The 72,089-nt window shown below is 34.3% G+C and overlaps 1 protein-coding gene and 3 long non-coding RNA genes across 7 annotated transcripts; all 4 read left to right on the top strand.

The window, feature by feature from the left end:
- Positions 1-8,243: 8,243 nt before the first annotated feature.
- On the top strand, positions 8,244-9,690 carry LOC142634082 (uncharacterized). Its single transcript, XR_012844034.1, has 3 exons — positions 8,244-8,479; positions 8,856-9,116; positions 9,578-9,690. It is a non-coding gene; the product is annotated as an uncharacterized LOC142634082 (long non-coding RNA).
- A 24,202-nt stretch (positions 9,691-33,892) lies between these two features.
- LOC142634238 (uncharacterized) lies at positions 33,893-60,359 on the top strand. Of its 4 annotated transcripts, none has more exons than XR_012844089.1 (5): positions 33,893-34,296; positions 35,185-35,464; positions 45,594-45,696; positions 47,574-47,651; positions 60,316-60,359. It is a non-coding gene; the product is annotated as an uncharacterized LOC142634238 (long non-coding RNA). The 4 variants fall into 4 exon arrangements; XR_012844088.1 differs by lacking the exon at positions 60,316-60,359 and adding an exon at positions 48,077-48,306; XR_012844086.1 differs by lacking the exon at positions 60,316-60,359 and adding an exon at positions 47,730-47,984.
- LOC142637177 (receptor-like protein EIX2) lies at positions 56,690-59,305 on the top strand. The gene has a single exon (XM_075811458.1). It carries the CDS (start codon positions 56,690-56,692, stop codon positions 59,303-59,305), a length of 2,616 nt encoding a protein of 871 aa, XP_075667573.1.
- A 3,760-nt stretch (positions 60,360-64,119) lies between the features above and the next one.
- LOC142634239 (uncharacterized) lies at positions 64,120-65,029 on the top strand. Its single transcript, XR_012844090.1, has 3 exons — positions 64,120-64,368; positions 64,657-64,732; positions 64,831-65,029. It is a non-coding gene; the product is annotated as an uncharacterized LOC142634239 (long non-coding RNA).
- The last annotated feature ends 7,060 nt before the right edge of the window (positions 65,030-72,089 follow it).

Genomic DNA, 72,089 nt, shown 5'->3' with positions numbered 1-72,089 from the left:
ATGTTTTGTAGTCTGCAAAAACAAGCCATGATTCTTTCCCAATCTTTTGGTACATGCATATTGATAATTGCCTTAGCTTTTGCAAGTTGACTTGAGTAGCTTAGTCAACGAAGCCTTGAACCTCCTTCCAGCTTTATATACTTTTGCACAAGATGGACACAAGATATCAAGCTAGGGTGCCTGAGTATAAGAAAAAAAAAACTTAAAATAAGTATCTATATAGTATTAACAAACTAAGATAAATACACAAAATTATTATTTTTTAATACATTTAGATGCAATCATCTATTAACAAAGAAAAAAAAAAATACAAAATACCATTGTTTTTTGATGTAAGACAGAATCTATAATTTAGTTTTTGTATTTATTTAATTTTAAAAGTAAAAGCATTATATATTTTAGATTTAGGTGATTTATTTCTTTATTTTTAGATCAAATTTGGTTCCTGTTATGGTTAGGTATTAATTAGGAGTTATTTTAAAAAATATTTTTTTGTCTGTCAAGTTTTATGGAGCCCATAAATAGGCCCCTATGCCTGTAAATGTTTTTCATAGTTTATTATCAATAAAAATTCAAACTTTTGTCTATTGTTTTCTCTGGTGGATTCCAGACCTATCACCTTGTGGATTCAAGGAACTCCTCGTGAATTCAAGGTTTACTACCATAAACTAACAATTTAGTTTTTGTTTCATTAAAGGGACTATCGTGCATGCTTTCTTCAAGCTTCCATGACATCATTTTTAAATAAATTATAGTGCAATCATCTATGCAATCACAATTTATAAATTTACTAGTTTTCAATTTATAAATTTATCTAATTTAGTGAGCTAATAACCTCGGAGGATAGGAGGCCCAACTATTAAAAAAAAAAAGGTCTGGTTAATGTAATCTATTAGTAATCTATTGTAGGAAATTTTTTATGAGAAATTTTTTTGGAAAGAGTTTTCTTATAAAATTTTTTCTAAAATGGTTTGCTAACATATGCCCTAAGAGCATACGATAGTAAAATCCATAAAAAAATATGCTTAGAAAAAAAAAGTCTTCTTTTGGTTGAGGGAGACTCGGGCCCCTATGCCTCCCCCCCCCCTCAGGACGGTCCATATTTTGTGGAAGAAGATGAAGATTGTATTTCCACAATTTGTCTCACACTTTTTTCAAGTTCACGCAGCCGTCAATGTTCAACCTTTCTTTTATTTTATTTATTCGAGAAACAAACTAACTACTAAACACACACACACACACACACACACACACACACACACTTAATTACACCCTCTCGTTATGCCCTACAATGGAAAATATTGTATAATGGATTAATGGTCAACAAGTCACCCAACCAAAAAACAAAAGTTGTCAACAAGTCAATTTTTTTTTTTTTATGATTTTTATATTGATGAAAAATCTCTACGTGGTTATGTAAAAGATGGTCGTCAAATGAATCCAACACTACACCTTATCACTTGTGTGTGGTGAGCATTGATCTTTGCTCTTTGGGGGATTGGATTAAAGTCTATGTTATCATTAAGTCAATCATGTCATTAAGGGCACAAACACATGATATTTTGCTCAATCATGACTTCCACACAATTGTCCACAACATGAGTCTTTGGCCTTACATGAAAATTATGTTGCACAGTGAAAAATATTGCATAATAGATTAATGGACAACAAGTCACCCATAAAATAAAAAAAAAGATGTTAGTAAGTCAAATTTTTGATAATTTTGATATTGATGAAAAATCTCTATGCGGTTACATGAAGGATGGTCGCTAAATGAACACAACACTACATCTCTTCACTTGTGTGTGGTAAGCATTAATCTTTGGGGGTTTGGCTTAAAGCCTATGTTATCACTAAGTCAATCACGTAATTAAGAGTGCAAACTCGTGATATTTTACTCAATCATGACTTCCACGCATGCAAATGTCCACGACATGAATCTTTGGCCTTACATGAAAATTATGCGACACTGTGGAAAATATTGCATAATGAATTAATAATTTAATGGTCAACAAGTCACCCAACAAAGAAACCAAATATGTCAGTAAATCAATTCTTGATTATTCTAATATTGATGAAAAATATCTATGCAGTTTCGTGAAAGATGGTCATCAAATGAACCTATCACTACATCCCAACTCTTGTGTGTGGTGATATCTTAGTCAATTGTAAGACTTAATTTCCACAAATATGCACAACGTGAATTTTAGACGTGTATTTCCTGTATGATCTCTTTTCTGACCTTTTAACAAGGCTCATTGCCTAATTATTGTATGAACAGCACTGTAAGGAAAATAGTTCCCCAAAAACCCAACCTTTATGTTAACTCCACCATCAGATCACAGGTTTTTTTTGAAAAACTGATTTTTCAATAAACTAACAAGAAATACATGGTCAATATGGATAAGGATCAACCTTTCTTTGATGGTCATGCAAACATCCAAAGACCATTGCTTATGTTCTAAACTATTGTAACAACAGCTTGCTTCTTTTCATGCCTGCCGAAAAATATAGTTCCTTCATATTCTTGCGTTTGTCGTATCAGGTCTAAGAATGTTCAAATTATCACAACCTGATAGATTGAGGCAGCCATTCCTCTTCAGTGGTGCCATGTACAAGCTGTCTTGAGCTGTTGGAGCCGAAATGTATAAACATTTTTAAAATTAAAGAACTCCATTCTCATAACGTACATAATCTCCACTTGCCTCTAGTTTTGCAAGATCTTGAGGATCCAAATTACACGTTGTAAAGACATAAAGGAAAATGGAGGGATTGGAAGACAAGGGGGATTCCTTCTGGGGGATGGAATCCCCAAAGCAATGGTGTTGGTGCTGTTGAAATGCCGATACAAGTGTGGCAACAATAGCAGTAATTGGCTGGTCTAGAATATTATGGTTATCAGGAGAACTTTCTCACTGCTGGAAGTATTGGCCGTCTTTGATCCATTTAAACTTAGGGAGCAATAATCTAGTAGGTAGAATTCCCTACTCCATAGGGGCTTTAGTTAACTTCCAATTATTGCGTTTACAAAACAATAGCATCTATGGAGATATTCCTTCATCGTTGAAAAAATGCTCAAATCTGAGGCTTATTGATATGGGTGATAATCATTTGTCCATCGTACCACTATGGATTGGAAAAATGACAAATCTTTTAGTTCTCCGTCTAAGATCAAGTGAATTCAAGGGTTATATACCTCACCAAATATGCCAACTTTCTTCTCTTAGAGTATTGGATCTTGCCAATAATAGCCTATCAGGATCCATACCAAACTGCTTGAAAAATATTAGCGCCATGGCATTCCCAGATTTCTATGATATTTCATTTTTTTCTATGTCTTTCTCATATTTATATATTTCTTTATTCTATGTTGAGAATGTTCAGTTGGTTCCCAAAGGGAAAGAAATGGAATACAAAGAGAACCTTAAATTACTTAGGCTCATAGACCTTTCAAGTAACAACTTGTCTGGATCAATCCCTATTGAGATTTCAGATCTTTTCAAATTACGTTTTTTGAATTTGTCTCAAAATCATTTGATGGGAAAGATACCAGGAAAAATTAGGAGTATGAAAGAGTTAGAGTCAGTTGATCTCTCATGAAATCATTTATCAGGTGAAATTCCTCCAAGCATGTCTAATTTGACATTTCTTAGTCTCTTGGACTTGTCATACAACAACCTCTCGAGTAGAATTCATTCAAGCACCCAGCTTCAATCATTTGATGCCCTTAGGTACATTGGAAATCCTCAGTTATGTGGTGATTCTCTTCCAAAAAGCTGCACAATTGAGGAACAATCTTTGAATAAATCACCAATTGGCATTGTTGAAGATGATTCTGAAAACTCCAGCTTTTACATTGGTATGGGAGTTGGATTTGCAACTGGCTTTTGGGAAATTTGTGGAGCTCTCTTCTTTAATAGGACTTGGAGGCATGCTTATTTTAGATTTGCAGATGAAATAAAAGATTGGATTTATGTGACTACAATGATAAAGATGAATTTACTGGAAAAGCTAAGAGTTTGCCTTAGTAAGTGAGGCATTGTTATCTAGCCAAAAAGTATTGCTTCAAGTTATATGTCCTTAATATTGTTTCTTTCATGCTAATGTTGTAGTCAGCTACTTTGAATATACAATTTATTTCATAGCTAAATGTGATAGTCTTTTGGATTTTTTTCACAAATATGACATAACTTTGGCCTTGGTTTATGACATAACAGTTTTACTAATAATACTTTTCCCTATTTCAAAAATGGGTTTCTCATTTTGGAACCAACAAACTCTACTCAATTGAGCCAAAACTATGACTTTTATTGAATTGAGTTGGGTTTCTTATAACAATATTAGTCATAAAGATTAAAACTTTCTTTCATTTGTGCTATGCTTTTTTTTTTGTGCATTTGTATGACCCTTTGCTCTTTTGCAAAAAATATTCAAGGGCTGTGAAAACTCTTGCAATCCAAGACAATTACAATTTGAAGCAAAAACAAATAAATTGTTTCTATATACCAGGTCAATGTAACTATGACTTTGTTGTCTAAATTATCTTGTTTGTTAGCTCTGCATATGAACTGTATGCGGCAATTGGTACTGGCTAGTTTCACTAAGGATGTTTGTAGTGCTAGTCATTTAAAGAATAATTATTTCTCCATCAGCATAAATTCAGAGTTCAGGTCACTGAACAAAAAATAGTGCTTCTTGGACTCATTGATTTATTTCACAATAACTTTTCTATTCCACAAATTCCAAGAGGCCCCCCCCCCCTCTCTCTCTCTCTCTCTCGTTTTTGTTTTACAGTTTTACTAAAAATACTATTCCCTATTTAAAAAATGGGTTTCCCATTTTGGAACCAACAAACTCTACTCAATTGAGCTAAATCTATGACTGTTAATGAATTGAGTTGGGTTTTTGATAACAATATTAGTCATAAGGATTAAAACTATCTTTCATTTATGCTATGTTTGCAATTTTGCTTTTTATTTTTTTATTTTTTTATTCCTCGTGCTTTTGTATGACCCTTTTGCTCTTTTGCAAATGATATTCACAGGCTGTGAAAACTCTTGCATTCTAAGACAATTACAAATTGAAGCAAACATAAATAAATTGTTTCTATATACCAGGTCAGTGTAACTATGACTTTGTCATCTGAATTATCTATTTTGATACCTCTGCATATGAACTATATGTGGCTATTGCCCATTGGTACCGGCCAATTTCACTAAGGATGTTGTTTGTGTTAATGTTCTAAGATAGGGACCATATCAGTAGTGTAGACCATTAGATTGGTTTTTATTGACCTCTTGAATTAATTTTTTACCCAATTATGTTGATATACATGCTTATGTTTGATTCAAAACTTACTGAAGCATAATATGAAAATAATAATAATAATGAAAAAAAAAGACTAGATGCTATGGTTCAACCCTATCAATTTCCATATAGTGTGTCAGATCTATTTGTAATAAGTGAATGCATTAGCTAAGGATTTTTATTTTATTTATTTATTTTAAATTTACTTAAAAAGAAGTGGTAAATTATCATTGAGATTGTGTTTGGATGACCTTCTTTTGATTGTCTTACTTTGTTTAAAAATACGATTGTGATTAAAAAAAAATTGAGGCTTTAAAAGATTTACGTGAGTTGTTGGTGAAATTAAATTGACATTTTAATCTAAAACAAACAGAACCTTAGCATATAAAGTTCATGTTACACATCGACTATTTTCTATTTTCGGTCTCTATAGTATTTAAAGATAGAAGTGAATGTAGTATTATAATAATTAAGAAATTTAGGTTGAATCACCACTATTAAGTATACATTTTGTGCCTATTTTAGTTTCAAGACTTCTTAAATCATAATTACTGAAAAAGTTGTATTACTTGCATAGTGATTAAGCCAAAATTGAACTTATAAATCATGGTATTGCATTTTGAGTAGATGTTATTTTGTTTGTTCTCTCTACTTTACCACTTGGCTTCATGTGAATTTATGCTACCTTTGTCATCTAGTGTACTACTTCATTGGTTGTCCTTTAATCTCAATTTTTTTTCTCATGAACCGTTTGGGAAGGGATGCTGATGAGGCAAAAGCAAAGGAGTTCAATGAAATGGCTTGTAAAGCCTCTTTTGCTGATCAACAGAAGCAGCTCCAAGAAAACATTCATGCTCAGATTAAAAGTTTCTCCATGTGTATAAATGAAATTCTCTTGCCTTATACTAAAAGGATAGTTGAGGCACAAGAACTGCCTCCACAACCAATAGCTACTCCTTGCTTGAGTGGCCTTGGTTTTGATATTGGCAGGAATGGCCAACTTACAGACCGTCCTGGTAAGATTCTGTTTGTAAAAAAAAAAACCTTTTCCAATGTTGCATTATGAGCTTGAAGTTGTGTGAGTGCAGCTTGAGATGTTTGGGATCTTTGAATTTTCTTGTGACTCATCCTTGAAGTAGGGGGATTATCTTGATTCAAAGGAATGATCTTTTGATTTGTCCATTGATTACCCTAACTTCTTTAATTGTTTCCTTAAACAGATTTAGTTGTTTAAAATATTTAAAAGTTATTCAAGTAGAGTTGAAGTCAACATCCAATCATTTTTGAACTGAAGTGTCAACAAAAGAAGTCTACATTTGGGCAGCGAAGTGGAGGGGAAGATGCCTTGGGGATACTTAACTTGATTTTATGGAAGGCATCTTCAATGAGTATTTAATTACTGTTTCCAGAATACTCGTTTGGAGTTTGTTGGTGTATCTAATGCTCTATCTGTTATATCTAGCTTCTATAAGGTCTCTCTAGAAATCATATTTTTGTGTTTGTGATGTGATTCATAGGTAGTTCTATACTTATTAACCTTTGTACTTCTAAATTAATATTCTTAGATGAACGGTTGATTATATATTTATTGGAATGATAATATGCTCTAGTTGTTAGATTTCTTGCAAACATCAATGTTGCGAATGAGTATTTTCCCCTGTTTTAAGAACAATGTGGCAGGTGAGATTGAGGGTTCAAGACCCACCCATATGTGCAACTTACCAATAAAACAAAAAGATTACTTTCAAGCTTTGATAATATTAATGCATTATAGAATATCTCTTGGCTTCTTTTTATTGAAGTTAAAGCTCTAAAATAGTATTCATTCTTTTTTGAATGCCATTCTTATTACAGCTAAACAAGAAATTCAACCAGTTTGTAACCTAAAACATGACATTATTTGGGTTGAAACCTTGGAAATCAAATTGATTATAAAGAATATGTGAAGTTCTCAGTTTTGATTGACATTCGTCAGGGGCTTGATTGGAAGTGTATTGGAGGTAACACATATAGAGGTCCAGATTATTTTACAGCAAGAAAGTGCTAGATTGTGATCAATTCTCACTTTAGTAGTTGGATGGCATGTTGCTGGCTAACAATTACATGCATATGTGGGGAAAAAAAGGGGATCAATATCTCTTGAAGTACAAGGATGTCCTCCAAGCTGGACTAATGTCCTCCAAGCTGGACTAATGTCCTCCAAGCTGGACTAATGCCCTCCAGTTTAATCTCCTTAAGTGGTTAGAACTAATTGTTTTTCTTTTAATTATATGGTTAATGTTTCAAACTTTTTCCTGAATATATTTCCCAATAACATCAAATCAACCCTTGCCGCATCATAGGTTGGATGAGAGGGTTCAACTGGGTGCTTGTTCCGTAATACATAGTTGTCAACTATGTTTGAATGTTACAAAATTCATTACAAGTGCGCATACAAGCAGTACCCCATATCATAGTCTCTGTACTGGAATCAAATTAGAATGTTTAAGCACCCAGATTTGATTACAAGACTATCAGTTTTTGCTTAATGTACTAGACTATATGTATTTGTTGAGCTTGGACATGATCATCTATCGCCACACTCTTCTGCATCTTGTGGTGCAGAGGCTCTCAACATTTCCATCATCTAACACTTTCATTTGATTTTTCTTGTTGAACTTGCTGTCTTCAATAATTATTGAACTGCTCCTCATATTTAATATGTTTTTTTTTTTTCTTATCAAATTGTCAACAATGAACTGTTTTTACTAATGCCACTATTAACATAGCTAAACAATGCCCTTTTTGGCCTACATGTAGAAAACACATGAAGTTAGAATGCAATTTATGTCATTTTAATTTTTACAATAAAACTTATGAATTTGTGAAGAGAATGGTTTATATGTACAACGCATATTTTTTTGACCATAATTGCACTATTTGGGATTTAAGTACCTATCTTCTGTTTAGGTACAGAAGAAGTCTCAATTAATTATTACAAAATTTCCACATTTGGTTCTGATTACTTAAGAGCTTGTGGGTGTGTCATGTGTGTTCTAGTTCTCTCATTAAAGTACCAATTACTAATGATTTGTCTGCATATCGTTGAATTGTGTTGAACTCCCTGACAGACTAAAGGACCTCATTGTTTACAAGCTTGATGGTGAAATACTTCACAAGGAAGCCAGCCAAGGTATATGTTTGGATGGTGTCATAGCCTTCTAGCCTGGTGTAACTTTGAGAATAACCCATTTTTAATAATCAAAATCATAAGCTCTTTTTGTCATAAGTGAATAAATTAGTTTTAAGGCCTTTGTTTTAATATAAATTATGTTTACAAAGTTAAAATTAAATAAATTTTCACGATTGTGTTGGGATGAGCTTATTTTGACTGCCTTGCTTTGATAAAAAATAAGCTGTAGAACAGTACAACTATTCTTAAGAAATTAATACAACTTTTGTTTGTTCCCTACTTTGCCACTTGGCTTCATGTGAATTTATGCTACCTTTGTTGCTCAGGGTATGACTTCATAGGGTGTGCTTTAATCACAATTTTTTTCTCATGACAGACTTGAACATCCAGCTACAACCATTTGGGAAGGAATGCTGAAGAGGCATATGCAGAGGAGATCATAGAATGGCTAGTAAAGCCTCTCTTGTTGATCAACAGAGCCAAGTCCAAGAAAATATCCATGCTCAGGTTAAAATTTTCGCCATGTCTATGGATGAAATTCTTATTCCTGATAATAAAAGGACAGGTGATGCACATGAATTGCCTCCACAAGCAGCAGCTGCTCCTCGTTGGAATGGGGAACCTACTGACCGTCCTGGTAAGGTTCTATTTGCAATTTGGAAAGTTTTTCCAATGCTGCATTATGAGCTTGAAGTTGTGTGAGTGCAGCATGAGATGTTCAGGATCTTAGAATTTTCTTGTGACCCATCCTTTCTATGTTTGAAGTAGTGGGACTATCTTGATTCAAGGGAAATATCTTTTTTATATTTTTTGTTGATTACCTTAACTTCTTGACTAGTTTTCTTGAACAAATTTAATTATTTAAAAAGTTTAAAGTTATTCAAGTAGAGTTAATGTTAACATCCAATCACTTTTGAATTGAAGTGTTGGCAACAGTAATCTACAATTGGGCAGCAAAGTGTGGGAACTATTTCTTGGGGATGCTTAAATTGATTTTATGGAAGGCATATCAAGGAAAACTATATCTTGGGGATACTTAAATTGATTTTATGCTAGGTAGTGCTAAAGATGACTGTAAAAATTCCAGCTTCTATATAGGTATGGGAGTTGGATTCACAACTGGCTTTTGGGCAATTTGTGGAGCTCTCTTCTTCAATAGGACTTGGAGGCATGCTTTTTTCAAATTTGCTGATGACATAAAAGATCGAATGCATGTGACTACAGTGATAAAGATGAATTGGTTATCTAAAAAGGCAAGAGTTTGCCTGAGTATGTGAAAGGCATCATTATCTACCTATAGGTATTATTTCAAGTATTATGTCCTTAATATTGGTTGGTTCATGTTAATGTAGCTTTGAATATATGATTTAATTCGTAGCTAATGTTATAGTAATTTGGATTTTATTTCACAAATATAGATTATCTATAACTTTAGTCTATATTTGTTGTTAGCCCATTGCGTTTGAAATAAAGTTCATTTATGAATTTATACTTTGATAGGTAGATAGTGGAGGAGGGGAAGATGAGTTTCAACTATAGATGAATCATGCACCATAAAGGATACCATTACCACTATGCTACTATTGGACTTTGTCTAGAGATATTTGAAGTGGACAAAGAGGGAACTCATTGGAATACCCTCAATAGAACGAAAGTTGTACTATGACAGTAGAAATTGTTTCTCATATACATAATGCATCAAATAGGTGGTGTAGACCATTAGTAGTATCATCAGCAACACTTTAAGCCTTCAAGATATTTTTCTTAGTTGTTTTTTCTGTTGGGTTAGAAGAGACTGTAATGCAGTAACCCATAATGCTGCCAGGCTCTCCCTTTTATAAGTCCTTCATTGTTTATTCTTCAGGAGGTGACACTGGTTAAGGCTCTTTTTACAAAAGAAACCTTCTTGATCTTATTTCATTCTGATTTTATCATAAAATACTCATGAACAAAACGAAACCGACTACGACTCCTGTATAGGATGTATAAGAACTATTTATCTATATAGTGCTAGTCACTTGAAGAAAAAATATATTGTTTATCTTTTTCCTTATTTTGACTAAGTTAAGTAGATTGACTAAGTGTTTCTTATGTACTTGTTTATCGTAATTGTTTTGCTTTTAATGTAAGTTGTTTTGGTATTTAATTAAAAAAAATACACTATAGTCGCATATATATGAATAATAATGTTGTCAACCTAGTAAACTCAAAAGTTTATGACATGGTCACTTTTGCATATTTAAGGGATAGATAATTTCCTAAAAAAAAAAATTATTAGCATGAAAGATATATTAACTCCACCTTTTTATTTTCTAGTCCCTTAAAACTTAAAAGTCAAATGAACATTCAAAATGTGACATGGTTAGTCTTGCATATTTGAGTGTTTAATAACCTATTAGGCTGAAATATAGAGACAGACTTACGCAAGCCATTGATGAAATATTTAGAACAGAGAGAGAGAGAGAGAGAGAGAGAGAGAGATAAATGTTGCAGATTATAGAAGCCACTTTTTGAGTTTTTGGTAACGAGCTATATGAGAGTGTTTTATTTATTTATTTTGCGGTGGTGATGGTGTTTTTATTTATTTATTTATTTTTTGGGGTAAAGTAATTAATCTGTATTAAATTTTCAAATATGAAATTTGAAGTGTATTAATTTTTTACTAAAATATTTGAAGTTTACCAAAAGATGTAATTGTATAAAATTTTTAATTGAAGTGTATTTTAAAATATTAAGTATGAATTTTGTTTATTATATTTTTCTTTTTTCAACAGCTTATGGAGATATTTGTTGTACTAATTGCTTTGTTACTTGATAAATTTTGCAATTTTATTCTAAATTTATCAATTTTTTTATTAACCATGGTTAAACTTTTGTAATGAGATTTTTATACTAGAAAGTTAGAATATTCATTACTAATATAAATAAAAGGGGAGGGGAGGGGGAGGGGGGAGTTGTTAATTTTTTTCAAATCTTAAGGGAATGATGTTTTTTTCATTTAAGTTTGGGGTTGAGTGTCGTTCTCTCAAACCTTAAGGGAGGGGAGTGTAACCACTCCATAGTTTTTTTTAATAAACTTTTATGTTAAATATATTACAAAATAAGCTAAAAATTAATTTATTTAAAAAATCTAAAATTTGTATTATTAATAATAAAAAAACACTAAGAAAAATTAAATTTTGTTTTTAACAATTCCTAAGGACACAAGTCTTTTTTTTTTTTTGGTGGATAACCGCTTACAAGTCTTAAACAATATGTTTAGAAAGGTTTTTTCTATTTTTATTTTTTTCTTCAAGTTTTAGTTTAAATTAGAAACTGGACTTTCTATATTTTACCCAAAAATTAATTCAGTTTTTTAGCCTTAGATTAAGTAAGTCCTATGCCATTCGATTTATTTATTTTAATGTAGTCATTTTGTTTAGAGAAATGGTATGTTCACAACATTTTCATAACAAATCTTAAATAGTAGGTTGTTAATAGTTGTAATGAGCGGACAAAAAAGTAATTTCAATTTTGAACTCAAATTAGAACAAATAACAATGTACCATCTATAATTTGTTATGAAATTATTATGAAAAAATATTGTGGATATAACACTTATCTTTTGTTTACTTCCTTTAAAGTGGTTGTCATTAAGTATCCCAAAACAACATAATTTAGGTATTTTGAATTTCTAAAACAACGTCATTTTAGAATACTTAATGGCACAATGCCATGGAATTTGATGGAAGGAAAGTTATAAACATGAAATAAATAAATCAAAAATTACAAGATTGAATTGAACTATAAATAAAGTTAAATGGTGAAATTTATAATCTAGTTTTTTTTTTCAATAAAAAAATCAATAATTTCAATATATTCTTTCATATTCTTGTTTTAGATCTTCAAGTTTTCAACTCATAAAATGCTGAAACTAATATAAATTGTATTATAAAATATTTACAAATTGACAAAAAAAAAAATGATTAGTGGATTTAAAAAACATAATTAATGAATGACTGATTTATTTTTTATAATTAGTGATACATTAGTTTGTAAAAATTATATAGTAAAATTTGTAGTATCTTTAAAGTTACTCTTTCAACTTTTCAAAAAAATCATTTTCTTGAATGTAAATTTTTTTTAATATCGAATCTCAAGGATAAAAAAAAAAAAAAAGTTTAGTTACTAAAGAATAATTATTATAAAGAATCTTGCTTATATAATAAAGGATAAAAGAAAATTATTGATGTCTTGAATAATTGCTAAAGAATAGTACTATTATAGAAAGGATGCCATAAGTTCCAATTCTATGGATATATAAATAACATTGTGTCATGTTTGAAATAAGTTGGTTTAATTACAAATCTAGCTCATCTTCTAACTACATTTATGCATGTTTCACTACCTTGATTGTTTCCTTTATTCCCTTCTTCCCTATGTGCATGGTTTACACCAAGGAAGTCAATACCGTACCGGAGGCTGTACCGGTTTGGCCACCGGTACGATATATTTCGAATACCGGTCAATACCGGTGTACCGTTTCGGGTTTACCGCTATTTTATATATATATATATATATATATATATATATATATATATATATATATTATACACACACTAAAATCTCTAGAACCATGGTTATAAGCATATAATATTTCACTTATATTATAGTAAATATAAAAGTTTATCATAAAATATTACCTCAATTCAGAAAAAATTATTCATAGTTTTAAACTTTAGTATTAATTAAAAGGAAAAAAAAACACAATATAAAAAATAGAAAGCTTAGTTGTTCATTGCATACTAAAAAAACAAATAATACTAATAAGTTAGTGTAAATAAGTTATTATTATGTCCTTACAAAAATTCAAAAATTACAAAACTAAAAATTAAAAAAAAAAGTTTTTTTCTATACCGGCCGGTACGCCCGGTATTGGCCGGTATTGCCCGAAATTGGCCGGTATGGCCGGTACACAACCGGTACGGCCGGTATTTTTTTCGGTACAAAATAGAAGTGTACCGGTACCGGTGCACTGACCGGTACGGTACGTATCGGCCGGTACGGTATCGACCACCCTGGTTTACACGCCATTTCCTAAACTTCCTCAAATCATCTTTCTTTCTTTTTTATTCTATTTTATTTATTTTAATTTTTAAAATCAATAATGTGGCTCACACTTAACTAATTTTTGTATTCTTTAAATTAATTAAGATTAAACAGACACAATGCTCCACTAATTTCTTTTTTAAGGAAAATTATTGCCAAGATGTTGACAAGAACCTCTTAGTAAATATGCTCTTCTTATTTCTTATTTCATCTCAATAATTAAGATGAAAAAATGAAACTTTTTCCCACAGCTTAGGATCAGAAAGAAGATTATTTAAGTTAATACGAATTTTCTTAAAAAATAAATTTTGCATTACAAGTGATTTTATTATAAGAAATTTGTTTGTAGTGCTAGCAAAAGAATAAAGAGTAAACTATAAGTTCATTCAGTATATTCAACTTAGTTATTCAACTGTTAGATTAATCATGTTTTACAAAGTATTCCGGTATTAATTTGTGCATATGCGTGTGTAAAAAATGTATCAAATAAATTCAACTAATTCAGCTAAAGACTATAGTAAACACTAAATAGACTTCTATTTTGAAAATGTGTGTTTTTAGAAAAAAAAATAATGATTTTAAAATATGCCTTTTGAAAAGAAAATTTGAAAAATCACAATTATACATTTGACTTGGGCTTTTGGGATAATTTGCATTTGTTTGGGCAATTTTTGAGAAATGCTATGTCCACAAAATTTTCATAATACTTTTATAACAAATCCTAAATGGTAAGTTGTTATTCATTCTAACTGGAACCTACCAATGAAATTATCTTTTTTGTTCACTATAAATAGCCGCCAATAACAACCTGTCACTTAGGATTTATTTGTGAAATTGCTACAAACATAACATTTCTCACAATTTTTTGGTTCAATCTTCAATGAACCAAACTCTTGGAGTGATCAATTTTTTTTTTAATGGGCTCAAATTTTTATTTAGGGTATTCAAGTCTTTTTTAGAGTGGTTTGGAATTTTTTCTAAGGTAGTCAACAACAACACATATTAATTTAAAATTTAATTTTTTTAAGGTATATATAAAAATAATTTCAAGTCAAAGTGGTCATGTGACCACCCTAGTTAACAAGTATAGTCGCCTTTGACAGTGGAAAATATTGCATAATGGATTAATGGTCAACAAGTCCCCAAAAAAACAAAAGATTCAAATTCTAGATGATTCTAAAATTGATGAACAATCTCTACACGGTTACTTGAAAGATGGTTGACAAATGAACTTAACGCAACATCTCATCACTTGTGTGTGGTGAGCATTGATCTTTGGAGGTTTTGCTTAAAGCCTTGTTATCACTAATTTAATCATGTTATTAAGAGCACGCACACATGATATTTTACTCCATCATGAACATTAGAATCCAAACAAATGTACTCAGCATGAACTTATGGTCTTAGATAAAAATTAATGGTCAACAAGTCACCCAACCAAAAAACAAAAGATGTCAATAAGTCAAATTCTTGATAATTTTGATATTGATAAAAAATCTCTACGCAGTTATGTGAGAGACGGTCGTCAAATTAACCTAACACTACATCTTATCACTTGTGTGTGGTGAGTATTGATCTTTGGGAGTTGGGCTTAAAGCCAATATTATCACTAATTTAATCATGTCATTAAGAGCACATTCACATGATATTCTACTCAATCATAAGGCTTAAAGTTCATGAATTTTCGGCCTTACATTACATGAAATTATGTCACATGGTGGAAAATATTGCATAATGGATTAATTGTCAACAAGTCATCTACACGATTACATGAAAGATGATTGTTGAATGAACCTAACACTAAATCTTATCACTTGTGTGTGGTGAGCATTGATCTCTAGGGGTTTGGCTTAAAGCATATATTATCACTAATTTAATCATGTCATTAAGAACATGTTCGTGGTATTCTACTCAATCATGAGCCTTTAGTTCTTGACAAATTTCCTCAACACGAATTTATGGCCTTAGATCAAAATTATGCCACTTTGTAATTATTTAGCTTTAGTATTTTTATGTAATTTTTGTTATTTTAGGTTTAGGTGATTTATTTCCTTATTTTAGGTGATTTAATGTTTTTTTTAGTCAAATTAGGGTTTTATATACTTTCGTAGCCGCCTTAGGGTTTGCTAGCCGTCTTAGGGTTTCTAGCCACCCTAGGTTTTCTTTTTACTATTTAAATTCATTGTAGCCTCCAAAGACAATTAATTTTTGACACTATTTTTCAATAAACACAGACTTTTGTTAAATTCTTTCTCTGGTAGATTCCAGTTTATCTCCTTGTGGATTTAGGGAAAACCCTCGTGGATTTGAGGTTTACTACTAGAAGCTAATAGTTTAGTTTCTTTTTCATCAAGAAAGTATCGTGTGTGCTTTCTTCAAGCTTCTGCGACATCACAGTGGATTATATTGCTTAATGGATTAATGGTCAATAAGTCACTCAACCAAAAAACAAAAGATATCAATAAGTCAAATAATTAATGATTCTAATATTGATGAAAAATCTCTACGAGGTTACGTGAAAGACCAACACTACATTTCATCAGTTGTGTATGGTGAGCATTAACCGATGGGGTTTTGGCTTAAAGCCTACATTATCACTAATTTAATTGTGTCATTCAGAGCACATACACATGATATTCTACTTAATAATGAGACTTAAGTTTCAAAAAAAATTCCTCAACATGAATTTTTGACCATGCATCAAAATCATGTCACATGGTGGAAAAATATTGCATAATGGCTTAATGGTCAACAAGTCACCCAACCAAATTTTTTTTTTTAATAATTCAAATTCTTGATGATTATGATATTGATGGAAAATCTCTATTTTGTTATGTGAAAGACAGACATCAAATGAACCGAACACCAAATCTCATCACTTGTGTGGTTAGCATTGATCCTTGTGGGCATTGCCACAGTTTGAAGTGCCCAAATTTGGCTCATGAGTAGATCTAAAATAAAAATTAGCACAGAACTCTCTCCAATTAATATCCAACAGCTAAATTTAAATACATCTTACTATTTATATTTACTACTAGTAAACTGAGCAGAAGAATCTATCTTGAAACAGTAATGAGCCTGCAATGCAATCATGTCATTAACGCCCCTAAACATATATGCATATGCATAACAGAGGAATATAAGAACACATGCACGAGATTTAACTTGATCATGGGCATTACTTTTGTGCAAAATAGTATGTGAAAACGAAAGAAGAGACCAAAGTGCGGATGGTTAGAAGTTAGAACAAAGCCATATCAGATCAAGGGAAAAAAGCCTATCTTGGTACAATTATCAAACAATTTACAGGCAAACATAGGTATAATTGGCAAACAAGTCTCCGAACGAACAAAAGTATTCAACAATTTGAAGTTTGGATATAACTATCACTCCGTGGTTACGCGAGAGATAGGCATTGGTCTTTGTCGTTTGGCTTTAAGTCAGCAAGTCAAAGTCTTCATAAAAAAAAAAAAAAAGTGACTTTATCACAAGCTCTATAAATCTCCAATTGAATCACCACCACTACTCACACTCAGCTTCTTTTCCTTCAAAGTTCTCTCTCAACCCTTTCTCTTATCTAAATTCAGGAAAAAAAAAAAAAAAAACCATTCTCTTCTCTTCCACTGTTCTTGCTCTATCATGGTTGCCTCTTTTGCAATTCATGTGCTTTTCTTACCATTGTTCTTTGTCATAACCTTCAGTTTATGTTTCTTCAAAGCAGATTCAAACGTTTCTTGTTGTGAAAAAGAGAAAAACACACTTCTAGGCTTCCAACGAGGTTTAACTGATCCTTATAAACTGAGCTTAGTCTCATCCTGGTCTGACCAAGAAGATTGCTGCAGGTGGGAAGGAGTTCACTGTGACAACAAAACTGCTCAAAGTCACACAGCTATCAGTAAAATATGTAGGCGGTAAGATTAATCCTTCATTGGTTGAGTTAGAATTTTTGAATTACTTGGACTTGAGCGAGAATTTCTTTAATTGTACTTCTATTTCAAGTTTCCTTGGATCAATGGTCAGTTTGACACATCTTGACCTCAATGATGCCCAATTTTGTGGACACATTCCTCATCAGCTTGGGAACCTTTCAAGCCTTCTCTATCTAAATCTTAAAGAAAATAATGGCCTTTATGTTGATAACCTTCATTGGATGTTTCATCTCTCTTCCATGCAACACCTTGATCTAAGCCACACCGACCCTCATTGAGAGGTTGATTGGCTTCAAATTGTAAGTTCACTCTCATCTCTTTTGGAGCTAATCTTAAACAATTGTCAACTTGATAGTTTGACTCCATCGGTTGGATTTGTCAATTCCACGTCTCTTCGGGTCCTTGATCTTTCTGAAAATCTTTTCAATCAAGAGATACCTAATTGGTTCTCTAATCGTAGTACAAGTCTCTTAGAATATCTCGATCTTAGGGATAATTCTTTGAGCGGAAAAATTCTAGATTTGCTAGGGCAGCTTAAGCATCTAACGGGTCTCGATCTTAGCGATAATTCTTCAAGTGGTCCTATTAATCCTTCATCCCTTGGGAATTACTCTCAAATGCAAGCCTTACTCCTTGGTGTAAATAAATTAAATGGCACCGTTCCAAAGAGTCTTGGACTTCTCTCAAATCTATTTGCGATATCTATTTCACATAATTTCTTCACAGGCAGTCTTGATGAAGCACATTTCTCCAAATTAGAGAAATTAAAAGAACTGGAAATCTCTTATACACCTTTGTTCTTTAACGTGAATTCCAATTGGGCTCCTCCTTTTCAACTTGAATATGTTTCCCTGATCTCCTGCAAGATAGGTCCCAACAAATTATATATATTTACTTTATGCATGCTACAAAGTATTATTATATTTGAAATGTAATCAAACATTAAAGGAAAATTAAACATTTGTATACAATTATTGCAAAATATGTAGATGAACAAAAAATATATAATAAATGAATGCTTCCTCTGTACAAATCCTGATAGACAAATATATCATTTTTTTTATTGAATAAATATATTCCTTATACTCTATAATCTAGAATATTAAATGATACTCATATTCTACATGAGCACAAAGTAGTTAAAATTTAAGAGTTAAAGGAGGAAAAATATCAAGAGAATACAATTTTTCTAAAAAATATAAAGGAAAAAACTCATAAAAACATTAGGGATAATAATTTAATGATTAGCTATTTTTAGAGATAATTTTATGACTAAATTCATCCATAAGTTATAAATACCCTTTCTCTCGCAAACTTTAAAAAATTGCTATGCAAAAGCAGCAATAAATAGAGAACTACTAAAATGTTTTCACATCAATATCTAGAAATTCCTAAGAAAACAATATTCTCATGATAATGCCATTGCATTCTTTGTTGACCCTTTGAAAAGATATTGTGCTATTTCACTTAACAGTTGTCATAAACAATGGTGTGGTTTGTCTTTACACACAATAGCAAAACGAGATCTTTTGTGCACAACTGCTAATCTCCACTTGAAAATATTATCTGCAAAATAATAGAGTTAATGGAGACTTGCAATTCGTATGCACTATCCACTTCCCTCCCTTTACCACCCATCCAAAACGATGGTTCCTAAAATGGGGATGTTTTTATTATTGTTTGTATTCAAATCATGATTGTCATAACCCAACCAATTGAGAAACTTGGGAAAAGCAGCTTTCTTAGGTCAATCAATACATTTATGTAACTAAAATTCATTGTGATATGCAATAGAAGTAGTAGCTACAAACACAAATCTAAATCTTTATCCTTATCCATCATAATTTATCCTCAAAACTAACCACATACCACTTCGACTCCGGAAAAATTATGAAAAGACTAGGGTAAAAGTTCTAAAATTATAAACCTCCCACTCATATCAAACGGATGGTCAGATCAATGACCACTACAATTTTGAATTTTACCCATTATAAATAACCTAAAATTTACACATGCAAAAATGTCGCTTTATTATTGGGGGGGAAAAATTAGAGTCAAAGATTATCTGCCTAGATAGGACTGTGTCTCAAACCCGAAATCAAACTTCAACCTTAATTTTTTCAACAGCATACCAAGTATGTTTTAAATGTAAGTTTGCATTTGACAGAATTTAAGTAGCTAAAAATATTCATAAAACTAACATCTTGTTATATTATAAGTGTTTCCAATCACATTTCTTTAATAATATATAATCATAATTAAGTTTATGACAATTACATGTTGTGTTTAACTATTAGGTCTAGCAAGATGAGTGGGATTTTTTGGTCTAACAATTCATTATGAAACAAACTCTATAGAACTGAAGCCAAAATTTACGTAAAAAAAGTCATCCCGATTTCCCATAAACCTAAAGTAGAGGAAATGGATTTGAAATTCAAATATTGTTCTACTTGTAGAATCCTCACTCTACTTTAATGGTAATATGAAACTCACAAATTTTTCCCTAAGTGCAAGCATAAAATCATACCTAGATATGCAAAATTTTTCCATCTCGATCAATGGATCATTTTTTTTTTTTTGAGAACATGCAGTGGATCATTTAAAACTGATATGCTTCACCTAATACTGCAAACATAAAAAATAATGAATGATATTGCATAAATATAAAGAATAAAAGGCATGGTTTATCATTGTCAACCAAGTTCTAAGGGAAAAAGTATTGAGAATGGGGCAAATTTTTTTTTTCTTCTAATTCATTTAAAATGAGGTATGTGCGTAGGAAAATCAAGGAAGAAAGATTATCTTTTGCCCACTATAATAGTTTCACACAGCAATAGATGATAGATGTCAAAGTAAAACACCTTGCATCAAACAACTGAACTTATATGTCTACTTTAAATGTACTCTAAATTTTTAAGCAAATTTAGTATAATTTACGTCAAGGGCCATTCATCTCTCAAAGAATATACAAAATTAAAACCCATAAGAAGAATAGAAAAATACAAAACTTTATATCCAATTAAACTAAAAATCCTCAAAGAATATGAAATCAAAACGCAGAAGAAAAATATCAAAATTCTAGGGAATGCCTCCATAGGTTTTTCTTTGCCTTTTGATATCTTAAACTGCTTTAACATTAATGTTGGCAATGGAAAAGAATACTGAATACACTAGATTATGCAATTCCACAAAAACCAATTCTAAACAAAATAGAAGAAGATTAAGAAAGAAAATCTCAAGCACATAGGTAAAGAGAAACTGCCTAAACTTTAATAACTATATATATATATATATATATATATATATATATATATATATATATATATATATATATATATTTAAAAGAGAGGAAAGAAACAATGGTAATTTATGAATAGCATACTTACTTGGTTATGAACTCTTATCGCAAAAAAGAATCAGTAAAACCGAAAGAACAAACAAAAAATGTCAATTTTACAATATAGAAGAATATAGTAAGGAGATATATCTGGGTTTGATTGAATTGTAGGGTCTTACCTGTAGTGGTTCCACTGTTTAACGGTGGCTGTAGGCTGGTGGAGACATCCCTCTATTCTGTCTCTCCACGCTTTACAAAACCCATACCCTAATAACAACTCAGGTGGTAGTATTTGAACTTCTAGGGTGCTTCCTTGACTTCAACCAAAAAAAAGAATAGAGAGGAAAAAGGGTTAGGAATCAAAATCCCAAAATTAACAACAAACCTAATTATAGACAATAGGAAAAGAAATTAGTCATAGATTAATTAAAAATTACCAATAGAGAATGGTCTGATACTGAGGTCAAGTTGGAGATGGCAGACATGGTCATGCCCTTGCATGGTATTACTTTGTTGGGTCTACGTATGAGAGATTGACAATGGGAAGAACAACGGATGAGAGAGGGGACAAGTTATGCGTAGCATATGAATAAATGCAAATCATGAAAGGTTGGTTTTAAAATTAAAATGTAAAAAAACACTATATAATAAAAATGGAAAATACTACTGTACGATTGTGCATGTGAGATGAACTTATAACCATTGCTCTAATCAAAATACAACCAAAACTACAAATAAATAACTGAACATTCACACTGGAGTTTTGAAAATATTTGGCTACATATTTGTTTGAATCTTTGAGAGAGATTAAGAAAGTTATCTTTAAAGAAGTTTTTTATTTTTTGATAAGTGGTACCTGAAGTTTGCCCTATGTACGCAATTGGTCTTTTAAGTTTGAAGCAAGCATAATTGTTCCCTCAAGTTTTAAAACTTAGTTGTATTAGTCCTTTTACCAACTGCCGTTAGTGCTGTTACATCTTTAAAGAAGTTTTTTATAAGCCAAACATTAAAAAGGATCACCTAAGCCACAAATATCAAATAAAAGGGAACAATGAGAGACATAGATGTCAAAAAGTCAGTGATCAGTAAACTGTGAATTTCTCAAAACCACTTCTTTTAAAATAAAGACGAAAAAGTTACTTTCCCACCAACAATGAAAACCCAACAGGAACTCAATATGCCACCAAAAAAAAGAAAAAAAAAAAGAAAGAAAGAATCTTTATAGCTATCAATGATGAAACAGAATAATAATAGAGCAAAACCACAACAGCATTAAAACATTTTGTATTGTTTGCCTAATACATTAGGCATTCAGGATAGTCAGCTTCATTTGCATCCTTCCTCGTATGTAGAAATTCCCATTCTCACAAGTGGGCAAATATGGCCTTAGCTTCTTCAACAACTGGTGGTGTTGTTGATGAACTTTCTAAACCAATCTGCAGAGCATTAATAACCACACTTGAATCACCCTAAAAATATTCCTCCAAATTCCCGCTTCCAAGGAAAATTGGGTAAAATTTTAACTAAACCATTACCCCACCATAATTCACAAAAACAAAAACTCAATTAAAATTAGAAGGGAAAGTTTCTTGTACCTAGCATATATCTTCTTGGCTGCCTCTTGCTTTGCACATTCTTCTCAAAACACACTCTAATTTAAAAAACCTAAGCAATCCCAATCAAAACCAAAATATTACCCATTGAAAACTTGTAAAAGACAAACTTCGCATACAGATATACAAAGAGAGAGAGAGAGAGAGAGAGAGAGAGAGACTTTGTAGTCAGAACTGAAAGGAGTGGTGCATAGGTATGAAATAGGTGGACAACTTAGGTGCAAAATACCGCTAATTTTGTTGGGATTTTGTTTGCAGGAAGAGAAGTTACAGAGGAGGCAGACTACAATAGGTTTGAGGAAAAGAAGAAAGAGAACAAAGACTCTTTTTTTTTTATAGGTAAACAGAAAAAATATATTAATGATAAAACAAAAAGAGAAAAGTACAAGATGTTCATGATGATAAACAACAGGGGAAAAAAATGCACACAGCACAACACTAAGAGGGAAATCAAGAAACAAAGCTAAGGGAAGACATAAACTCAAAGATAGAAAAACAATCAGTAAAACCCTAACAACGCAACCACTCCAAAAGATTGCGATGACTTAACACCTTTAACTCATCCAACGTTTTCTCCTTGTCCTCAAAAGATCGGCGATTTCATTCCAACCACATTGTCCATAACAAGCACCCTGAACCAAATTTCAAATGTCTGACTTATGCTTTCTAAGCCACTGATGCCAATAAGATAACAAACCTGCCATTGAACCTGGCATGACCCAATGAAAACCAAAAGCCTGAAGCATAAAAGACCATAGGGAATGAGTAACAGGACAATGAAGAAGAAGGTGGTCTACCAACTCCCCATCACAGCGATACATACAACACCAATTAGCCAAGGGGCGATCCTTAAGCATTAGATTATCCAAAGTGAGGATCTGACCATGAGTAGCTGTCCACAAAAAGACCACCACGAGCTTAGGAATCTTTGGTTTCCAAATCCCCTTCCAAGGAAATAAAGAATTTGAATCACCCCGAATCGCATTATAGTAAGACCGAGTGTCAAACTTACCATCACCTTCTAGCCGCCAGCAAAGAGTATCTCTCCTCTCATCCCGAGGAATACGAGTTTGGATAACTTGAAGCAAAGAATAAGAAGCAGCCAACTCCCAATCTTCAAAAGCTCTATAAAACCTTAAATTCCACACTCTAACAATACCCCCTTCTGGAATCCACAAGACCTCAGAGATGTAAGCATCCTTGATCACTGAACACACATAGAGCTCAGGATAGAGATCTTTTAGAGTATTATTACCAATCCACCTATCCTGCCAAAAACGGATACGAGTGCCTTCGCCCACTACAAAAGACAGATGCTTAGAAAAGCTCTCCCACCCTTCATTAATGCTTCTCCAAAGGCCACACCCATGAGCCCTCCTGCAGACTTTAGTACTCCACCCCCTCGCCATATTTAGTAGAGATAACTCTCCGCCAGAGATCGGTAACTTCATGACCATATCTCCACAACTATTTTCCTAATAAAGCTTGATTGAAAGACACCACACTTCTTATCCCCAATCCACCCATCTCAACACGTAAACACACCTTTTCTCAAGCCACCAAAGGATACTTGAAACTCCCCTCCGAAGACCCCCATAGAAAATTCCTTTGAAGACTTTCCAATTTAGCAGCCACAGCTTTAGGAATAGTAAAAAGAGATAAAAAGTACATAGGGAGGAAGAAAATTACAAAACCTGAACCTAAAATTAATTACATTATTAATGTAGAGACCTAAATTAATTGAGAATAGCCTAGAGAGATGTCGAGGCCAGGTAAGAGATCGAGAACAACGGCAACCATGTTTGTCTCTTTTCCTCTATATATTTCTTAATTGATTCCCTGAAAATTTTGCAGACTACCAGCAAAATTGTTCCCTCAATATGAGCTGTTATCTGAGTAAGAATCAACTGAAAAATTATCTTAAACATAATAAACAATTAGTGAGCATCAAACACACCAAATTTTAATCAACCCATCATAATTTTTCTTTTCTTTCTCAACTAAGGGTCATATCAACAACTAAGTTTGCTTTCATAGCATCCAATGCATTCTTAATTAATTTTATTTGTAGGTATTGATCAGAATATATTGGGTAGACTTCAGAAATAAGAATGACAGAGCAAACCTACTAAATGGCTGATTTGCAATAGTGTAAAAAAATCAAGTTTTTAAGAATTAACCCACATAATAACAATTTTAACTAACCAAAAATCATAGCTTTAATTAACAAAACAAAAAGGGCACATGAAGCCAAATAAAAAATCACAAAATTTAGACCAAAAAATAAGAAAAAACCTAAAAACTTAAACCATTGTCTCATAATGTTAACTCTAACTATTAGAACTTTTTTATTTATTTATGACTATTACTATAATGTATGTAGTTCGTAAAACCTAACAAAATCCACATGACTATTGTTTCTTCTTACAAAAACCATAATCTCATCGTATTTTGTGACGTTTTCCTTTTACTAAGGCATATTCAGAAACAATAAAACTTAAAGGGAGAAGGCAATGAAGATTCAAGTTCAAATAGATTTGACTATGGTTGCAAGGTATATCTAAGGCATAGGAAGTTTGCTATTTCATGCAATTCATGCAAATTTGACCATTAGAGAAAACTTACCATTATAACAGTGCATTCTTCTGCATCCTTCTGCTTTTCTAGTTACATCAATAGAGTCAATCTCTATTTCATGCAACTTAGCCTCAACATTGCAAGTAAAGGTGTTGCCCACCCTTAGAAGATATTTCTGCAGGAGCAAGGGAATCGATTAAGATAGACGGTTCAATTGCACACATCCACACACACTACTGTCTCTGCATATTTGTAAATGTGATTTGCAGACATATAAATGTTCAACTTGTAGTATATTTATAACTATTCTGCATTTTAATCTTTCTGAACAAAATATAAAAGCAAGTGATGGTTCAATATTAATGGTTTGAAAGTATATTTACGTTTTTGGTGGGCTAATAATAAAAAAGTAGATAAAGGCTAGGTTGCACCGACATGCCATTTTTGGCGTTGTGTCAGACACCGGAACCGATACGACTCGTCGGACTCCGATATCCAAGCAGTGTCTCTTTTTTTTTTTTTTTGCATCTCTGACATGGCTCCGATGCGGCTCTGACACGTCTGACACGCCAGCAATGAAAAAGAAGAAGAAGAAGAAAATCATAGATTTTGAAACCCACATCTCAAATTCTCAACCCACCCTCCCTCTAACCTATGCCCGTTGCCGCTGGCCTCTGTCCCTCGCCGGAGCTAGATCGGGCCAATTGGCGAGCTCCATAGACGTTGACGCCACCCTTGTCCCTTCCGATCTCTCTCTCTCTCTCTGTCTCTCTCGGTGTGGACAACAGGTTTGACCACTTCTCTTCTCTCTCTCTGTTTTTTTTTTCTTTCTTTCAAATATTTGGGTGAATCTGAATGGGTCACTATTTACTAACGCGTTTTGTGTTATAACTTATAACGCGTTTTGTGTGTGTGTGTGTGTGTTTTTTTTTTAATCCCATGTATAAGTCACTATGTTATACTTATTATTATGATTTTTTAAAATTTTTTTTTTGTTTCTTCACTTAGCCTTTTATTTTTCCTTATAAATTATAATGTTTATAATGAATTTAGTGATTTATTTTTGTGTAGTCCTTACATAATTTAAATTCTAGACATAAACATATTTTTTGTCTAAAAATATTTAAAAATATGCATAAATATAAAATTGAATTAATTATTTAATTGTCGTGTCCACGCCGTGTCGTATCCTTATTTTTCAAAAATTTCTGAATTCCCGTGTCCATGTCCGTGTCCGTGTCTATGCATCATAGGATAAGGGTAATCACATGTCACATACCGATCTCTAGCATGCCAATATAGGCTCCAGTAGCAAAGCTTCTTGAATGGCAAATTGTCCACTTTGAAAATTGTAATGGATCAAATGCTGGCTTTGCAAACTAACCCACAATTCAACCAACCTGTAAACACAACTATAATACAAAACTCACAACCCAAATCCAATACCCAAAACTTTGAATTTTTAGGACCGTGAGAAGTGCTTTCGTAGTGAAGAGAGACAAATCTAAATTAGACAAAAGAAAGAGCGGGGAGGAAGTGTTTTATCGACTATGAATTATATTAACAAACAAACACAATCTAATTTACAAATTTTTTGGGTGCATATCACACTCTTTAAATCCAAATTGACTTTAGAAATCAATAATACTCAAACTAAAAGTCAATTGACAACAGTTAATAAATTAAAATTGAAACTAAAACTAAATTGAATAAAAGTTAAAACGATTTACAAATATCTAATGTGTTGAACCTGTTGTGTTGTTCTGGCCTTGCAATTGCCATTATTTTTTTTCCAAACAGAAGGCAATGCGCCGAATAATTGAATTATCAAAAGCCACTCTACCTCATTAATCTCTGCTAATTATTCAAAATAAAAGCACCCCCAAACGTGACCCTAAATCAAAATCAAGCCAATTGAAATGCCAAAAGCCTAAATCATATTTAATTGGAAGTAAAAACAAAAAAACAAAAAAAAAAAATTGGAAACGTTACTGGTAAAGCTTTTGGAGAAAGACCAGTCTGATCATGGTAAACATGTTCGTGATGTCAAACTGTAAGGCAGTGACTTTGAAAAGATGGTAGCAGGATGCTATACAATGGGAGGAAGCAGGCCTAATGGTGAACTACAGTCCGATAAGCAAAGAGGAAAGCTTTTGTGAGAAGTCAGCCTGATTTTAAGGGACCTAAGAGAACATGGATGCACCGGTTCAAAAAAAATGAGCTAGATATTGCTATGATTAGCAGACTTGATCACTTTCATACTATGATGCACGAACACAAACACGGACACGGGGATTCGGCAATTTTTGAAAAATAAGGATATGACACGGCGTGGACACTACAATTAAATAATTAATTAAATTTTATATTTATGCCTATTTTTTAATATTTTTAGACAAAAAAAATATGTTTATGTCTAGAATTTAAATTATGTAAGGACTACACACAAAAAAAATCACTAAATTCATAATAAACATTATAATTTATAAGGAAAAATAAAAGGCTGAGTGAAGAAACAAAAAAAATTAAAAAAAATTCATAATAATAAGTATAACACAGTGACTTATACGTGGGATTAAAAAAAAACACACACACACACACACTCACACAAAACATGTTATAAGTTATAACACAAAACGCGTTAGTAAATAGTAACCCATTCAAATTCACCCAAACATCTGAAAGAAAGAAAGAAAAAAAAACAAAGAGAGAGAGAAGAGAAGTGGTCGGACCTGTTGTCCATGCCGAGGGAGAGAGAGAGAGAGATCGGAAGGGATAAGGGTGGCGTCGGCGTCTATGGAGCTCGCCGATCGGCCCGATCTAGCTCCAACGAGGGATAGAGGCCAGCGGCAGTGAGTAGAGGTTAGAGGGAGGGTGGGTTGAGAACTTGAGATGTGGGTTTCAAAATCTGTGATTTTCTTCTTTTCCTTTTTTTTCATTGCTGGCGTATCAGATGTGTCAGAGCCGTGTCGGAGATGCAAAAAAAGAAAAAAAGAAAAAGAAAAAGACACTGCTCCAACACTGGAGTTCGGCGAGTCATATCGGTTCCAGTGATCGACACGTGTCGGACACCGACACGATGCCAAAAATGGCGTGTCGGTGCAACCTAGCTTTCATAAGCCATTATGAACAAAATATTGGGCGAGTCAACATGATTACAAAACTTGTGTAAAAAACCATACTGACCAATCAAAAATTTCATTAGACTTCTAATACTTGGTTGAGCAAGAAAATAAACACATAAGGAGGAAAACCAAGGTTTAAACCCTCCTATCATTGGCCTTGTCAACCAAAATTCCCAAAAAAGAAACAGTACTCAAGGCAGTTTCATACCCTTAAACACTTCTACCTTCTGCATAACATTAAATTTTTTTTTTCTTTTTTGCTACTAAGCATGGTGCTCAAAAACTTTCAAAAACTACAACATGGCCATCCAACTGAACTGCAAGCAGTAGGAAAGGGCAATCACAAATTTAAAAATAGTTGATTTCTAAGGACCATGCTATCAACAACTTATCAAGGAAAACTCATAACAAAATGAATTGCATGGTTAACATTGGGAATAAGGGCCAAATCTAACACTAACCCTGGTCCCATAGGCCATAAATTCAATCATGCAGGCCATACTCTGTAATTATTGAATCAGCACATATAGCTGATTACATACATACTTTTAGATCAATCCTTACGTGCCATAATTATACAATAATAAATAACCATATATCTTAGGCTACAAACTTAAGTGGACCTCGAGGCAACTTGTACAAAACTTGAACTTAAGGCCATTCTTAGGACCTAGCAGTTGCCATGCAAAAATGCCTATGTTGGATTATGTTGGATAAGTTTGATTGGATCAATTTCAAACTTAGCTTTTGTTCCAATTAAACACTAACAATCTATTATTAACCCAATAAGTAAGCAATTCATGCACATGCTAATTTGATTTCAAAAAAAGCTCTAGAGAATTACTACAATAAGTAAACCATTTAGCAAAATATTTTCATATAATATGATCTTCTCGAGGCATTTTATCAAACACACATCAAGCATTATTGTTGCAACCACTGCTGCATATAATCTTATCAAAGAACTACCCACAAATACATTCAAATCAAAAGCCAGCAACTAAATCCTTTGATAGACTAAGTTCTCCAAACTCTTTGACAATACCCAACTCCAAAATTTTTCTAGAAACAACATTAGCTTAGCTCTTCCCATATTCTAATCAAAAGTGAATTAGCCAAGTAAAAACTATAAGGTAGCTTATCAAAATCATAACTCAGCCCACTTCATGATTATTAAAAAATTTAAGAAAAAAAAAAACCCAATCTTGGAGCGCCTGACCTGACCTTGTTACTAGAGCATAGTCGGGAATGGAGGAGTATACTCGTTGCCGTAGAGGACAAAGTCGCAATATTAGGAGAGGAAGGAAGTGAGAATTGGCGAGAGACATTTGTGGGTCTGATAGTAATATATCAAAAAGCACTCAAATGGTTTGGTTTGGCTTATGAGGGATAGAGAGGTTATCGGGTTTTGTTTGTAAATTAGAGAAAAGAAAGAAAGGGGAGAAGTAGATTCGGTGAGGGTAGCAAATTGATGACTGAAGGCAGTAACAGGGGAGGGTTGGTGGAAACGATGGAGATTGGATAAATATTGGGGGTTGAAGGTTGAGTACAGGAGTAAAATTTGTTATTGGAAGAGAGTCAAATAAAAGTGGCTTTTTATCACAAATATATATAAATGAATGTTGCGACGCCAATAGAGAGAGTGAGAGCAAGCTTGCCTCAAAGAATAGTAATAAAACCACCCTTTGGTAAACAAAAAGACCGGCAAAGGTAGAAGTTTTGGAGATAGCGACTGGATGGAGAGAGAAGAGAGCAATTGAGCAATAGGGTTTTTCAGTCGAGAGAACCTTTGGTTAGGAGCTGGCATAAAGAGCCTTCTTTATGCCACCAATAAATAAATACCACATCATATTTCTATTGAAAACTCAATACACTCTAGCACACATAATTATAACTCAATTAAACTCAAAATCCTCAAACACAATCAGGCCTGAAGAACTAAATAGCTCCAACGTCTAAACCCATTTCATCTCCTCCTCTCCTCTCCTTGTTAGGAACTAGAGGATCCTAATGGGGATGAGTATGAATTGTAGGGGGATTGATGGGAATTGTAGGGAAATTGACTTAATTCGAGGTAGTTACCTTCCATAGAGAAATAGAGATTAAAAGAAAGAGAGAGATGCAATAATGCACTAAGAAGTTGGTTTGTTCTTCAATTGATATCTCATATTGGATTACAATCATGTATTTATAGGAGATTGTCTCTAATCTCATTGGCCCACATGACCTCATTCTATTGGTTCTATTAACCCTCATGTGCATTAATAATTCCAACATGTGCTAAATGTGATTAACATTGGTTCTATTATTCCCCATGTGTATTAATAATTCGAACATGTGCTACATGTGATTAACATGTTTGTAATTGTAACTAACTAACTAAATCTCCATACACTCCTCACAATCTTATATTTGCTTTGTGGGCTATATACCAAGCAACATAAAGCAAATAAAACACCCACACAGAAAACTGAAAAGCCACAAAATAGGAAAGAAAGACTCAAATTTTTCCCCTTCTATTCTAGATAACACACTCATATAATACATTCATGTCAAAACAAGAACAAGTAGTCAATATATGACCAAGAATCGCCCAAAATCAAGAATCATATTGCCAAACCAGCATCGTTTAGAAATCACAAAAAGAGCAATCAAAAATTGATAACAAATATACACCTACATTAGAAATCAACGTTTAGAAGAGAAAAATCAATAACTAATCAACACCCAGATGAGAAAAAGGCAAACCCATAATGTTAACAACAAGTATAGAGCCAAAAGAATCAAAATAACGAAGACCCATTAAGTAAGAAACCTTGAACGACGAGGTGGAGCTCCGGTGCGGCGACGCCAGCTCCTAACCGACATGTGTGGCAGCTTCAACGGTGGGGTGGAGGTCTGATGGTATAAGGAGAGGAGGTGGAATGGGTTTAGGCATTGGAGCTGTTTAGTTCTTCAAGTCTGATACGTGTTTGAGGTTGGGTTATAATTGTGTGTGTTCGAGTGCATTGGGTTTTCAATAGAAATATGATGTGGCGTTTATTCATTGGTGGCGTAAAGAAGGCTCTTTACGCCAGCTCCTTACTGAAGGTTTTCACTTTTCAATTTGGGGGTTTTATGCGTATTGGCGTTGTAGTCAGGTTTTTTCCAGAGTGTTTGAGGATTTTAGTTTTTTTTTTGTTTTAAGCTACAGTAAAATTTTTGGGTCAGACATAATAAGTTTTTTTAAATAATACTGATTTGTAAAAATGTGGAAGTTAAAATTAAAAAAGAAGAAGTCAAAACTAGGTCAAAGCCTTAAGTTATATAATAATAATAATAATAATAATAATAATAATAATAATAATAATAATAATCTATATATATATATATATATATATAAAATCGAAACCTCTGAAACTCTCACAATTTTTCACGTCAGCATAATATTTAAATAAAATTATTTTTTTTAGTTCAAACTTAACTAGGAGTGAAACTCTATTTTTCTAATAAGCCTAACTTAAACTCAAACTCAACATTATCATTTTTTTAAATAAAATTATTTTTGTTTAATAAAAACTTAAAAATGAGTGAAACTCTATCTTGAATGTTGATAATCTATATAAAAACAAAAATCATGATAGGACTCAACAAAAAAGAAAAAAGAAAAAAGACTAACTTTGAAAAAAAAAAGACTCACGTTGATAATCGACGGTTGGGTTTTTGGGTTAAAATTTCTACTAATTATTTATTTTTTTTATACATGGCAGATAAAATATCTCTATTTTTTTGGAGAAAAATCAAAGATGCAACCTATGTCTTCCAGCCCAAGGAACAATAAATTTTTATTGGGTATGTTAGACTCACGTTGATAATCGTGGGTTTGGTTTTTGGGTTGAAATTTCTACTAATTATTTTTTTTAATTATACATGACAGATGAAGCATCTCTATTTTTTGGAGAAAAATTAAGGGATAATTACACTTTACTCACCTGTGGTTTGCCTTTAATTTGATGTGCCTACCTGTGGTTTAAATTTTGACACTTTACCCACCTGTGATTCCCACCGTTACTGTGCCATAACCTACCTCTCCCTTAGCCGTTACTCTAACACAGAATATGTAAAAACTACCCATTTATAAGCCTTAACCCTTGCTCCAAATTACCTCCAGGAATAAGATAATGAAATCTACTTGTACTAACTGCCCCCACATCAGAACAAATATCTTGTATTTCAAAATAACTAAGTTTATCTGAGTCAACATTATCAATAAAAGAAATACTACCTCCTAAATATACCAAATCTGGGTTCCACACAAACTGGCCACCATGATGAATCTCAAAATTGAATGTCAAGTCAACCATTTGCATATAAAATACAATAGAATAAAGTATGAGATGGGCTTGCATGTGGAAAAGTATCATGTGGTCCTGTGGTCCACACAAAGCACAACACAAAAACAGACAACATTATTAAAAGTTTTTGTTTTGTTTTTGGGAGACAAACCCATGGAAAGGGAAAGCAAAAAAACAATAATCAATACTATGGTCCAGCAGCTCCACATTGAAGAATAGAAGCAAAAACCCAATTTCATGAGAAAACATAGCTTAGAATTGAACCTATCTGCATTGCCCCTTTTTATTTTCTCTTTTTATTTATTTATTTTTTTTATGACAAGCATATTCCTTTGCTGGTGACCCAAAATGGATGTTATTGGCATAGAACATATTTTTATGACAAGCATATTCCTTTTTTTTCACATTTGGTTTGAAAATCAGAGTATATATGTTGGCATAGAACATATTCATAGTATGTAAAACATAGTAATCCTCAGGTTTAATAGAACAAAAAGCTTGTACTTTAGGAAGCAAAAACCAGTTGTTTAACAAGTTCCATGGTAGATCACAACTTGTACTTTAGGAAGCAAAAACCAGTTTGATGAAATTGAAACATAGTTGTTCAACAAGCACTACTAGTTCGATCACAGCACTACCAGTTAGATCGCAAGCAGTACTAGTTCCATGGTTAAGCAAAAACCCAATTTGGAAGAAAGAATTTTAAAACCCAATTTAAAAGCCTAGGTTTCAAAAATTAAAAAGTAATAATCCTGATCTACCTACAACAACTGAATAGAGGAGCAACTGTGTCTCCTTCTTCCTCGTCTCGGTTTGCATGCACGATCAAAACTTAGTTATCTCAAGCGAAGCGAAGTGCATTGCATTGTCTTAGGTGATTCTAATCTACCTGCCACAGTTGAACAGAGGAGCAACTGTATCTTCTTCTTCCTCGGCTCGGTTTGCATACACGATCAAAACCCAGTTATCTCAAGCGAAGCCCATTGTAGGATCTTAGTTTGGTGAGCAAGCCGGATGGGAGTGAGTGAGTTTTGATCTGTTTGGGTTTTTGTTTTTTACATATTTGTGTTAGAGTAATGGCAGAGGGAGAGGTGAGTTACAGTACAGTAACCGTGAGAATCACGAGTGGGTAAAGTATCAAAATTTAAATCACGGGTAGGCACATCAAATTAGAGGCAAATCACATATGGATAAAGTGTAATTATCCAAAAAATTAAAGATGCAATATATATCTTCCAGCATAAGGAAATATAAATTTTTACTGGGAATGGCCATAGGTACCATATTAGTAGCTGCGTTTATAAAACATGGCCATAGGCCTTATCTGGAAAAAGGGGAAAAAAAGAATTTGCCTATAGCTGCTATAGGATTGGCATAAATATAAAATAAAAAACTGATCATTTTTTTTTTGTTCACCATCAATCTCTTGCTATAGTCACGCTCGTGCTTCTCTAAACAGTCACCAAAACACGCGACAACACTCATCCGATCTCCGATCTCTTCACGCCTTGAGCATCCGATCTCCGATCCATCCCGTCGAGTACTGCAAGAAGCACGTCGAGGCCGCCGACCTATTGTATACAGCCTGGGTAAGAAAATGTCATTTAAAAAATCTCCCCCAAAATCAAAGCCCAGCCCAGCCCATTAAAAACTTAAAAATGTCATTTAAAATCTCCCCCAAAATCAAAGCCCCTAGTCTGAAATTTTCTCGACACAGAAACAGAGAGACTCGCCGTGTCGTGCCGTGCGACGCCGAGTAAGGAAGACAGCCGTGTCCTCCGCGACGCTGATTGAGGAATTCGACTCCTTTCTCGGTGATTATTTTTCTGGTTCCCGTGTCAATCTATGAATGTTTTCCTCGTTTTCTTGTTACTTCATGTTTAGCTGCGGTTTTCGAGAAACTTTGATCGAATATGAAAATGGGTTTTATAGTTTTTGTTGGGTTTGTTCATGAGTTGCTGTTGTTTCTTAGAAAAAATTTGATAGAAAATGAAAATGGGTTTTTTTTTTTTTTTTTGGTTCCCTATTGTATACAGCCTGTGTACTTGGGCAGTGCTTTTTTCTTTTTGATTTTTAATGAATTTATTTACTTATCCAAAAAGAAAAAGAGATGATACAAATATTTTAATTCTGCTTGGATGAAGAAATGTGTAATAGGAGATAAAACGAGGTAAACTGCATGACTCTGTTGGTGATGATAGAAAATTCCAGCTATGATGCAGTGAGAGGTTGTCTGGAAGTGGACCTTAAACATTATAAGTGCATCTGAGACTAGTTATTTCCCATATGAATGCTACTGTGTCAGAGGGCTCTTCGCATGGGAAACAATTACCCACAGGACTGAGTGGATGCCATAAGTTGATGCCTGGCTCCACAATTTATGAGGAGATAAAAAATAGTAGACTATAAGAAGAAACCATTGAGCTAAATAACAGAAAGGAGTTTAAAACTTGAGAAAAATAGCCTTTTAAATTTTTGCATATTTTTCCTGTAAACTTATGAGACTTCTGATGTGTGCTAAACTTGACAAATTTCAACTATTAGGTTTTGGCTTTCTCCTATTGTGGTTGTTGAACCTTTTTGTCTTCTTACTAATCATGATATATGCGATCAAGCATGTATTGCTAGTTTGCTTATGTGTTTCGTTTTTAAATTAAAATTATAATTGAGTATTGTTTTAATTACCAGAACAATGATTGCAGCTTTTGAAGCCTGCTTTCGCATTTATATGAGATAAAGACTCAAAATGTTTCCTTCTATTGATTCGTGGTACTCATAGCATTAAAGATACACTAACAGCAGCAACTGGAGCGGTGGTCCCTTTTCACCACTCAGTTTTACATGATCGTGGAATAAGCAATTTAGTTTTAGGATATGCTCATTGTGGAATGGTAATGGTTGCTGCTGCTCGTTGGATTGCAAAGCTTAGCGCTCCTTTTTCTGCTCAAAGCTCTTGATAAATATCCTGACTACAAAGTTAAGGTATGGGCTGTTAGTTATAATTTGAAATTATAAATCACTATTTAATTGTGCTAATTCTGCTGATAACTTTTCTTTCTGTCAAACAAATTAAAATGGCATACTTTTTGACTTCTTTGTCCTCCTTTGCATAAAGAAGCTTTATTTATACTGTTTTTTCTTACTTATCAAAAAATAAAATAGAATAAAATGGCATCTTGTTGTAGATCTTAATCTTTTCTTTTTGGATGGATAATAAAAGGATAAAAAGCATAAATTAATTTTCTTCATGTTTTCCTATTAAAAATTTCATTTTTATTTTTTTATGTTTCTGCTTGTATTTCCGTGAATATTACATTCAATATTATCTTTTCTAGTTCAACCTATGAAGGAATCTCGTGTTACCAAGCATCTTATGTTATTGACAGTACCCCACTACCCCTTCCCTGAAGCTTACCTTGTGCGGTTAATCCCTCTCTAATAGCCTGCCACAGTGTACTTAGAATGACGAATAAAATCATTCTTCACTATTATTTAAAGCACCTACCATGAGGTTCAAAATATCACTATTATTTACAAAGTTCTGTAAATAAGGCTTATCAAATATCAAAGAAGACTACGTTGAAAAATCTGACCTCAACCTATCTGGCATGCTCTTATCCGCCCTTGCCCACATTCACCTCCTCTACAATCTCTGTTGCCACCAATAGTCTCTGGCCCTATCCCCCTAACCTCTCCCCTCTACCAATGCTAAAATGTCCAATGCATCAGCAAAAAATTCCTCATAGATCAGATTTCACCCCAATACATCTAAACAACAAGATCAGCTTTGACCCTATCATGGGTCAGCTTGAGTACATCTCAAGTTCTTTCTCAGGTTGTTGTTCACTCGTTTGTCCAATTGCATCTATTTCCACCACAGATAGAACAAATGCAGTGAGCTTGTTGACCCATCTCTTCAATTTAGAAATTGATTACATGGGTGAAAAGGAGGTTGAAAGATAAGAGTTTTAGAGAGAGGGAGAGAGTGAGTCGTTCTAAATAAGACTGAATACCCCACCAGCAAAGTAGTTTCTAGATTCAAGAACTTAAGGCAGGACAAACCCACCATAGCTCCTACTCCGTCAAGTTTAACCAGGCAATTTGGAGACCTTGAATTGTATTGTCACATTACTTCTTTTATATACTTAATGGTACTGTATCCTCCTTTTATAGACAATGGTCCTATCGGTGTGGATATATTGCTTTAGTATATATTTGTGTGGAATGCTTTAAGATTTAATCATTCTAAAGATTAAGCTTGATTTGAAAATTTTAAAAATGATTTTTAAAGTCTAATTAGCTTGATGGTAGATGGGATGAGTTTCTAATCAACTATGGATGTTTCTCAATTTTTGTGTGGATTTAGATAAATGGAATTTCCAACTTAAATCCAAACAATGGAAATTATTATGTTTTTTAATAAGGCAAAACAGTGGAATTAATAATTGATGGGATTTTAAATGATGAGATTATAAATCCATTCATTTTAAATTTTCCTTGTAAATATCAATTACTTCATCCAAACACAAGGTAAGTGATCTGACTTAGTTAAAGAAATATTTCTAAGGGGACAATAGCAGAAATTAGAGAAGATCCAGAGATTAAGAAAGGAGGATTGGGAGGGGGGTGGGGGGAGAAAAGAACAGTCTAGTATAGAAGACATGTTTCCCAATATGCTTTAAATAATGTCACAACAATAGTGAACTCATAGAAGTCACAGAAAAGCAATCCATCCAAATGCATCAATATAATGAGCTCAATCAAAGGAAGGTATGATAACCACACTCATCTCCCAGACCAAATACATAAGAAATTATTGATTAGATGTAAATTTTATATCTTAATAAGCTGGATAAATTGAAATTAAAATCAACAACTTCAGGTGTTGATTCAAGAACTAGTACTACTAGACATTGGTGCCAGTAGGTTTTCTTCTTCTCTTGTCTTGGTGGTTAGGTTATGAATTTTTTTTTCCTTTTGTATTTCTATCCTACTTTATGGTGTTGTTCAATAAGTAATTAATAAATGACTCACCCCCTCCCCCCTCCCTCCGCCCTCCCTCCGCCAACTATCCCCCTCCACCTTACCCCTTCCCTCCACCACAACCACTACCATCTCTCTCCTTCCCTGTCAACCCAGCCTCCACCAGTGACATATCCAATTCTACCCCTTGCCTCTCCTTCCCTACCAACCCAGCCTCCATCGGTGACATATCCAATTCTACCCCTTGCCTCCCAAATTTTTTTCCCTACTCCACAACAAGTCCTTCTTCCATATCCTTGCCCTCTCACACAACCCTTCTATTGGCCAATTCAGTTCAGTACATTCCTCATTATACCCAAACCTAGACCTCCTTACCCTTAAATCCCAAGCCTACACAGCACTCGCCAAAACCCACTCCCAAGCCTTTTTTAGCCAAAGCAGGGGTACCAGAGGTGAAACACTCTTTTTCTTTTTGTATTGATTCAAAGTCATTTCTCTTGGCTTTTGATGGGGGACGTATGGATGCTTATGCCATTATTGAAAAAAGGAGTAGGCATCATGGCTCTATCCGAGTTGGTAGATCGGGGTTGGATTGGACCATTGCTTGTTTGGTAGAGCTGTGCTGGTGGGACTTTAGCAAGAAACACTTTTTCAAACGGTTTCATGAGCAATATAAAATCTTGGAGTTTTCTAGTAGGTCGAACAAGAGTGGTCTTTTTGTTGAAATCTCTGAGTATCACAATGGGGCAAGACGTGGTTGTTTGTGTGTCCCGGAAGGGAGGAATAAGGGCGGTTGGGCTTTCCTTGAAATGAAGCTATGTGAACTCTTTTGGGAAAATCAGCTTCTAGGCTGGGGAAGGAGGTGGTTGCTGGCGGTGGTGGGCTAGAAAAATCCACCGGAAATTCAAGGAATCAAGTTTGGAAAAATCTTAATGGAGACATGAAATCAGGATGGGAGTTATGTCTGGAGAATCAGTTTCCAAATATTCATGGGAATGTAAATCAAAAGGAGAGTTTTGGGGGGATTTGACTTTCTTCAAAATTCAAATAAGCATCCCATAAATAGTTGCCCCTTATGTGGCCCTTTTGCCAAATGGACCCAGGCCCACTTCTCCTTAAAAATTACTGCTGCTTTTGATGGGAATACACAACGTAAGGTCCTCTGGAGTACTTTTGTCAAATCAATAGGAGCTAAGTTGGGCCCAATAATATTTGATCAAGCTCAGCGGGCTAAACCAACTAAAGCCCAAAATGAGTTTATTAAAAATTTGGAAAGGTTGATTGAAAGAAGTTCATGGGAGGTGGGCGAGGGGTTAAGGTCACATGCCTCAACTGAGAAGGTTCTGAAGCTGTCACCGAGCACCAACGAGTTGGGTGAGGACCTCCCAAGGGTCGATGGGTGTGTGGATGAGATTTTGACTCGCGATTCTTCGGCGGGATCCTAGTGTAGTGAAGGACCGGACCCCCATGGCTCAGCCGAGAAGCTTCTGATGGTGTTTCCAGGTTCTGACGAGATGGGTGGAGTCCTTCCAAGGTCTGATGGGTATGGTGATGAGGTTGGGGCTGTTGGTGGTCTTTCGGTGGGCCCTAAATCAAGCAGGGCTGAGGTGGGTTGTTTGGGTGACACTGTGATTGTCGCCAATAGTCTAGCGGAGGACTTCCCAAACTCCGGGGCTGTTCTAAACTCTGATGGGCAGTCTATCAACGCTGAGCCCGTTGCTTCGGATCTCTTTCGGTTTTTGAATTCTCCGATATGATCCACCACCACAAGCTGCTGGGTAAAAATTGTTTCTCTCCTCTTTCTGAGCTGGGTTTTAATTCTTAGGAAGATGAACTTTTGTTGTTGGATTGGGTAAACCCCACGAGGTCTGGTAAGGATGAGGAGGGTAGGAATGCTTTGGATTGTGTACCTCTGGCTAAGTGGGATCCTCATGGGGGTTTGGAAATAGTATCAGAGGCTACACAGGATGATTTTCTTGTGGGGGAGGATCTGGAACCTTCAGTGTGGGTGAAGAGAAAGATTAAAGGCTTTAGTAAATTTGTGGGATTTCCTATTGATTCATGTGAGCAGCAGTGCATTGCCTTCTTTCAAAAGCTTGAGAAAGTGGGAAAATCAAGCTACAGCAGGTAGTCTTCACCGTAATACCTCTTCAACTAAAAAAGGTATGATGGAATTGAGGAATTTAGTTTCTTTAGTCAACTATGAGGGGCAATCTAGTTGACAAACCAGAGGGATTGAGAATTTCTGTGGGGTGGGTTCAGTTCGTTGTCCTTGAATTTGAAAATCTTATCTTGGAATGTGAGAGGATTAAACAATCCTCAAAAGAGGGATACGGTGAAGAATTTACTCAAGGAGTGGAAGTGTGATGTAGTGTGTTTCCAAGAAACTAAATTGGATTCTGTCAATTCTGCTGTTGTGAAAAGTCTTTGGAGTAGCCCTTTTGTTGATTGGGTAGCTTTGGATGCCATTCATACACCAGGGGGGTTATTTTGGCATGGGACACGAGGGTATAAAAAAATGGATTGTCTGGTTGGGTGCTTTTCTGTTTCTATTTTGTAAGAGGGTGTGGCAGACGGTTTTGCTTGGATATGTACAGGGGTGTATGGTCCGAATGCTGATGGTCTTAGGGATGCTTTGTGGACTAAACTTGATAGTGTGAGAAGGAGGTGGAGTGCAGTTTGGTGTGTTTTTGGTGATTTTAATATCATCAGATATCTAGTAGAGCCTAGGTTTCCCAATACGGCATTTTTGCCAACGTACCAGTGTTCGACACGTGTTGGACACCGGTACCGGTAAGACTCGCCAGACACCGGTACCGGTGTCTCTCTCTCTCTCTCTCTTTTTTTTTTTTTTTTTTCGCTTCTCCGACACGGCACCGACGTGGTGCCGACACGGCGCCAACGCGGTGGACACGCCAGCAATGGAAAAAAAACAAAACAAAAACCCACACAGCCCATAAGTGAAGTGAAATATCAGAAACCCACACAGCCCAACCTTTGATTCCCCTCTGCCTGCTGCCTTTTGTCCCTCGCCGGAGCTACATCGAGCTGATCGGCGAGTCGGCGAGCTCCCTCTCTCGGCGTGGACAGGTCCGAGCTTCTTCTCTTCTCTCTTTCTGTTTCGCGATTTCTTTTTTTCTTTTTTCTTTTTTCTTTTTTCTTTCTTTTATCTGCTGACTGCTTAGGACCTTTGGTTTGGTGTATTGTGGCGTGTTATATTTATAACACCCAAAGCTTTTTTTTTTATTTTAATCCCACTCACTGTGTTATACTTTATTGTGTATATATATATATATATATATATATATATATATATATATATATTTGTTCTTTACTCAACCTTGCCTTATAAATTATAATGTTAATTATGAATCTTGTGATTTTTGTTTTTGTGTCCTGTTATAGTTTTATTTATTTATTAAAGTTAAATATTGTAGGTGATTTTACTAAAGCTTGTTTTTGCGATTTTTGTTTTTGTGTGTCCTGCTTATTTCCTTTTATGTTTTTTGTTTGATATTGAATGTAGCCTATTTAAACTTTTGGTTTGTACTCGAAACATTTTATGTGTATTATTGTACTACTTTGGGTGTTAGTTTATTTATTTGTAGTTCGTACATAATTTAAATTCTAGATATAAACGTATTTTATGTTTAAAAATATTTAAAAATATGCCTAAATGTAAAATTTAATTAATAATTTAATTGCCGTGTCCATGCCATGTCGTGTCCTAATTTTTCAAAAATTGCCATATCTCCGTATCCGTGTCCGTGCATCATAGAGTAGGGCGTCTTAGTTGCACTTCTTTTAGTCCAGCCATGTTCAATTCTCAGACTTTATTGAGAGGAATTTTTTGGTTGATATACCTTTGGTGGGGGGCGAGTATACATGGTTCCATGACTCAGAGAACCCTTCTATGTCTAGAATTGATAGAGTGTTGGTATCCGCTGATTGGGAGGATCACTTTTTGGATGTGACTCAAAGGCCTCTTCCTCAAGTGATTTTGGACCACTGTCCTCTTCTAGTGGAGGCAGGAGGAATGTGGAGGGGAAAGACTTCTTTCAAATTTGAGAACATGTGGCTTAAGGTGGAGGGATTTGTGGATCTAGTGTGAGGTTGGTGGAACGGATACCATTTTGTGGGTCTCCTAGTTATGTTCTAGCTTGCAAATTGAAGGCTCTTAAGGGAGATTTGAAACATTAAAATAAACATGTATTTGAAGATGTGTCTTTTAGGAAAAAAATGCTTGTTGTCTGAGCTTTTGGACTTAGATTTGAGAGAAGGGATGCAATCTTTGTCACCGGCAAATTGTGCAAGAAGAGCTGAGATAAAGGCTGATATTGAGTATTTAGCTTCTTTGGAAGAGATTTCTTGGAGGCAGAAATCGAAGGCTTTGTACTTAAAAGAAAGGGATAATAATATTGGGTTTTTTCATAGGCTTGCTAATTCTCATAGACGTACAAATACTATGAGAGCTGTGGAGGTTGAGGGCATTTTGTATGAGGATGAGTTTGCAATTCAGGATCAAGTGGTGGGTTTTTATAAGTCTTTGTACCAGGAGACCGAATCTTGGAGGCCCCCTATTGATGGTTTAGTGTTTGCAAATCTGGATGAAATCGAGAGGCTTACTTTAGAAAGGGAGTTTGAGAAGGAGATCATTGCAGCCCTATGGGAGGCTAAGGGTGATAAGGCTCCCGGTCCAGATGACTTTAATACGGCTTTATTTCAAAATTGCTGGTGTGTTCTTGTGAAGGAGATCTTGGCTTTTTTTGCAGACTTCCACAAATAATGTATGTTTGAAAAATCTCTGAATGCCACCTTTTTGTGTTTGATATCCAAGAAGCTTAGTGTAGTCAATATTAGAGATTTTCGCCTTATTAGCCTTGTGGGTAGTTTGTACAAGCTACTTTCTAAGGTCTTGGCACATAGACTACGTTGTGTTTTGGATAAACTTATTTCCAACTCCCAGAATTCTTTTGTTGGGGGGTATCAAGTTAATGTTGTCTAGGTTTGTTGCATACAATGTTGTAAAGGAGAAGACTACAGTAGATCTGATGAAGGCTTTGTCTGGTATGTATGAAAAGCCGTTAGCAAACAACAAGGTGCATTTGATGAAGAAACTGTTCAATCTGAAGATGGCAAAGAACGCATCAGTAGCACAACATCTGAATGAATTCTACACTATCACAAATCAATTGTCGTCTGTAGAAATTGATTTTGATGATGAGATCCGTGCATTGATCGTTTTAGCTTCTTTGCCAAACAGTTGGGAGGCAAATTACTGAACCACGTAAATATTGTCTTGTGTGTGTGTGATTACTTTTTCTTTGGCGTGTGTTTTTCTCTATATTCTTTGTTCTCACAGGTTTAGGAATTCGTGGAAACTCCCTACAGGAAGAAGACAAATTCTTGACTCTGTTCTTATCGCAAATGAATGCTTGGACATTAGATTGAAGAGTGGTATTTCGGGTGTGAATATTAAATTGGATATTGAGAAGGCTTATGATCATGTGAGTTGGAGTGACTTATTTTACCTTATGGAGAGGATGGGTTTTGGGGAGAAGTGGGGGAGATGGATGAAGATGTGTATTTCTATTGCCCGTTTTTCAGTGCTTATTAATGGGTCTCCAGTTGGCTTCTTTGGCAACTCTCGTGGTCTTCGCCAAAGGGATCCTTTATCTCCACTCCTATTCTTATTGGTAATGGAGGTGTTGAGTAGGTTGTGAAAAGGACAAAAGATGGAGGCTTTCTCAGTGGATTCCAAGCAAGTCCCAATACAAGTGGAGGTTTGCATATCTCTCACCTTTTGTTTGCTGATGATACTATTCTCTTTTGTCATGCATTCGAGGAACAATTATTACATATTTGTATGGTTCTAATTTTCTTTGAAGCTATCACAAGATTGAAAGTAAATGTTAGTAAGAGTGAGATTGTGTTGGTTGGTGAGGTTGGGACTTTGGATTCCTTATCTTGTATTTTATGTTGTTAAGGTAGGATGTTTACCTATGTCTTATTTGGGTATGCCTTTGGGGGCACATTATAAGGATTCCTCAATATGGAACCCTATCATTGAACGGATGGAAAAAAAGCTCGCAGGTTGGAAGCAGTTATATTTGTCAAAAGGGGGTAGACTTACTTTATTGAAGAGTACCTTATCAAGTCTCTCTACTTATTTTTTATCTTTGTTCACTATTCCACAACATGTGGTGGATAGATTAGAGAGGATTAAGAGGAATTTCCTTTGGGGGAGATCTAATGATGTTTTTAAATTCTCATTTGTTGCTTAGGAGAAAGTTGTGTGGCCAGTGGAGGCTTGGGGATCCGGAAGATTGGGCTGTTTAACCAAGCTTTGCTTGGGAAGTGGCTATGACGATTTGGGAATGAGGTCACAAGTTTATGAAGGCAAGTTATAGCTTCCAAATATGGGGAGGCCAGTGGGGGATGGTGTACTAGAGTTGTTAGAGGGACGCATGGATGTGGCATGTGGAAGAACATTAGGAAGTGGGCTGAGAGCTTCTTTGGTCATGTGTTGTATGCAGCGGGTAAGGGTTTTCGTATCAGATTCTGGTATGACCCTTGGAGTAGCCCTACTGCCTTGAAAGATTTATATCTGGCAATGTTTGCTATTGCTGTGGATAAGGTAGCTACAATTTTTGATATGGTTGAGTTTGCTATGGATGGGGGTGGTAGAAGCTAGAACTTACGCTTCCATCATGCTTTTCAAGATTGGGAGACAGGGATTTTTTATGATTTTTTTGCGCATATCTCATCCAAGTTACCTAGAGGGGGTGATGATACCATGATATGGAAATTTAATCGTAGTGGTGTTTTTGATGTGCGCTCTTTCTATTTTTCATTGCTAGCAGCCCCGTTGGTGTCTTTTCCTTGGAAGAGTATTTGGTGTGTTAAGGTACCTAAAATGGTGGCTTTCTTCTTATGGACAGCTGCTAAGGGTGAGATTCTTACTATAGACAACCTCGTTAAGAAGAATTTACCTCTTGTTAATTGGTGCTGCCTTTGTCGATGTGAAGAGGAAACTGTGGATCACTTACTGATCCATTGTAAGTATGCTCATACCTTGTGGAGTGAAGTCCTTCGTTTGTTTGGGGTTCAGTGGGTGATGCCGAAAAATGTTGTTTCTCTTCTCTCTGCATGGTGGAATTGGTTGGGACATCATACTTCAAAAGTGTGGAATATGGTTCCAGCATGTCTTATGTGGTTAATTTGGAAGGAGCGCAATGCCCAAACTTTAGAGAAAATTAAGAGACTTGTAGACTGTGTGAAGTCTTTGCTACTTAGGACTTTGTTTGAGTGGTCCCATATTTGGGAATTTACGCATTGTCATTCTTTGTTTGAATTACTTAATTCTGTTAGTCTTTTTTTTTGATTGGTTTGTATTTTTTTCAGTGCTGTGAGTTTACTATCGTAAATTCATTGTACTTTTATTATCAATAAAGTTTGTTATTACATATAAAAAAAAAGACATTGGTGCCAGTGACAACTTTTCCTTGAGCCTGAAGCAAAAGACTAGATCCTCAGAAATTCTGTTCTTTATATAAAATTAATCTCCTTAATATGAGATGAAAGACTGTAGAATTGCAAATCTCAAGTCACAAGGAAATCTCAAGAAAGGGCTCAGTTTAGTTTGTGAGCTACAGATTCAACTAGAAATGCTCTTGTTCAAGTTGATAGCAAATGGGAAATATGGAGTTTAACAATTGGAACAAGTAGCAACAATTAATCGTAATCAACAGGAGGACCATAATTACAAATTACGAACAGGGGCATTGAATTTCAATACATGAGATAAATTTAACACTCTGATACAAACTACATTGCTTTGCTAGGATATGATATTTGCAGGTACTTTGCTTTGCTAGATCTTCTCTGTAACATATAGGGATAAGATCCACTCCATTTATATCCTCCAATTCCTTCCAATTTTTAGCTAGATGGGAGAGGATCCTTTCCCTAAGAAATAAACCTCTAATTCTTTGTTACTCTCTACCATGCTATGTCATCATCCAGTCAGTTTTGAAATTTAAATTACTGTACTGAATTAGTTCATGCAATATATGCTTTCATATATATAATTTTATTTTGCCTTAGTTTTTCATTTTGTCATTTTCAGATTGTTGGGCATTCACTTGGTGGTGGTACTGCTGCGCTGTTGACATATATTTTACGAGAACAAAAAGAATTATCCTCGATGACTTGTGTCACATTTGCCCTAGGTATGTACTGATCAAGCCTGTTGCTTATGTTTGCTTTCTATTTCTACTGATAGCTTTGTTTTTAGTTGTTTTACAAAGTCTTCATAAACTTTTGTAACTAGATTTACCTATAAAGGATTAAGAAGGTTATGGGGACAAAGGATTATCAATGTGTGCACCTGCCTTTTTTCCTGATTTTGTGGCATCTTACTTGATGATTATCTTCAGTGAAGTCAGAATGATGTGGATTTCCAAATTAAAAATGACTTTATCCCCTAGTTTGCAGCTTTTGTTTCCATTGTATGTTCCTTCTATCAGTTAGGTTTCAGATGGCAGTGGAAATTGTGAATGATTTCTATAGAGAAACAGAAAAGGCTCTGATAGATATGATGGCTAATTTATCTAATTATGAAGTGAACACTCAAGGATGAAGAAGATGCTCTATAACATTAGGAATACAAGATATGACATAACTAAGGACACCGGATAAAGTTTATTTGCATGGCATATAAGCCTGAGAAACTTAATCCGGAAACTAGATCACGAATATGACAGTTGCTTTTAAACCATAAGCTGGAAACTTAATCCGAAGGTTCAAGAAAATGAAAACCAAATAATCACATAATGTTATCAACCATGTGCTGATTGCTTGATCAGATATTTCTTCCATATATTTAACAGTCAACCAACGAATGTCTCTCCCTCTTATTGTTCTTTTTTTCCTTTTTTTTTTTTTTTTTTTTTTTTTTTTTTTTTTTTTTTTTTGCTGGGCATCAAATTAATTATATAAGTCTGCACCATTTAGCTACAAAATTTCACGTTTACATTAGCTAGATCACAAAAGATTGTGACTTTTTTTTTTGATAGGTAAAAAAGATATATATTCAAGAACACTACCTTATGCAGATAAACATAAGGCAGAGAGAAAAATACATAGGGAAAAGAAAGAGTAAAAAGGAAAGGAAAAGAAACTAAGTACACAGGAGAGAGCTAAGGAACATAGGGAAAGAATCACAAGAGGTGAGTCCCCAAGCCCTAGACCAATCAAACAGAGTGCCACTAAAAGAGGCCAATAGCTGGTCATCCGAACTTTCCATGTCCTCTAACGTCCTCTTATTGCGCTCTCTTTTGGGCAAGAAGTTACTCATCTCTGGCGGAGAGTTATATCCACTAAATATGGTGTGGGTCAAGAGGGGTGGTGCACCAAAGTGTGCAGGAGGACCCACGGTTGTGGCCTTTGGAGAAGCATTCATGAAGGGTGCGAGAGTTTTTCTAAGCACCTATCGTTTGTAGTGGGTGAAGGCACTCGCATCCGCTTCTGGCATGATAGGTGGATTGGGGATTATATCCTAAAAGATCTCTACCCTGAGCTCTATGTGTGTTCAGTTGCCAAGGATGCTTGCATTTCTGAAGTTTTGTGGCTTCCGGAAGGAGGTTCTACTAGAGTGTGGAATTTAAGGTTTTTTAGAGCCTTTGAAGATTGGGAGCTTGCTGCTTCTTTTTCTCTTCTTCACTTTATCCAACCTCATATCCCTCGGGGGGATAGGAGGGATATTCAGAAGCAGAGCAAGCTGGTTTGTAATTATTTTTAATGACTTTGAATGTGTGTGTGTGTGTGTATATATATTAGTTAGATAATCTCATATTGGAATATAGTCGTGTATAATTTTGGCTTTGTTGTACCCAAGCTCCCTTTATTTATTAATTTTTGGGCCACCATGGTGCCTATTGTATGTAATGATTTGAGTTTCCTATTTTGATGCCACCCTGGTGCCGCATAAGGTTGTGTCCAAATGTTGTGGAGTGTCATAACGAAAAGTGGACACAACTTATTAATTATTTGTGTTTAAGAGACATTTTTTCCTATAGATTTATTAGTTCTCCATACTTATTTCTAGGTGCTGCAAAAGAAGCTCCTATCGTTACACCACTTATGGAATATGTTCGTCAGAAACGAGCCATTGAGTGGAGTCCAGGTAATGTGTTATATATTTTCGTATCTTCTCTTCATTACCTTGCGGTCTATCTTAAAGAAAAATGTTCTTTTATTGCAGTTTAGTTCGACAGAGTTGTTTGTTGCTGACTTTGTGATGTAATTAGATTATTATTGTCGTTCTTTTTGCTTAGCTGCCTTCTTTGGGTTTTTATTCTTTTTCTTCTCTTTTAGATTTCATTGATCATTGTACTCTACACCATGATTGATGGTCTCTAGTATAAGTCCTGTATATGTTGTGTTTTTTTTCTTTTCAATGAATTGCGTTATTTATCAAAAAAAAAAAAAAAAATGATGTAGAACACTGGATTGTTAGGAAACCCCCTTGTATCTCATCATTCATACTGTGCTTATACTTATTGTGTATGGGTTAGTGCTTATTCTATTTTGTTTTCTAAATAAATTTAGAGCTAGTGTTTGCTTGGTAATGTCAAGGCTCTGAAAATCAACGAATAATATCAAAAGAAAGGAATGTTGAGATTGACAGTCAGTGTAGTCACCACCACTTGGAAGGTTTAAAAAAAAAAAAAAAAAAAAAATTGCATGTGCGTGGGGAAAGGAATAAAAGGTGGGTGTGGACTATTGGTGGAAAGGAATACAAGGTGGGTGTGGACTGCATGAACATTGGAGAACTGTGAAGGCCAAGAAAAGAAATAGACCACTAGAATATGTGACTTGTTGTATTGGTAATTCTGTAAACAGAAAATAATTTGATTCTCTACTAGTATTGCAAGTTGATTGTGATAAACTTGTTATTGTTGTTGAAGAGTGAGTTTAAGTATTTTGAGTAGATTTTTTTTTTTTTTTTTTTTTTTTTTTTTTTTTTTTTTTTTTTTTTTTTTTTTTTTTTGTGAAAATAAACAATGGAATGCCTTCTTTGAAAGGGTAAATATTGAAAGGTTGATGATTTTATAGTCGCATTTGTAAAACCTATTGTCGCGTTTGTAAAACATATTAAAAAATTCTATAGCCGCGTTTTCAAAATGAGGTTGTAGACTGAGGATCTATAGTCGCGTTTTAAAAACGTGGCTATAGACAATTCAAACAAATAAATAAAAACCCTATAGCTGCATTTTCAAAATGTGGTTGTGGGCTGAGGATCTAGAGCCATGTTTAATAAACATGGCTAATGTACACCCTATAGCTGCGGCTTAGAAATGCGGCTGAAATAATACCTATGGACCTATCAGACCTATAGTAATAGGTTTTAGGCAACGGCTAAAAATGTGGCTATAGAAAATGCCGTTATAGACCGAATTGACTTATAGCCATGTTTTTAGGAGCTATAGCTATAGCCCATTTTTTTTTTTTTTTTTTTTTTTGTGTAGTATGGTCTTAAATTCAGAACTTGTTGGCTGTTTATCTCACCAATATTAATAAAAAGGAGTCGATACTTAGATTTCAACCCTATCAATTTTCATTAAATAATCCCTAACACAGCAATTTAATAACTACTACTACTGTGGGTTCCAATTAGCTCAACTGGTAAAAACTTTTATGGTTGTATAAGAGATCTGGGGTTCAATCCTCGCCTTCACAAAAAACTGATTGGTGTTTTGGTCTGATGACAAAGAGTTATCATCAAGAGTAGACGCTACAGGTTTGAAACTCTAAAAAAAAAAACTACTACTACTGAACATGGATCACACATTGGGACCACCATTTAATTACTACTACTAATGAATATAGATCACACATTGGGATTTAAATCAACAGCCCATCATTTGCAAAACCAAACCTAAAATCTAATAAGTCTCATAAAATCCTACATTAATAAAAGCCCAAAATAGCAAACATATCATAGGTCCATAAACTTAACTCTTGGTTGAGTTTTCGTCACAAACATTGCCGAATATTAACTAACACAACCAATATGATTCTCATCATTTGGAGCTAAAACAATCCCCATCATGTCCAATTAAAGCCTCCTACCAACTGCCACAAGATCCTAAATTGATCAAAACCTTAAACTGGATAATGTTTCATAGTCAAATAAGCCTAACACAGCCAATCCGATCCCCACCACCTAAATTACTACGACTAATCCACACAATTCACACATTCTGAACCCAAATCAACCACCCATCATTTCCAAAACCAATCCTAAACTCTCCTACAGCTGCCATGACATCCTACATTGATCAAAACCCTAAAAATGGCTAAAATTTCATAGTCAAATAATTCTAACACAAAAATGTGATCCCCACCATCTAATCACAATTGCTATTACACATAAATCACACAATTTGGATATAAATCAAACCCCAATCATTCCCAGAACCAATCCTAGAGTCTCCCAACAACTGCCACAAGATCCAACACTGATCAAAACCCCAAAGTGGATAACATTTCACAGCCAATGTGACACATAGATCACAAAATTTGAACCCAAATTAACCACCCATCAATTCCAAAACCAATCCCAAGCTTATCCAAAAAGGAAACCATTCTTAAATTTGACCATTGAATGTCTCCTTTCATGTTTATGAGGTGTACACTCATTTTTATTGTCACTTTGCTTGGACTATCTTTTGAACGGTTGGCCATTTAAGATTTAACCATTTTTTCCTTTACCAGTTTGTGTGGAGTCAACTATTCTTCGTTGTATTGATATCATCAACATCTAGAAAAATTATCATTATATAATTGTCGGGGACGTTTTTGCGACAAGGGCAAAAAATGCGAGAATGACCTAAATCTTCCATTTAGTTCTTTAAAAGTGATTATTTGTGGAGAATCAAGCTCAATTTCAAATGTATAATAAACAAAGGCTAATGGTGCTTTAACAAGAGAGAAATCAAAATGCTAATAACAAAAATGCTGAAAAATGCATAGAAACACAACAGGTCTGAAACTTTGACCCATAGTCAGCGAGAAGAGGAAATTGAAAGAGGTTGTGAGGAAGAAAGGGAATGTTCTCCTGCACCCATATTTCCATTCCTAAGCTTCGAAATTGTGAGAATGTTGGTTGATTGAATGGGTTTTTGCTCTAAAGTTTCAGCTACGTGGGTAAAACATGGTTCGTTCATTTAAGCTGAAGTGAGAGTTTTGTATTGAGTTTGGGGTGTTGCTAATGACTGGTTTTTTTGTAGTAGTAGAGACTTTTATCCAACATGATACTAATTTGATGTCTTGGCTTGCGTTGCTTTTGTTTAGGGAATAGCTTGCATGCATTTAACATGATTTGGGAAATAAATGGGGTTTGCTCTAATTGGCTGCCTTTCGTCAGCCATTTTAGATTATTGGAATATTCACCTAAGTAAGGGCTAGCAGCTGGAGTTGGCGAATAAGAATCAACTACATTTTAAAGGAAAAAATGGTTTAGGGCAGAAACTTTGGGTTACAAATAGCTAGAGCATAAAAACTCTTTTAGGGTGGAAATTTTGGGTATAAGACCTCGTCCATGAACCTGAGGTGCTACTATTATCCCTTACCCACTTGGTAGCCACACTTCCTCAATTTCCCCAATAAATTGTATGGGATTGGGCTATTCTTAAAAAAATATAATATAATATAATATAATATAATACATTAATTGAGCTCACAAGGAAGTTGGGCTTGGTTGAATCAGGCTTATACAAAATGTGTCGTGAAAATGAGTATCAACAATAACCACAATAATATTTTGTTTCACAATTACAACAATATCAAGTAAATCTACCTCCACTTCCTTTAGTTTAGGTTAGTGTAAATAAATAAAATTTCAAGGCAAAAGAAGGTGAAAAAAAAAAATCAACTACTACGCAGACAAAGTTTTCAACATTACTACTGGGATTCAACTTTATTTGGCTCATTAATGATTATTGTTTAAAAAATATAATAGAAAGAACACGGTATCTAGAAGTTGGATATTTGACATATGGTCTTACATGAAAATTATGTCACACGGTAGAAAATGTGTAATGGTTGAAAAGTCACCTTTCACCCCAGGATGGGGTGGGAGTTAAAGAAAAAGAAGCTTGAAAGTCAATAACATTGATATTGATGAAGAAAATCTATGTGGTTTATGTGAAAAATGATCGTTAAGTGAAATGATAGTCCTTTGTTCCATTATGAGTATTCAATTTTATGCACCACAAATGTAATATACTATGGGTCTTATTTCTTTCCACTTTGATTACTTTATTAGAAAACGTGGCGTGTAGTAATTTGCAATAAACGAAGGATAAAAGTGGAACATGGAACTTTTATTTCGTCCAATAAACCTAACACATCTCATCACTTGTCTTTGGCAAATATTCATCTAGCAGGGTTTGGTTTACTATCACTAAAAGAATTATGCCATTAAGAGCACACATGCATACGCATAAGATTTTTCACCATCATGAACCTTAGGTTTTGGACAAATGTCCTCCACATGAATTTCTGAATGTGTATTCTTGACCTAACAAGTATATTGCTTAATTATTGTATCGAATATGAACTCAACTGGAAGAAGAGAATGTAGGGAATAATGATCCCATATTTTGAAAAAACACCCCACAAGCACTTATATTTATGGAGTGGCCTTCATGCTAAGGGTGCGTGGTGGTGACCATCTTTTAAAATGGTGCTCATTTAACCATTATTCTGTTTGCCAGTTTGTGTGGAGTCACCATTCCTTCGTTGCAATGATATCACTAGCAGAAAAATTATTATTATATAACAATAATAAGTTTTCTTTAAATCTTCCTCCACTTCCTTTAGTTCAAGTTAAATAAATAAAAGTTCAAGGCAAAAGAAGGTGAAAAAAGGAATCAACTATTAGGCAGACAAAGTTTTCAATATTGCTAGTGGGAGCCAACTTTATTTGGCTCATCAATGATTGTTTTTGAAAAAATATAATAAAAAGAACACGGCATCTAGAAGTTGGACATTTGACATATGATTTTACATGGAAATTATGTCACATGGTAGAAAATGTGTAGTGGTTAACAACTCACCTCCCACCCCAGGATTGGAGTGGGGGTTAAGGCAAAAGAAGTCAAAAAGTTTTTTTTTTTTTTTTTTAAAATTTTTAGAAACAAGTCAGAAAGTTGATAACATTGATACTAATAAAGAAAATCTATGGTTTATATGAAAACTAATAGTCCTTTGTTTCACTATGAATATTCAATTTTATGCTCCACCAATTGTAATACTATGGGTCTTATTCCACTTTGATTAATTTATTAGAAAAAGTAGCATGTAGCAAATTGCAATAAGAGCATAGTAATAATAAATGCTATGTTTTAACTTTAGATATATAAATGTAGATTTGAGAGGAGATAATTGCATTGTATTAATTTAATGTGTTTTATATATTATTACATTTATAAAGTGTAGATTAAATAGTAAGTCTTTGTATACATCTTATACGTCATAAAAAGTGATATAGAAAAAAAGCTACCTACAATAGATCGTTTGAAACCATTTGTTCTTTGGATGACTTGGTTAGTTGGTTATGCTCAACCCATCACCACTTACCAATTAGGTGGTGTTTCATTTGCATAATGCTAGATTCCATGGAATCACATACATGGGAATGTTAAGGTTGGTTATTGAACACATTGGGTTCCACTGAATCTACCCTGAAATGGTAATTATACTGCAATTGTGTCTTTCTTTAAGGGTGCAATCATGTTAGTAAGGCCACTAAACAGTAACACTTGCATAAATGAAGAATTGGAAAGCACATACATGAGATTTTAATCAACCATGGGCATTACTCTTTTGCTAAACGTGTGGAAGGTTAGAACAAAGCTATATATATACACTATGCTCATGGGAAAAAGCCTTTCTTCAAACAATTTTATCAAACACCTTACAGGCTTAATCATTATTGGAGTATTTTTTCATTATTTTTTAAAAAATACCTTACAGATAAACTGTGAGATGTCCATTGGCAAATAAAAGTCACTGAACCAAAAAAAGAAGCAATTAAGGGTATGTTTGGTAGTGACTTTTAAATAATAGTTTTTAGTGTTCATTGGTAAACAACTTACAGGTAAACTGTGAGATGTCCATTGGTAGTGACACCTATTTTTATAACACTTAAACATGTATTTTTACAATACTGAAAACTGAATAACAATACTTAAACACTACTACCAATTGAGTCCTAAGTCACTGAACGCAAAAAAGAAAACAAAAAGTAGTCAACAAATCAAAGTCTTGAACTGCAATTCCTACGCAATTTCGTGAACATGAGGATTGGTCTTTGGCATTTGGTTGAAGTCATCCAGTCAAAAGTCTTCATTAAAATTAAAAGGGTAACTGCACTTTTTTCTAGGGAGAAATGACACTCCATTGATATCCAATTGAATTTTATTAAATTAATATTAAAAATGTTATGTATTATCATACCATAAAATTATCTTATTTTCAAAATTTTGAATTTGTGTTTCTGATATACTCTCATTTCCTAATATTCCGTCAAGGCTCATTGCTTGTTAGAATTGTGTTGCTAAATAAATAAAATTTTCATATTTTAATACTGAAAACTAAATAACAATACTTAAACACTACTACCAATTGAGCCCTTAGTCACTGAACACAAAAAAGAAAACAAAAAGTAGCAACAAATCAAAGTCTTGAACTGCAATTCCTATGCAATTTCGTGACACATGAGGATTGGTCTTTGGCATTTGGTTGAAGTCATCCAGTCAAAAGTCTTCATTAAAATTAAAAGGATAACTGCACTTTCTTCTAGGGAGAAATGACACTCCATTGATATCCAATTGCATTTTATTAAATTAATATTAAAAATATTGTGTACTATCATACCATATTTCTAAAATTATCTTATTTTCAAAATTTTGAATTTGTGTTTTTGATATACTCTCATTTTCTAATATTCTGTCAAGGCTCATTGCTTGTTAGAATTGTGTTGCTAAATAATTAAAATTTTCATATTTTAATACTGAAAACTAAATAACAATACTTAAATATTGAGCCCTAAGTCACTAAACACAAAAAAGAAAACAAACAGTAGTCAACAAATCAAAGTCTTGAACTGCAATTCCTACGCAATTTCGTGAAACATGAGGATTGGTCTTTGGCATTTGGTTGAAGTCATCCAGTCAAAAGTCTTCATTAAAATTAAAAGGGTAACTGCACTTTCTTCTAGGGAGAAATGACACTCCATTGAGATCCAATTGCATTTTATTAAATTAATATTAAAAATGTTGTGTACTATCATACCATATTTCTAAAATTATCTTATTTTCAAAATTTTGAATTTGTGTTTCTGATATACTCTCATTTTCTAATATTCCGACAAGACTCATTGCTTGTTAGAATTGTGTTGCTAAATAATTAAAAATTTCATATTTTAATAAATTAAACTTTTGAGACCATCAATAATTTAACGATGCTTAATTATTGTATCAACAACACTGTAATGGAAATTCTTCACCAAAAGCCAATCTTTAGCGTGAAAATTTTGAATGAAATGTTAATTCCACCGTCGTATCATAGGCCATCGTGAAAAATATTGCATAAAAGATTAATGGTCAACAAGTCACCCAACTAAAAAACAAGAAGATGTCAATAAGACAAATGCTTAATGATTTTGATATTATTGAAAAATCTCTATGCGGTTACATGAAAGATGGTTGTCAAATGAACCTAACACTACATCTCTTCACTTGTGTGTGCTGAGCAATGATCTCTAGGGGTTTGGCTAAAAACATATACTATCACTAATTTAATCTTGTCATTAAGAGCACATACACATGACTTGAGATTGTATTCAATAATGAGCTTTAAGTTCCAAAAACAATTTCCTCAACATGAATTTTTGGCCCTACATGAAAATTATGTCACATGGTGGAAAATATTGCATAATAGATTAATGGTCAACAAATCATCCAATAAAAACAATAATTCAATAATTCAAATTCTAGATGATTATGATATTAATGGAAGGGCAAGACTTATGTATAATACTTAAGTGCTATTCCTTAGGTTCCTCTGTTAAGATTCTGCCATGTGGATTTTTTCTTATGGAATGAAAGTGTATTTTTTAATTAAGTGGTCACATAGCTAAATCTTAAGAGGGGAACCTAAGGAACAGAACTTAAGGTACTATACCTAAGTTTTGTCTTTAATGGAAAATCTTTACATTATTACGTGAAAGATGGTTCTGAAATGAATCTAATACTCGGGTCCGTTTAAGAACAATTTATTTAGTTGAAATTGAAATTTTTTTACTAAAAATGTAAAAAAGAAGAAGTTAAAAGCTAGTTGAATAATACAATGAGACCTATAAATAGTACCAATTATATATAGAGACCCAGAAATAGTATAAAAAAAAAACTACAAAATTAAATAAATTTCTTCCCAGATTCTCAAAAAAAAAAAAAAAAAGAAAAAAAAAATTTCTTCCCAAACGGACTGTACATCTCATCAATTGAGTGGTTAGTGTTGATCCTTGTGGGTTTGGCTTAAAATAATATAAAAGCACAAGTCAACAAATCAAGGTCTTTATTAAAATAATATAATAATAAGAAAAATGAGAAAGGGTTTGAAAAATCACTATATATATGGCCGCCTCTTTTGAAAAACTTTTATTTTTATTTTTGTGACAAGTAAAATATTTAGAAGTCTAAAATTAATTAAATTATATATATATATATATAATGAAAAATCATTACAAAATTTATAAAAATGTAAAGATAAAAAAAATATAAATTAATACCATAAATAATTTGAATTTCTTCTAAATTTTTTGATTATCCTCGTGCATTTACACCAGACTACAACAATAATATATAAACTTAGGAGGGAACCAAAACATCAACTTGCACTGGCCACACATGGTTAGGTAAGAAACTAATGAACCTTACCTAATCACGAAACAAACAAGAGTATTGGTAATTGGTGTTTGGCATTTGGCATTTGGCTTAAGCCAACAAGTCAAAGTCTTGTTTAAAATAATATAATAATAATGAAGAATCCCTATATATTATCACGAGCTGCAGTAACATTCAATTACATCACCTCCGCTACTCATATTTCAGCTTTTCTTCCTTCAAACTTCCCTTCCTTCAATTCGTTACCATGGCCGCCTCTTTTGCAACTCTTCATCATGTGCTTTTTTTAGTATGGTTCCTTCCTATTGCCTTCTGTCTAAGCTTCTTCTTCTTCAAAGCAGAGTCAATCTCAAATGTCTCTTGCAATGAAAAAGACAAGCAAGCCCTTCTAACCCTCAAACGTGGTCTCACTGATCAAGACCACGTCCTCTCATCCTGGTCTGACCATAAAGATTGCTGTATTTGGGACCGAGTTTTCTGCGACAAGAAAATTGGCCGAGTCTCTGAGCTCCACCTCAATTATTCGAGGTTAGGCGGTGAGATTAGTGGTTCGTTGCTCCAATTAGAACATTTGAATTACTTGGATTTGAGTGAAAATGACTTTAATTGTACTCCGATCCCAACTTTCCTTGGTTCAATGTTCAGTCTCACACATCTTGACCTCTTTGGTGCTAACTTCTGTGGACTCATTCCTCATCAGCTTGGGAACCTTTCAAGCCTTCGCTATCTGTCACTTGGAAATAATTCCGACCTCTATGTAGATAACCTTCGTTGGATGTCTGGTCTCTCTGCCGTTCAACACCTTAACCTGGGCTATGCTGACCTTCAAAGAGAAGTTGATTGGCTTCAAATAATGAGTAAGTTCCCATCTCTTTCAGAGCTATACTTGTACAATTGCCAGCTTGATAGCCTGAATCCATCTCTTGGATTTGTCAATTTCACGTCTCTTCGAGTCCTTTCTCTTTTTGAAAATCATTTCAATCATGAGATACCTAATTGGTTCTCTAATCTCAGTACAAGCCTCTTAGAGCTTTACCTGTACAACAATTCTTTGAAAGGCAATATACCGCCTAGCATTTTCAATTTAGAGAAATTAGAACATCTTGATCTCGGAATTAATTCTTTAAATGGTCCTATACCTTCTTCTGTTGGGAATTTATCTCGTATGAGAACATTAATGCTCGACCAAAATCAGTTGAATGGTACCATTCCAAAGAGTCTTGGACTTCTCTCTAAGTTAGAGACGTTGTTTGTCGGAAAAAATTCTTTAACAGGTACCGTAGATGAAGGGCATTTCAGAAAACTCTCAAAATTAAAGTATCTCTATATGTCTGAAGCACCTTTGTTCTTTACTGTCAATTCCAATTGGGTTCCCCCCTTCCAACTTTACTCTGCCTCCATGAGCTCAATCAAGATAGGTCCTAATTTTCCTTTATGGCTACAATCACAAAAATCCCTCAGTTTACTAGATATGTCCATGTCAGGAATTTCAGGTAAAGCTCCGGGTTGGTTCTGGAATTGGACTTCAAACATTACATTTATCAATCTCTCTAACAACCACATAGAATGTAATGTATCAGACATTTTTCTGAGTTCTACTGTCAAAGTGCTCAATATAGCTAACAACTCATTTTATGGACCCATTTCTACTTTCTTATGCCAAAAGAAAATTAGAAAGAATAAATTAGAGTTGTTAGATGCATCAAACAATCTCTTATCAGGAGAACTTTCTCACTGCTGGAAGTATTGGCAATCTTTGATCCATTTAAACTTAGGGAGCAATAATCTAGTAGGTGGAATTCCCTACTCCATGGGGGCTTTAGTTAACCTCCAATCATTGCGTTTACAAAAAAATAGCATCTGTGGAGATATTCCTTCGTCGTTGAAAAAGTGCTCAAATCTGAGGCTCATTGATATGGGTGATAATCATTTGTCCATCATACCACTATGGATTGGAGAAATAACAAATCTTACAGTTCTTCGTCTAAGATCAAGTGACTTCAAGGGTTATATACCTCGACAAATATGCCAACTTTCTTCTCTTAGAGTATTGGATCTTGCCAATAATAGCCTATCAGGATCCATACCAAACTGCTTGAAAAATATTAGCGCCATGGCATTACTAGAATCCTATGATATTTCATTTTCTTATTTTATGTCTTATTTGTCTTTTTTTTTGTATGCATATGCATCCTATGTTGAGAATGTTCAGTTGGTTCCCAAAGGGAAAGAAATGGAATACAAAGAGAACCTCAAATTACTTAGGCTCATAGACCTTTCAAGTAACAACTTGTCTGGATCAATCCCTACTGAGATTTCAGATCTTTTCGAATTACGTTTTTTGAATTTGTCTCGAAATCATTTGATGGGAAAGATACCAGAAAAAATTGGGAGTATGAAAGAGTTAGAGTCAGTTGATCTCTCACGAAATCAATTATCGGGTGAAATTCCTCCAAGCATGTCTAATTTGACATTTCTTAGTCTCTTGGACTTGTCATACAACAACCTCTCGGGTAGAATTCCTTCAAGCACCCAGCTTCAATCATTTGATGCCCTTAGGTACATTGGAAATCCTCAGTTATGTGGTGATCCTCTTCCAAAAAGCTGCACAATTGAGGAACAATCTTTGAATAAATCACCAATTGGTAGTGTTGAAGATAATTTTGAAAACTCCAGCTTCTACATTGGTATGGGAGTTGGATTTGCAACTGGCTTTTGGGCAATTTGTGGAGCTCTCTTCTTTAATAGGACTTGGAGGCATGCTTATTTTAGATTTGCTGATGAAATAAAAGATTGGATTTATGTGACTACAATGATAAAGATGAATTTACTGGAAAAGCTAAGAGTCTGCCTTAGTAAGTGAGGCATTGTTATCTAGCCAAAAGGTATTGCTTCAAGTTATATGTCCTTAATATTGTTTCTTTCATGCCAATGTTGTAGTCAGCTACTTTGAATATACAATTTATTTCATAGCTAAATGTGATAGTCTTTTGGATTTTTTTTTCACAAATATGACATAACTTTGGCCTTGGTTTATCACATAACAGGTTTACTAATAATATTGTTCCCTATTTCAAAAATGGGTTTCTCATTTGGGAACCAACAAACTCTACTCAATTGAGCCAAAACTATGACTTTTATTGAATTGACTTGGGTTTTTGATAACAATATTAGTCATAAAGATTAAAACTTTCTTTCATTTATGCTATGCTTTTTTTTTTTCGTGCATTTGTATGACCCTTTTGTTCTTTTGCAAAAAATATTCACAGGCTGTGAAAACTCTTGCAATCCAAGACAATTACAATTTGAAGCAAAAACAAATAAATTGTTTCTATATACCAGGTCAATGTAACTATGACTTTGTCGTCTAAATTATCTTGTTTGTTAGCTCTGCATATGAATTGTATGCGGCTATTGGTACTAGCTAGTTTCACTAAGGATGTTTGTAGTGCTAGTCATTTAAAGAATAATTATTTCTCCTTCAGCATAAATTCAGAGTTCAGGTCACTGAACAAAAAAAAGTGCTTCCTGGACTCATTGATTTATTTCACAATAACTTTTCTATTCCACAAATTCCAAGAGGCCCCCCCCCCCCTTTCTCTCTCTCGTTTTTGTTTTACAGTTTTACTAAAAATACTGTTCCCTATTTAAAAAGTGGGTTTCTCATTTTGGAACCAACAAACTCTACTCAATTGAGCTAAATCTATGACTGTTAATGAATTGAGTTGGGTTTTTGATAACAATATTAGTCATAAAGATTCAAACTATCTTTCATTTATGCTATGTTTGCAATTTTGCATTTCTATTTTATTTTATTTTTATTCCTCATGCTTTTGTATGACCCTTTTGCTCTTTTACAAATGATATTCACAGGCTGTGAAAACTCTTCCATTCCAAGACAATTACAAATTGAAGCAAACATAAATAAATTGTTTCTATATACCAGGTCAGTGTAACTATGACTTTGTCATCTGAATTATCTATTTTGATACCTCTGCATATGAACTATATGTGGCTATTGCCCATTGGTACCGGCCAATTTCACTAAGGATGTTGTTTGTGTTATTGTTCTAAGATAGGGACCATATCAGTAGTGTAGACCATTAGATTGGTTTTTATTAACCTCTTGAATTAATTTTTTACCCAATTATGTTGATATACATGCTTATGTTTGATTCAAAACTTACTGAAGCATAATATGAAAATAATAATAATAATGAAAAAAAAGAATAGATGCTATGGTTCAACCCTATCAATTTCCATACAGTGTGTTAGATCTATTTGTAATAAGTGAATGCATTAGTTAAGGATTTTTATTTTATTTTATTTATTTATTTTAAATTTACTTAAACAGAAGTGGTAAATTATCATTGAGATTGTGTTTGGATGACCTTCTTTTGATTGTCTTACTTTGTTTAAAAATACGATTGTAATTAAAAAAATTGAGGCTTTTAAAGATTTACGTGAGTTGTTGGTGAAATTAAATTGACATTTTAATCTAAAACAAACAGAACCTTAGCATATAAAGTTCATGTTAGGCATCGACTATTTTCTAGTTCTGGTCTCTATAGTATTTAAAGATAGAAGTGAAAGTAGTATTATAATGATTAAGAAATTTAGGTTGAATCACCACTATTAAGTATACATTTTGTGCCTATTTTAGTTTCAAAACTTCTTAAATCATAATTACTGAAAAAGTTGTATTACTTGCATAGTGATTAAGCCAAAATTGAACTTATAAATCATGGTATTGCATTTTGAGTAGATGTTATTTTGTTTGTTCTCTCTACTTTACCACTTGGCTTCATGTGAATTTATGCTACCTTTGTCATCTAGTGTACTACTTCATTGGTTGTCCTTTAATCTCAATTTTTTTCTCATGAACCATTTGGGAAGGGATGCTGATGAGGCAAAAGCAAAAGAGTTCAATGAAATGGCTTGTAAAGCCTCTCTTGCCAATCAACAGAAGCAGCTCCAAGAAAACATTCATGCTCAGATTAAAAGTTTCTCCATGTGTAAAAATGAAATTCTCCTGCCTTATACTAAAAGGATAGTTGAGGCACAAGAACTGCCTCCACAACCAATAGCTACTCCTTGTTTGAGTGGCCTTGGTTTTGATATTGGTAGGAATGGCCAACCTACAGACCGTCCTGGTAAGATTTTGTTTGTAAAAAAAAAAAACCTTTTCCAATGTTGCATTATGAGCTTGAAGTTGTGTGAGTGCAGCTTGAGATGTTTGGGATCTTTGAATTTTCTTGTGACTCATCCTTGAAGTAGGGGGATTATCTTGATTCGAAGGAATGATCTTTTGATTTGTCCATTGATTACCCTAACTTCTTTAATTGTTTCCTTAAACAGATTTAGTTGTTTAAAATATTTAAAAGTTATTCAAGTAGAGTTGAAGTCAACATCCAATCATTTTTGAACTGAAGTGTCAACAAAAGAGGTCTACATTTGGGCAGCGAAGTGGAGGGGAAGATGCCTTGGGGATACTTAACTTGATTTTATGGAAGGCATCTTCAATGAGTATTTAATCACTGTTTCCAGATTACTTGTTTGGAGTTTGTTGGTGTATCTAATGCTCTATCTGTTATTTCTAGCTTCTATAAGGTCTTTCTAGAAATCATATTTTTGTGTTTGTGATGTGATTCATAGGTAGTTCTATACTTTTTAACCTTTGTACTTCTAAATTAATATTCTTAGATTAACTGTTGATTATATATTTATTGGAATGATAATATGCTCTAGTTGTTAGATTTCTTGCAAACATCAATGTTGCGAATGAGTATTTCCCCCTGTTTTAAGAACAATGTGGCAGGTGAGATTGAGGGTTCAAGACCCACCCATATGTGCAACTTACCAATAAAACAAAAAGATTACTTTCAAGCTTTGATAATATTAATACATTATAGAATATCTATTGGCTTCTTTTTATTGAAGTTAAAGCTCTAAAATAGTAGTCATTCTTTTTTGAATGCCATTCTTATTACAGCTAAACAAGAAATTCAACCAGTTTGTAACCTATAACATGACATTATTTGGGTTGAAACCTTGGAAATCAAATTGATTATAAAGAATATGTGAAGTTCTCAGTTTTGATTGACATTCGTGGTTGGAAGTGTATTGGAGGTAACACATATAGAAGTCCAAATTATTTTACTGCAAGAAAGTGCTAGATTGTGATCAATTCTCACTTTAGTATTTGGATGGCATGTTGCTGGCTAACAATTACATGGATATGTGGGAAAAAAAAGGGTATCAATATCTCTTGAAGTACAAGGATGTCCTCCAAGCTGGACTAATTCCCTCCAGTTTAATCTCCTTAAGTGGTTAGAACTAATTGTTTTTCTTTTAATTATATGGTTAATGTTTCAAACTTTTTCCTGAATTTATTTCCCAATAACATCAAATCAACCCTTGCTGCATCATAGGTTGGATGAGAGGGTTCAACTGGGTGCTTGTTCCGTAATACATAGCTGTCAAATATGTTTGAATGTTACAAAATTCATTACAAGTGCGCATACAAGCAGTACCCCATATCATAGTCTTTGTACTGGAATCAAATTAGAATGTTTCAGCACCCAGATTTGATTACAAGACTATCAGTTTTTGCTTAATGTACTAGACTATATGTATTTGTTGAGCTTGGACATGATCATGTATCGCCACACTCTTCTGCATCTTGTGGTACAAAGGCTCTCAACATTTCCATCATCAAACACTTTCATTTGATTTTTCTTGTTGAACTTGCTGTCTTCAATAATTATTGAACTGCTCCTCGTATTTAATAAGTTGTTTTTGTTGTTGTTGTTGTTTTTTTTTTTTTTTTTAATTTTATAACAAATTGTCAACAATGAACTGTTTTTACTAATGCCACTATTAACATAGCTAAACAATGCCCTTTTTGGCCTACATGTAGAAAACACATGAAGTTAGAATGCAATTTATGTCATTTTAATTTTTATAATAGAACTTATGAATTTGTGAAGAGAATGGTTTATATGTACAATGCATATTTTTTTTTTACCATAATTGCATTATTTGGGTTTTAAGTACCTATCTTCTGTTTAGGTACAGAAGAAGTCTCAATTAATTATTACAAAATTTCCACATTTGGTTCTGATTACTTAAGAGCTTGTGGGTGTGTCATGTGTGTTCTAGTTCTCTCATTAAAGTACCAATTACTAATGATTTGTCTGCATATCGTTGAATTGTGTTGAACTCCCTGACAGACTAAAGGACCTCATTGTTTACAAGCTTGATGGTGAAATACTTCACAAGGAAGCCAGCCAAGGTATATGTTTGGATGGTGTCATAGCCTTCTAGCCTGGTGTAACTTTGAGAATAACCCATTTTTAATAATCAAAATCATAAGCTCTTTTTGTCATAAGTGAATAAATTAGTTTTAAGGCCTTTGTTTTAATATAAATTATGTTTACAAAGTTAAAATTAAATAAATTTTCACAATTGTGTTTGGATGAGCTTATTTTGACTGCCTTACTTTGATAAAAAATAATTTGTAGAACAGTACAACTATTCTTAAGAAATTCATACAACTTTGGTTTGTTCCCTACTTTGCCACTTGGCTTCATGTGAATTTATGCTACCTTTGTTGCTCAGGGTATGACTTCATAGGGTGTGCTTTAATCACAATTTTTTTCTCATGACAGACTTGAACATCCAGCTACAACCATTGGGGAAGGAATGCTGAAGAGGCATATGCCGAGGAGATCATAGAATGGCTAGTAAAGCCTCTCTTGTTGATCAACAGAGCCAAGTCCAAGAAAATGTCCATGCTCAGGTTAAAATTTTCGCCATGTCTATGGATTCTTATTCCTGATAATAAAAGGATAGGTGATGCACATGAATTGCCTCCACAACCAGCAGCTGCTCCTCGTTGGAATGGGGAACCTACTGACCGTCCTGGTAAGGTTCTATTTGCAATTCGGAAAGTTTTTCCAATGCTGCATTATGAGCTTGAAGTTGTGTGAGTGCAGCATGAGATGTTCAGGATCTTAGAATTTTCTTGTGACCCATCCTTTCTATGTTTGAAGTAGTGGGACTATCTTGATTCAAGGGAAAGATCTTTTTTTATATTTTTTGTTGATTACCTTAACTTCTTGACTAGTTTTCTTGAACAAATTTAGTTATTTAAAAAGTTTAAAGTTATTCAAGTAGAGTTAATGTTAACATCCAATCACTTTTGAATTGAAGTGTTGGCAACAGTAATCTACAATTGGGCAGCAAAGTGTGGGAACTATTTCTTGGGGATGCTTAAATTGATTTTATGGTAGGCATATCAAGGAAAACTATTTCTTGGGGATACTTAAATTGATTTTATGCTAGGTAGTGCTAAAGATGACTCTAAAAATTCCAGCTTCTATATAGGTATGGGAGTTGGATTCACAACTGGATTTTGGGCAATTTGTGGAGCTCTCTTCTTCAATAGGACTTGGAGGCATGCTTTTTTCAAATTTGCTAATGACATAAAAGATCGGATGTATGTGACTACAGTGATAAAGATGAATTGGTTATCTAAAAAGGCAAGAGTCTGCCTGAGTATGTGAAAGGCATCATTATCTACCTAAAGGTATTATTTCAAGTATTATGTCCTTAATATTGGTTGGTTCATGTTAATTTAGCTTTGAATATATGATTTAATTCGTAGCTAATGTTATAGTCATTTGGATTTTATTTCACAAATATAGATTATCTTTAACTTTAGTCTATATTTGTTGTTAGCCCATTGCGCTTGAAATAAAGTTCATTTATGAATTTATACTTTGATAGGTAGATAGTGGGAGAGGGGAAGATGAGTTTCAACTATAGATAAATCATGCACCATAAAGGATACCATTACCACTATGCTACTATTGGACTTTGCCTAGAGATATTTGAAGTGGACAAAGAGGGAACTCATTGGAATACCCTCAATAGAACGAAAGTTGTACTATGACAGTAGAAATTGTTTCTCATATATATAATGCATCAAATAGGTGGTGTAGACCATTAGTAGTATCATCAGCAACATTTTAAGCCTTCAAGATCTTTTTCTTAGTTGTTTTTTCTGTTGGGTTGAGACTGTAATGCAGTAGCCCATAATGCTGCCAGGCTCTCCCTTTTATCATCTAAGTCCTTTATAAGTTACAATAAACTCAGTCTCCCTGATGTTCTTAGATCTGCTTGTGAGGTTGACTGATCCCATTTGTATCCTGCTCCAGTTTGATTAATGAAATTGAAGGTTATCCACAAAAAAGAAAAGAAAAAAGAAGGTGGTGTAGAGTACCTTTTTTTTCTTTTTCAAATACAATGCGTAGCATGATTTCTCACCTCATGTTGTAAGCTTTAATTCCATAAGAAGATATACTAATAGAATATCAAAGAGGTGGGCTTAACACGAATTCTTATAATTTTGACATGGCGTTATTTAAATTGAAGTTATGATTGATGCCTAGATATTCATGTTGCTAACCTAATACTCACATCACTTTATTATTGAATATTGAAATTCATTGTTTATTCTTCAGGAGGTGACACTGGTTAATGCTTTTTTTAGAAAAGAAACCTTCTTGATCTTATTTCATTATGATTTTATCATAAAATACTCATGAACAAAACGAAACAGACTATGACTCCTGTATAGGATGTGTAAGAACTATTTATCTACATAGTGCTAGTCACTTAAAGAAAAAATATATATTGTTTATCTTTTTCCTTATTTTGACTAAGTTTAGTAGATTGACTAAGTGTTTCTTATGTACTTGTTTATTGTAATTGTTTTGCTTGTAATGTAAGTTGTTTTGTATTTAATTAAAAAAAATACACTATAGTCGCAAATATATGAATAATAATGTTGTCAACCGAGTAAACTCAAAAGTTTATGACATGGTCACTTTTGCATATTTGAGGGATAGATAATTTCCTAAAAAAAAAAAAAAATTATTAGCATGACAGATATATTAACTCCACCTTTTTATTTTCTAGTCCCTTAAAACTTAAAAGTCAAATGAACATTCAAAATGTGACATGGTTAGTCTTGCATATTTGAGTGTTTAATAACCTATTAGGCTAAAATATAGAGACAGACTTACGCAAGCCATTGATGAAATATTTAGAACAGAGAGAGAGAGAGAGAGAGAGAGAGAGAGAGAGAGAGAGAGATATGTTGCAGATTATAGAAGCCACTTTTTGAGTTTTTGGTAACGAGCTATATGAGAGTGTTTTATTTATTTATTTCGCAGTGGTGATGGTGTTTTATTTTATTTTTTATTTTTTTTGGGTAAAGTAATTAATTTGTATTAAATTTTTAAATATGAAATTTGAAGTGTATTAATTTTTTACTAAAATATTTGAAGTTTACCAAAAGATGTAATTGTATAAAATTTTTAATTGAAGTGTATTTTAAAATATTAAGTATGAATTTTGTTTATTATATTTTTCTTTTTTCAACAGCTTATGGAGATATTTGTTGTACTAATTGCTTTGTTACTTGATAAATTTTGCAATTTTATTCTAAATTTATCAATTTTTTTACTAACCATGGTTAAACTTTTGTAATGAGATTTTTATACTAGAAAGTTAGAATATTTATTACTGATATAAATAAAAGGGGTGGGGGTGGGGAGGGGGAGGGGAGAGTTGTTAATTTTTTTCAAATCTTAAGGGATGGATGTTTTTTTCATTTAAGTTTGGGGTTGAGTGTCGTTCTCTCAAACCTTAAGGGAGGGGAGTGTAACCACTCCAAAGTTTTTTAAAAAATATATATATATATATTACAAAATATGCTAAAAATTAATTTATTTAAAAAATCTAAAATTTGTATTATTAATAAAAAAAAACACTAAGAAAAATTAAATTTTGTTTTTAAAAATTCCTAAGGACACAAGTCTTTTTTTTTTTTTTTGTGGATAACCGCTCACAAGTCTTAAACAGTATGTTTAGAAAGGTTTTTTCTATTTTTATTTCTTTCTTCAAGTTTTAGTTTAAATTAGAAACTGGACTTTCTATATTTTACCCAAAAATTAATTCAGTTTTTTAGCCTTAGATTAATTAAGTCCTACGCCTTTCGATTTATTTATTTTAATGTAGTTATTTCGTTTAGAGAAATGGTATGTTCACAACATTTTCATAACAAATCTTAAATGGTAGGTTGTTAATAGTTGTTGTAAGGACCAAAGGTCATATAATATGCTAATTGCCACAATACATTTTATGACTAGAGACTCGAATACAATGAATTTGTAGAGAGGGTAGCAACAACAAAAGTCTCCTCTTCTGTGTCTCTCCTCTCTTATTTATACCATTTGCCCTTATCATCCCAGTCCTACACCTCTCCATCTAATCAATCCCTTCCACTGACACTTGTCCGTCGGTAATGGAGAAAAACTCTAGCTCTGTGTTTTGTATTGTTCAAGTCATGTCTACATTAATGCAACAGACAAAACTGATATTCCCCATTTAATGCGGCCAGAATGGTTGGTACAGGACATTCAATGCAATGCTCATAGTTATCCAATCCCACCCGAATATTGGCAATATGTCCTATACATCTTCAATCTCTCTTTCTTCCTTTACCCGACCATCCCACTTCATCCTCGGACATATTTCTTTATTCTCCTCTGCTCATTATACCTTTTAGTATGTCTCTGGGTCTTCGGCTCTTTGGATCCTCGGGTCTTCGGATCTTCGGCTCCTCACAACAACCCCTTAACACTTGAGTTATTAACCATGAATTAATAACCAAGTTTTAACTTCTCGGATACGCTTCTTACGTGCATTCTGCTTTCACATGTACGGATGTCTTTTCGCTGCCCATGACACGCTTCTGACGCCTTGTAGTCCATGATGGAGCATTTATGGTGTCAGGCGGTTCTTTTCCCGCTCACGTTCTACGGCTGAATGAATATCGTATGGCTCAGATGGCGATCTCAATTATGAGCGGGAAAGTTACCGCCCTTCCACCATTATTTTTGTTTTCTCACCCCTATAAAAGCAAACCTTCAGGCTGGCTGAAGTTCATTTTGGCGTTTTGAAGGATTAAAGGAAAAGAGACCTCCTGAGGAACAATTTTAAGCACTCTTTAGAGGTGTGTCTGCTTTCTTTTTGCTTGTTTACTTTTCTCTTCCTGTCGTAAGGGTCAATGGGTAGATACGCTAAACTAGTAAAAATAGATGAGGCGAAGGCTACCTTTAAAACCCAATATAGGATTCCTGACGATGTAGAAATTCAGTATTGTGAGGAAGAAGAGTGTCTACTTGTATCACGGCCACCCGAGTCAGTCTTAATTCCCATGATTGCTTTTATAGAAGGCGGAATGGAAATTCCTATGGGTAGAGTGACTTGGGATTTTCTTATAAATTATAAGCTTACCCCAGCTCAATGTTCCCCCAATGTCCTTAGGATTTTAGGATGTGTAGATGCCCTTAATTGAAAAATGGGAACCAATTTAACTTGGCATGATGTAAACTGGGTGTACAATTGCCAAAAAGGGGACAGAACCAAATATTACATGAAGTGTAGGGTCCCCACCGTTAGGCTGATCTCCTGCTTGCCTGACTCAAGTAAAGGAATGGACGAGGATTACCTCATCATCTCGGGAAATTGGCATGACGGCTTACACTGCCCTACCCAAGATAGGGTGCCAGGTAGGGTTCCCGAGGACTGATATAATACTTAGGAATAACCGTCTTCCGTTTATGCTCTAACATTGATTAACTCCTTCTAACGGTTTTTATTCCTTATTGCAGACAACTACCACACCGCTCCAAATATAGCCGCTGTGAACCGTCAAGATTTAAATAGAATTCTCCGGTCAGAAATATTCTTACACAGAGACGGACAACTCCGAGCAGCCCACGTCATCCTCGGCTACACCCCTTCCACCAAACGATTTCAAAGTCCAAAGAACGTAATCCGAGCCAGAGATCTTCGGCTAGCCCGTATTGACGTTGTGGTTCTCGGTTTCGTACAACCTACACCTCCTCTCGCAGGAACTCAAGACGCACAACTTCCCGCCCCTCTTGCAGCCAAATTACTTTACCCCCCAGAGCAATTCGCTAATCTATTGATAGAAGAAGAAAAAACTTCAACTCCCGAGCCTTGTCATCCTTAGGTGACAGAAAAAGACTTTGAAGTTTTTTACCGCGAAGACGCCCCTCGCAGCTCGCATACTTCAACCAGCAATATGGGTTTTCAAGAGAAAGAACCCAACCTACTGGCCTTGCTACAAGCACATGCAGGTAGTTCTTCCCCTGCTGTGGCCGTACCTCCTCATCCAATCACCCCCGCCGTGACACGTACACCTCCCTTCGAGGTCGTGGACAAAAAACAAAAGAGGGGTCAAAGTAGCAAAAACATCATAGAAATCGAAGAAGGGTAGAACCCCAACCCTTTTTCTAAAGATATTAGGGCTGGGAAAGCCCCTTCTAAGAAACCTGCTCATACTAGACCTTTCAAGGACTCTAGTAGCGAGCCAATAAGGAAGGCATCCGTTTGGCGACCTAACTTCACCCTAAGTTCAGGCAGCTCCATTCTGGATGATGCCAATCTTAGGGACCCGAAGAAGGGAAGCTCAAGCTTGGTGGCTGAATGCTTGGAGAAGGCCCTATGCCTTCCTGAGGATATGGCTGAACTACGGTCTTTCCGCAAAAGAGAAGTCTTCCTGTCTCTGAAACAGGATTTAGCTAAGGTATTTTCCAAAGTCTTTATCATTCTATCTTTATTTCTGTGAAAAGCATTACTTATCTAACTCTCTTAATTCATGTGCATTGTAGGCTGTCCAGGCTTCTTTCATGGCTGAGGAATGGGTGGACCATTCCTTGGACTTAGCTAGGAAAGCCGAGCATAATGTCGAGGTGGCTGTGAGGGCTCAGAATGAAGCTGAACAAGACTTGAAGGAGACCCTCATTCGCCTAGCCGAAGTAGAAAAAGCTCATAAAAACGCTGAGTCTGCCTTGCAGAGTTACGAATCGCAAGCTAACCTGGCTCTCGAGGCCTAGAAGCAAGCTCAAAACAGACTTGCTCTTATTGTGGTTGAATTTAAACAAGCACAGAAGGAACTAACCTCTAAGGAGCAGGAGAAGGCTGATGCTGAGCAAGCAGCATATGATTCCGGAATGAAGAAGGCTGCTGACAGTTTGACCGCCTAACTCAAAGGGGTTGCCAGAGCATTTTGTTTAGAAGTGTGCGGTCGGGCTTTAGATGCTGCTGGAGTATCCACTGGCTCTGAGCTTCGAGCTCCTGACAGTGTTTTCTACCCTCCTGCTTTGCACTTAGCTCCTGCTCCCCCTAAACCTACAAGTGATTTAGCTGCACCCATTCCGGACCCTGATCCATCTGTTGTGCAAATACCTGAAAACCCCTCTCCTCAAGCCGAGCCCATGGATGAAGTAACTGAAGCCGACCCGAAGGAAGGGGGACAGGCAAAAAAGAAGAAGAAACAGAAAGAAACAGAGAAGAAGAAAGACAAGCAACCTAGCGCTTAGACTCGTTATTTTTCGTTTTATTCTTTTCTTTGTTGTTGTTGTTGTTTTTTTTTTATTATTATTATTTATAACTGAATGGAAAGGAGGGACATCCGTGCTGTGCTTTATTGTTTATTGTGAACATATTGCAAAACTCCAATATCTACTTTGTTATTATTCATTTGTCAAACACAATGCCTTACCGCTCAAATGTTAAATTTTCATGCATCCATATATTGTATCATACCAACCAATTTTGCAATATAAGCTAACAGTAAACAGTGTTCATTTTTTATTTTACACTTATAATTTGAGAAACTAAGCAAGAAACAAGATTAACTTAACACTTAACTTTCTCCACGTAACAAGATTAATTTAAGTTAACACTTAACTTTTCAGAAACTAGATTACGTTAAGTTAACACTTAACCTTTCGCCAAGAAACGAAATTAAGTCAACACCTAACTTTTCTTTTGGGAGGTTATTAGCTTTTAGACTTATGGCCCGAGGAGCCGTACATGACTTTTTATAAGTTGTTAATTTTTCTTAGACTAGTGGCCCGAGGAGCCGAATAGGGACTAAGGTCAGTTTAACACTTGTATTTGTATAAGTTGTTAATTTCTCTTAGACTTGTGGCCCGAGGAGTCGAACAAGGACTAAGATCAGTTTAACACTTGTATTTGTATAAGTTGTTAATTTCTCTTAGACTGGTGGCTCAAGGAGCCGAACAGGGACTAAGGTTAGCTTAACACTTTTATTTGTATAAGTTGTTAATTTCTCTTAGACTTGTGGCTTGAGGAGCCAAACTAGGACTAAGGTCAGTTTAATACTTGTATTTGTATAAGTTGTTAATTTCTCTTAGACTTGTGGCCCGAGGAGCCGAACATGGACTAAGGTCAGTTTAACATTTGTATTTGGATAACAGTAAAAGAAAATACACATGCTAATGGAACAAAATACACATACTCGGAGTTGTCCATCCAGTCTAGACAGGAAATGATTGATCTTCCCTGCCTTAGCTAATTGGTTCAGATGATCACGCAACGTCCGATAATCCTCTGTGGTATGTCCCTTGTCTTGATGATAATGACAATGAAGGTTTTGATTCCTCATAGATGCATTTCCACTCATCTTGTTGGGTGGTTTAAAGTACGGTTCATGTTGGATTTTCTCCAATATGTGATGT

The sequence above is a fragment of the Castanea sativa genome, chromosome 5 (genome assembly GCF_040712315.1).
Source record: "Castanea sativa cultivar Marrone di Chiusa Pesio chromosome 5, ASM4071231v1".
Classification (NCBI taxonomy): domain Eukaryota; kingdom Viridiplantae; phylum Streptophyta; class Magnoliopsida; order Fagales; family Fagaceae; genus Castanea; species Castanea sativa.
This window is presented reverse-complemented; position numbering and strand designations above follow the sequence as displayed.

What these genes read in the sequence shown, in the direction of transcription:
- LOC142637177 (XM_075811458.1), top strand. Translation starts at nt 56,690, where the DNA reads ATGGCCGCCTCTTTTGCAACTCTTCATCATGTGCTTTTTTTAGTATGG.